Source organism: Pinus tabuliformis, chromosome 8 (assembly GCF_031772625.1).
Source record: "Pinus tabuliformis cultivar Carrire ecotype Pingquan chromosome 8, CPIR1, whole genome shotgun sequence".
NCBI classification, from domain to species: Eukaryota; Viridiplantae; Streptophyta; class Pinopsida; order Pinales; family Pinaceae; genus Pinus; species Pinus tabuliformis.
This window is the reverse complement of record NC_142294.1, coordinates 703201037-703273125: the sequence shown is the minus strand read 5'-3', so window position 1 is coordinate 703273125 and position 72089 is coordinate 703201037. Positions and strand designations below refer to the sequence as shown.

General features: G+C 37.3%; 1 pseudogene; it reads right to left on the bottom strand.

Annotated features, from left to right (window-relative positions):
* Positions 1 to 23368: 23368 nt before the first annotated feature.
* Positions 23369 to 38598, bottom strand: LOC149237558 (NAC domain-containing protein 72-like; annotated as a pseudogene).
* Between the last annotated feature and the right edge of the window lie 33491 nt (positions 38599 to 72089).

The following is a 72089-nucleotide window of genomic DNA, read 5'->3' as shown; positions in this document are numbered from 1 at the left end:
ATGAGATACTCCAAAATTGATCGATTTCGTAGCTGTTGAGTTCTTGTTTCTGTGATTACTTCAAGTTCCAATATTATTTTTCCTTCCTCGTTAAGTTTTGGAAATATTGTTTGAACTGGGATCTTGTCACCTGTAACCTTCTTTAAGCATGAAACATGGAAAACTGGGTGCACTCCGGACGCTGCAGGAAGCTCTAATTTGTATGCCATAGTACCAATATTTTGCAACACCTTGTATGGACCATAATAATTTGGTAATAATTTATTATCCTTATTAGCTTACTTGAGGGACATTTGTTTATATGGTTGTAGCCGTAGAAATACCTAGTCACCTACATCAAAACATCTTTCGTTGTGATGTTGATCTGTCTGTTGTTTCATTCTATTCTACGCCAAAGTGAGGTTATCCTTTAAGAGGTGGAGAACTTGTTTTTGATGTTTGATGTGATCTTCCACTGCTTGAACCTTAGAATTTTTTCTTAAATATGATGTGATGGATGGTGGATGATATCCATAAAGTGCCATAAATGGGGTCATTTTTACTGCAGCATGGAAGGAAGTGTTATACCACCATTCAGTGAGAGGCAACCATTTGACCTATTGTGTCTGTTTATAATATACAAAGCAATGAATATATCCTTCCAAACATTTGTTTACTATCTCAGTTTTCCCATCATATTGAGGATGATAAGATGAGCTATGAGCTAACTTATTACCAAGACAAGAAAATAATTTTGTCCAAAAATTTCCAGTGAAAATGGGATCTCTGTTGCTTACAATAATCTTTGGGTTTCCATGTAGCTTTTGAATTGTTTCCATAAATGCAGTAGAAATTGTATTGGCTTTAAATGGATGAGATAATGCACCAACGTGTACATACTTGGTAAGTCTGTCAACTACCACCATGATGGCACTCTTTCCTTCAGACTTGGGTAAGCATATGATAAAATCCATTGAAACCTCCTCCCAACGTTGGCTTGGAATGGATAAAGGATGTAATAGATCTAGGGTCTTAATTGTTTCAACTTTATTTTTATAGAAAACCAAACATTCTATCACAAACTTTTGAATATCAAATTTAAGGCCATCCCAAAAAAATTCCTTCTTAACCCTGTGGTAAGTTTTTAAAAATCCTGAGTGCCCTCCTAAGGGAGAGGTGTGAGATTCCATAATAATATTTTGTTTGACTTGGGAATTCTTGCATAGGTATAAATGATCTTTGTACCATAACGAATCATTTTTCCAACTAAATGTATCAGATGTACTGGGATCTTGTTGTAACTTTTGAATGAGTTCCCACACTTCTTCGCCATTCTTCCATGCATCCCTTGTTTTGTTTATCCAATCTGGTTGGATAATAGAAATGGCACAAAGCAATGCTTCCACATCCTCATCCTTTCTTGAGAGTGCATATACCACAACATTTTCCTTCCCTTTTTTGTAGATGATTTCAAAGTCATAACCCAACATCTTTGTGACCCATTTTGTTGCTCTTATGAAGATAAACTTTGTCGTAAAAAGCATTTAAGACTATCATGATCTAATTTTACCTTGAAGTGTCTTCCCATTAGGTAGGGTCATCATTTCTTAAGTGCATGTAGTATTTCCAACATTTCCTTCTCATAAATAGCTTTGTGTAAATACTTTCCTTTGATTGGATGACTTTCAAAAGCAATGGGTCTTTCTTCTTGCATTAAAACAACACCAATTTCATTTCTTGAGGCATCACATTCCACAATAAAGGTTTTTGTGAAGTCTGGCGTAGCTAAGACTGGTGCTTGGAAAATTTCCTCTTTAAGATGTTTAAAGGCCTTCGTTGCTTCTGGAGTCCATGAAAATTCATCTTTGTTCAATAATGTTGTTAGAGGTGTTGCTATTCTCCCATAATTCTTAACAAACTTGCGATAATACATTGTCAACTCGAGAAATCCTCGTAGATGCTTTATGGATGTGGGATTTTCCATTCCTTAATGGATTTAATTTTTCTAAGGTCTACCTTAACACCTTCATGAGATGCAATATGACCCAGAAATTCCACCTCTTTTACTCCAAAGAAACGTTTGGAGCTTTTTGCATATAATTGTTTCTCCTCCAATAATTTGAGCACCCACTCCACATGTTGAACATGATCCTTCCAATACTTTTTGTAGATTAGTATATCATCAAAAAATACTAACACAAAATTTCTAAGGAAGGGTTTGAAAATGGAATTCATCAAACCTTGAAATGTAGAAGGTGAATTGGTAAGGCTAAAAGGTATGACAAAAAATACATAATGATCCTCATGAGTTCTAAATGTTGTTTTCAGTATTTATTCTGATTTGATGATATCCTGAATGAAGATCCAACTTGGTGAAGTAAATTGATCCATCCAATTCATCCAATAATTCATCAATGACGGGAATATGAAATTTATCTTTAATAGTGAGCTTGTTGAGCTCCCTATAATCCGGACACATGTGCCATGATCCATCCTTCTTATGCACCAATACTACTGGAGCAGAGAAAGAACTTTGACTAGGTTGAATTATACCAACCTCTAGCATTTCTGACCATGCATTCAATTTCAGTCTTTTGGGCATAGGGATATCTGTAAGGCCTGATGTTTGGAGGAACACTTCCTAGAATCAAATGAATAGCATGATCATGATCATGAATAGGTGGGAGACCTTTGGGAGTCTCAAATACCTTGGAATGATTGTCCAAGACTTTTTGGAGATCTAGAGAAATAGATGATTTCTATGTGGGAACCTCTAGTGAACATAATTGTGAAATTATGCCTCGTTGTTATTTCTTTAGAATCTTTGTCATTCTGTTAGGGTTGATTATCTTTCCCGGTTTCCCTGCCATACCCCTTAATTCAACTTCCTTTCCTTCCAAAAAAAAATCATGAAAATTTCTTGAAAATTAAAAGCTATCATACCCAAAGATTGTAGCCATTAGACTCCTAGTACAACATCAGCACCACCCATTGGAATGGAAAGAATTGGGCTATTCAATACATATTCTCCCATGAATAGCTTGATATTATGGCACTTTCTAGAGCAATTTATGGCTCCTCCACTTGCAACCATCACTTGACACTTTGGTGTTGGATATAGGAAGCAATTCAATTCCTTGGCTATCTTACAATGAATAAAATTATGGGTACTTCCTGAATCAATCAATACTATTACCTTTTCCTTCTTGAAATATCCTTCTATCTTGATAGTTTGAGGAGTGGTAATTCCAGCCAACGCATTACAAGATATGGTCGGATTCATTTCTTCTTTCACTAGGGTTTGTTCCTGGTGTATATCCTCTTATTTTGACGTTTCTTATTCTTTTTCTTCCTCCTCTTCACAATCTATGTAAAATAATTTCTTCTCAGTGTGCTTATGACCTTTAGTGTATTTGCTATCACAACTGTGACAAAGCCCTTTTTCTCTTTTTTCTTCCAATTGTTGTGGTGTCAACCTTGTAGGTTGGGGAAGGCTAGGGGAAAAACACTTCCATATTTATAGTTGTGAGTGGTAGGCTTCCTTGTTGCCATAATTTTGCTTTCCATTATTCTTCCCAACATGAATGCCTTCTCCAGTGAATCAAGTTCCCAAAGGTGAACCTCACGTTGGATGTTATCATTTAAAGTCCCTATGAAAACATCAATCCTATGCTCCTCTAGAATATCTTTTACGCTTATATTCAATTTTTGGAAGTCCTCAATGTGCTCCATCATTGAACCCTTTTGTTTGAGATTTATCAATTGGCTAAAAAAGGTGTTGCTTTTTATATCCTCATAATGTGCTATCATTTCTTCTGTAAAAATTGCCCAAGTGATAATTTTTTAATGAGAGAAAAGCCATCGATACCATACAAACTGATTTGGTTCCAAATATAAAGTTGCAATGCGTACCTTTTGTGTGTTTTGCACATTATGGAGATCGAAATATTGCTCCATCTGTAGTATCCATGTTACGGGATCCTTGCCATCAAACTTCCTCATATCGATCTTTGGAACATGGTGGGTCTTCAATCCATCATTAGATTCTATGAAATCATGGTTAACATTTCTTTTGTTCTCATTATGAGTTTCCTCTACTACGTTTTCACCATTAGGAAACATTTCTTGTAGCAACTTTGCCAACCCTCCTTTCAAACCTTCCATGCATTTCTTCAAATATTCACTGTTTACTTTTAGACCACCCATCTTAGCTTCCACACCATCCATCTTAGCTTCCACGTCTTTATTTAAACCATCCATCTTAGCTTTTGTTACTTTTTGTGAGAGTGAATTTTGTTGCACTTGGTCTTGTAATTTTGATATATCATGTTGCATTTCTTCCTCTTCTTCATGAGTCATGCTAGAGCTTTCAGGTTGCTTACTAGGTGTTTCCATTTTCTTTCTTTGGGGCATCAATTAATGATAATTATGCTTCACTATGCCCTTTGAATTCCTTCAAATTAATTTTTCAAACCAAACTTATGCAAAATTAAAAAAAATTAAAAAAACAACTACACACATTTTTTCACTTTGTAGGAGCTTAATATTGAATTTGTTGTATCTCTGTAATTGCGGATCTCCAAGGTATGAAATTTTGTCTTGCGGTAACCCTATGAGTCATGTTTCCATCCCCACAAGTATTATCAATATTGGATTGTCCAAGGAAGAGTTATATCAAATCCTCCCACAATGACCTGATTATAGACTTGTTCAGTAGAGTGAACTTGTACAAAGTGCCATGTGTCATTGTTTCAACCTTAGGTCCTGAAACCAATACACAGAAAACTATAAGCCGTCCTCTTTTTGTAACTTATTACAAAATTTCAATCTGATGCTCAAAGAGAAATTTATGATGATTTTCCCCAGGTCACCTGTTTGAGATATAATTCAAGAGCCTGCAAAAACCCTAACTTCCTTGGATCATGTCTCTGAAAATATAGCTATAAAAGATCTTTTATTCGTACTCGAGGTTTATCAATATTTCGGCCCAAATGGGTTTTAATTTTAGCTTTTGAAACGTCATAGAAAAAAATTTATAGCGAAAATGCCACGATGACCTGTTTGAAGAAGCGAAACCCTAGAATCCAAAGCCTCTGATACCAATTGTTATGCAACCAACGCACAAAATAGAAGAAAAGATAGATGAACGACTTCGAAATCAACCTCTTCAAGGGGGAAACTTCCTTTGAATTACACAAATTAACAATTCTTGGATGATACAAATGACAAAACCTCCTTTCTATATGTAGGAGTCTAACGGGTCACAATATAATCAAAGTCAACATAACAATAACAATATAAGGGCACAACAATAACAATAGTGGGCTTCTATGGGGCACAATAATAACAATATGGGGACAATAGGGGCACAACAATCACAATAAGGGCTACAATGACAATAGTAATGAGGGAATCAATAGTATTATAGGGACCTAACACTAACAGTGGCTAATTCAAAAATTAGATGGTAGACTTTCAACTTAGTCACATAGATGGTTACCTTTGGGTGGTCAGTTGACCCATACATAGTCAATATTACAGGGCATAACTATATATTGGATGCACCTTTTCCTTCTCCCCAAGAAATTTATAAATCACATTAACTTTATTATTGCATATTTCTTATGGTTTTGTGCTCGTGGCCAAGATAGGATACACCTTGTTTGGTTGGAGGCCCTCACCGGGAGTAAGGATGAAGGGGATTGTGGGTTAAAACATCTAGATCATTTTAGATGGGAGATTAATATCAAAAGTTTTTTGAAGGCTATTTTTTGTCCTAGTCTATGGAAGAAGACCATTTCTAAAAAATATTCGAAAGAATAAACAATATGGGTGTGGATTCATAATGGCACCCCCACTTTGAAAAATGGTTCCTATATTTGGAATGGCTTCATGAAAATTAAACATTGGCTCCTTAGCAATCTTTGTTGGGATATCATTTTGAGTTCAAAGGTGGAGGTGGGCTTAGACCCATTAGTGGTTTTGCTGGCACTCATATAATACCCAGGGAGATCATTCACCATATCCCTGAGTTGGGGATATATAAACTTAATCAGTTGTGCTATCATGATGATTCATTAGGTCTATAATATCAAATTTGGATTAGATATGAGGCTTTGGGTTTTTTTGCTCTGATGACGAAGATTTGGGACGTTATATCAAAAATCTATATGAAGCAGGAATCATCTTCAGTGATAAGGCTGATACTCTTATTTGGAATGGTAGATCCTCTCAACATATATCGGTCAAAGAAATATACTCCCACATCTTTCCTTCTTTTAATCTGTCTTATGGATCAGAGTGGTATTGAATTATTTGGAGTTGGCACATGCCCCTCAATTTGAAATGTTTTAGTTTGATGGTAGGTCAAAACAAAATCCTCTCTTGGGAAAACTTCACTAGATGGGGTTGTCATGGCCCGGGCAGGTGTTATATATTTCTACAAGAAAATCAAGACCATATCCATTTATTCTTCAAATTCCTGGGGTTGCCACTATATGGACATAGGTTTTATAGTATATAAAGCTTGCTACTAGCTGGTCATATTCCTCTATAAATGACTGCATCATGGATTTGTTTCAAAATTTAGCATTCAAAAAACCCTTCCCTTATTTATTTTCTGGGGTATCTGGTGTGGCAGGAACAAACTTCTATCTAAAGACACCCCATTCTCCATTGGCAGGACTTGCAATAAAATCATTGCTTTCTTCTTGGAATATCAATGGCAACCTTGTAGTGGGAAAAGCAGAAATTTGATGCCTATTAACTGCTAGGAAAAATCCCCTGTCATTTTTTTCGATGGGGCTTCTTAGAATTTAGTTTGTGGATGCATCACTTTTTTAGTTCTAGATTTTGGATTATATTATGTTTTCAATTGGTATGGTGGTCCTGGGACAAAATCTAAAGCGGAGGTAATGGCTTTATGGGGCCTTCTCTATTGTGCACTCTGGTTATCACTCAAATCCCTATTTGCCTTCGGAGATTAGGGCAGGGTCAAAGCAATTAAATGATCTCTCTTTCACCCATACTCGCATCATTAGATCTCCATGGCAAACAGATTGTCATAGAGAGGTGTATATATGCAAACAGGTTGGATTCACTTCCAAGTTTATAGGAATGGTTATCTCGTTGATGATGGGACCATCCCCTCTCTTGATTAAGTTATTTGTAGGTTTCAATTGTTTTTTCCACATGGGCATTGCAGGATTTATTTATTTTGTTTCCTGAACTATATGGGCTTGTCTCAAGCAATGACGAGACAAGATTTGCTTTTGAGTATTAACTAGTTTTATAACAGTTTTAAATTTTTGTATGTTATGATATAGCTAAAGTTTTTGTTTAATTTAATCTTGGTAATTCTAGAATTGTTACGACATCTACCTTCTAGATATTCATCTATAGGATTTTTTTTGTCTTTGAGATATTGTACTTTATGTGAGCATACAACACAAACCAATATACATCTATGATCTTTGGTACACGTAAATTGGTTTAATTAATATATATATATATATATATATATATATATTCTTTCTCAAAATTATTCAAAAAAAATTCTAAAACATATACATACATATAATTTAACTTCGATTTTAAATAAAAATAACATATCTAAATTACAAATATAATTTAATTTTTCATCAAATAATATTTAAATTTAATAATTTTTAATAAAATAATTATTTAATTTATTTAAATTATAATTAAATTATTTTTCAATCTAATTTATTTTATTAATAACTAAGTTGCTACACATATAAACAATACTATGCTCTTATTTTAATTATATTTTAATTATTTTTCAATCTATTCTTTTATTCGCAACTAAATTGCTACTAATACAAACGGTATTATGCATTGTATATTTGGAGAATGCTTTAACAAAGGAACAATCTAAAACTGATTTTTTACCTTTAAAAATGCACTATTAAGTTCAATTGCCAAGACATGGTATGCAAATGTATATAGATGGCCACTTACTATTGTTGTTATGGCCATGACAAGGTAATTTTCAATGGAAAATAGACCCATACATAATCAATCTCTCTTTGTGAGTGAATTTACATGTTCAGTAAATTTCCCTTAAATTATCTTATTAGACCTTATTATGCCAGGAATATAATGATTGCCTCGTGATCAAAATAAGTTCATTCCTAATTAACAAATTTGACCATTAGTAAATATTTGGGCCTTTTTTAAAATGGTTCATTCGCATAAAACTTTGATATTGTTATCCAGAATTTTTAATGTTCGGCATCAAGTCAATATTAATCATGTCATTATAGGCTTTAAGAAAATGTTTAATGTTCGTCATCAAGTCAATATTAATTTGTCATTATAGGCTTTATGAAAATGTTGCGGGGAGTTTTCATCAAGGTAAAATGAAATTTGTAATAAGATGATAAACATGTAAAAGTATTTAAATATTAATGTATTAATGAAATAGATTATATAAAAATGGTTTAATGAATTTGTTAAATTTGAATTTTATATGTATTATTAAAACAAATATTAGTAAACTATTGTAATATAGAGTATTTGTGGTGAGATAGGTGGGAAATATAGAGTATTTGTGATGAGATAGGTGGGATGAGGGAGTTTTCATCGAGGTAGAATGAAATTTTTAATATGATGATACACATGTAAAAGTATTTAAATATTAACGTATTAATGAAATAGATTATATGAAAATGGTTTAATAGATTTGTTAAATATAAAATTTATATGTATTATTAAAATAAATATTAGTAAACTATTGTAATATAGAGTATTTGTGCTGAGATAGGTGGTGTCACGCCCTTACATCTGCGGTGATCTTCCAACCACTTGTAGCCAGGCGCGGCACCACCGAACGCTTTCTTTTTAACAATACTAACGTTTATGGGCTACGCCTATTCCAACATAAACTTACTTAACTTGTGTTCTTATAACCAAATAAAATGTTATCCTTTATACTTCAACAAAGAACATTCTCATTCATTAACCATGAACAATAAACCGAGAACAATACACAAGTATAAAGGGAGGGGAAACTCCCGAACAGTCTGCCCAACAATAATATTATGTCAAGAATATCAGATTTTACAACAAGTGTGTCTTGGCTGAACCAAGTCTCACACTTAACCAATTTTTACAAAGATAGGCCACCTGCCTTTTACAATAGTCTTGTGCACCTCTTGCACAAACAATGGTGCTCACCCGAGCCACCTAAAATCTCTGCCAAGTCCTACACCAAAACCTGTACCTTAAAATCCACTCGGGCACACCTTGCCCTATCTTCGATTCACCCAAGGCTAAACTCACAATCAAGCCTTCATACCTTAACCTGCAAACTACTTCCTCCACACACCTAGGTTAGACTATGCATGAGGTATGCGTAACTACCTCTAAACCTGTGCAAGTGTTTACCCCTTAAGCGTATGAAAGAGATGAGTGAAGATTGCTTGGTGTAAATGGCCTCCTCACGTGCCATATATATACACATGCCATCACGTTACATAACCATGGGCCGGCATGTTTAAATAACATTATGAAGCCCACGTCATATCTTTTATGTTTATTTATTATATAACCCTTCGTATTACATAGTTTTAATCTTTTATGTATGTGCTCCAGTATATGTATGTACTCCATTATACGTATGTGCTCCATTATACGTTATATGTATGTGCTCCATTATATGTATGTTTTATTATTCCACGCCTCCATATTACATATAATATGTGCGTCCACATAATACTTAGTCGTATTATGATTTTACATTATTGTCGCATTGTGTCGTTTATCGTCGCATATGACTCCACGGTATCGTCGCAACTAACTCGCAGAAACGTCGCACCGTCGTGTGCACTCACCCGCCATGCGCCCGTGCCCGCCCATGTGCCCGTGCACGATCGCCCTCCGTCGCCCTGCTACACGAAGGCCTTACATTCTCCTCCACCTGAAATCGTTGTCGTCCTCGACAACATATCATCTCGGTAGCTCTCCACCAAGATCATCATCATTCAGGATGTCGACCTTTCTACACAAGGCAAACATCCTTGCAACTTATGTAGAGACTCTTTCTCCACTATGTCTCGGCCTAGTGACCACTGCCACCAAGCTCACCATCCATAATCCATGCTCATGTCCATGGAACTCCACCCATCTCATCTGCAACATGCCATCACCTATCATGCCTGCTCCATATGCTTGAGGACTCACTGCCATGAGCAGCTAGCAATGAGCCCATCTTCTTACTCATCTAAGAAGATGTAGAGGGAGTAGAGCCTGAGGGCTCTTCCTCACTAATCAACTCGATCCATCTATCAGGATCCTCAACCTCCATCCTTTGTAGATAAGCAACCCGGTCTTCCTTCTGGACATCCGGCTTCACATATATCTCATCATCATCATCACCTTCCACCAGCTCTAGCCTTCTTGTTAAGTCCAAGATGCTATCTGAAAGTGTCTTGATGACCACTGACTGCTCCGCAAGCTTTGCCTCAACAGTGGACAACCGCTTGTTCACTTTTTCCTTGTCCTCCATTTTCATTGCTCCTACTTTACAATCAGGTCTTGTTGCACCAATGGTAGGCACACTAATGGGCACATCTTCTCTTCCATCATAAATGTAGAGCTTCTTCAAATGTGGTACAATCATAGCATCAAATTGTTTCATAAATTCCACCCCCAATACAACTTCATAGCCATCAATCCGTGCTATAGTGAAGTCCACCTTCCCGGTCCATTGACCAAGTGTAGTATCCACCTTCTCGGCTACACCAAGAATGTCCATCGGAGGAGAATTTATTGTCTTCATTTGTGCCCTTGCTGGTACAAACTTTAGTCCAATCCTCCTTGCAGTATCCTCGCTCATGAAGTTGTGGGAGGCTCCACTATCCACCATAGTGATCACATTAGTATCCCCAACCTTCATTCGAACATACTCTAACTTGTTTCTTTCTGGGTCTCTCTTAGAGACTACTTCTGTAGTAGCAGAAGCACCAAGTATCTGCATCATTCCTACAGAAGCATCATTACTCTCATCATTAGACTGTGCAACCACAGCCACCTTTGGTTTAGAGGGACAATTCTTCACCATGTGTGGTCCTGCACATATCCAACACTTCAAAGGCTTCTTTGTCTTCGAACCATCATCTGCTTTCGAAGCACCATCATCCTTCTTCTCTTTCGGCTTTTCAGACTTCTTCTTTTTGTCATCAGAAGTCTCATCAAGGTGATCCACCAACCTATCAACCGCAGCAAAAGCTTCTTCAAGTGTTCTAATCTTTTGTCTTCTCACCTCATTGCGTGCCCAAGGTTTCAATCCCATAATGAAGTTGAACATCTTGTCTTTTTCTGCCATGTCATGAAGTTCCAAAGCTGCACTTGAATACTCTTGCTGGTATTCTTGTAGGCTTCCGGTTTGCTTTATGTACTTGAGTTTGGTCCTTGCTTCCCATGTGTCATCCTGAGGACTGAAGTGGGTCTGCAAAGCCTTCTTCAAGTCTTTCCACGAAGTGATGTCATCAGCACTACCATTGGCAATTTGGTCCACCCTCCTTCACCACCACATCTTAGCATCCTTTGTTAAGAACTGAGTAGCTACCTTGACTTGTGTCTCACCATCAATCAGGTTCAACCGCTCCAAGTACTGCTCCACTTCCCATAAGAAGTTGCCAAGAATTGCTGCCTTCCTTGTTCCATCATAAGATTCTGGTTCCTTGACCTTCATATGAAGCATTCCTCCAAATGAATAATGCCCCATGTCCCTCTTCACAATTGTAAGCTCATTCTTTGTATCTTCAAGAGTCTTCTTCAAGTTCTCAATTTCTGCACGACTTTCTGCAAGATCTTGATCCCTTGATTCCTCGACTTCTCTGACCCTTTGTTCAAGTTGGGCACACCTATATTCATTGTACTCATTTTGTGTCTTGAGCTCATCATTCCGCATTCGGATTTCATCGAGTTTCTCTTCAAAATAAATCTCTATACTCTCTATCTTTTCCAACATCTTTTCCATGAACCCAATAGTAGTATCGCCATGATTAGACCCGGCCTGAGACCCAGCTGCCATTTCGTCCAGCTTCTTCTTCCTTTGCAATCTAGTCTCGACCATTCAACAACTCCACCGAGTACGAGCAACCTTTGCTCTGATACCAACTGTCACGCCCCTACACCTGCGGTGATCTTCCAACCGCTTGTAGCGAGGTGCGGCACCACCGAACGCTTTCTTTTTAACAATACTAACGTTTATGGGCTATGCCTATTCCAACATAAACTTACTTAACTTGTGTTCTTATAACCACATAAAATGTTATCCTTTATACTTCAACAAAGAACAATTTCATTCATTAACCATGAACAATAAACCGAGAACAATACACAAGTATAAAGGGAGGGGCAACTCCCGAACAGTCTGCCCAACAATAATATTATGTCAAGAATATCATATTTTACAACAAGTGTGTCTTGGCGGAACCAAGTCTCACACTTAACCAATTTTTACAAAGATAGGCCACCTGCCTTTTACAACAGTCTTGTGCACCTCTTGCACAAAGAATGGTGCTCACCCGAGCCACCTAAAATCTCTGCCAAGTCCTACACCAAAACCCGTACCTTAGAATACACTCGAGCACACCTTGCCCTATCTTCGATTCACCTAAGGCTAAACTCACAATCAAGCCTTCATACCTTAACCTACAAACTACTTCCTCCACGCACCTAGGTTAGACTACGCATGAGGTGTGCGTATCTACCTCTAAACCTGCGCAAGTGTTTACCCCTTAAGCGTATGAAAGAGATGAGCGAAGATTGCTTGGTGTAAATGGCCTCCTCACGTGCCATATATTTACACATGACATCACGTTACATAACCATGGGCCGACATGTTTAAATAACATTATGAAGCCCACGTCATATCTTTTATGTTTAATTATTATATAACCCTTCGTACTACATAGTTTTAATCTTTTATGTATGTGCTCCATTATATGTATGTGCTCCATTATACGTTATATGTATGTGCTCCATTATATGTATGTTTTATTATTCCACGTCTCCATATTACATATAATATGTGCGTCCACATAATACTTAGTCGTATTATGATTTTACATTATTGTCGCATTGTGTCGTTTATCGTCGCATATGACTCCACGGTATCGTCGAAACTAACTCGCAGAAACGTCGCACCGTCGTGTGCACTCACCCGCCGTGCGCCCGTGCCCGCCCGTGCACGATCACCCACCGTCGCCCTGCTACACGAAGGCCTTACAGGTGGGATTAGGGAGTTTTCATCGAAGTAGAATGAAATTTTTAATATGATGATAAACATGTAAAAGTATTTAAATATTAACGTATTAATGAAATAGATTATATGAAAATGGTTTAATGGATTTGTTAAATATGAATTTTATATGTATTATTAAAATAAATATTAGTAAACTATTGTAATATAGAGTATTTGTGGTGAGATAGGTGGGATGGGGAGTTTTCATCCAGGTAGAATGAAATTTTTAATATGATGATAAACATGTAAAAGTATTTAAATATTAACGTATTAATGAAATAGATTATATGAAAATGGTTTAGTGGATTTGTTAAATATGAATTTTATATGTATTATTAAAATAAATATTAGTAAACTATTGTCATATAGAGTATTTGTGGTGAGATAGGTGGGATGGGGGAGTTTTCATCGAGGTAGAATGAATTTTTTAATATGATGATAAACATGTAAAAGTATTTAAATATTAACGTATTAATGAAATAGATTATATGAAAATGGTTTAATGGATTTTTTAAATACGAATTTTATATGTATTATTAAAATAAATATTAGTAAACTATTGTAATATAGAGTATTTGTGGTGAGATAGGTGGGATGGTGCATGGCTATCATGTTACTAAGTATATATGATTTAGGATATGGCCATGTACCCTCCTCAAGGCCATTATCTAGCCTTAATGTCCTCTGCATGTGATTTAATGAGGTGATTATGAGAGTTCATATCAGAGTGAGCACACGCTTAATTACAATGATTAATGGGAGATTTGTCTTGGTTATTATGCGAAGATATGGAATTTGGAAGCCACCTAGAGTCCATTTCTGACTTTCCTTTCCATGTATAATTTTCATCACAAGTAAGGATTGATATTCATTCCACAAAATGGATAGTTTTGGCACGAGGGAGAAATAATTTTTGGGTACTAGGCTTTGCAAGGTGGCACATTATCAATGTTCATGGGCTCACATTTTTTCATTCATCTAGCTTTTCCAGAAGTAATTACCTCATTTCCTCCTTAATCTTCAACCTCCTATGCTGTTTCCTTTACCTTTGGTTATCGTTCCTTATTTTCCCTCCAAAATTTTGGTGAATTTATTTTCATTTTGCATGGTTTCCTTTTTGTAGTGGTACCTAGACTTGCATCTGTCTTAATCAAGCTCATCTAGGTAGTTTCCCTATTTGGGATTTTCTCCTTTGTTGGTTGTTTTCCTTTGCTAAATCATTCTAGTCCCTTCTCTCATTCTACCTTCTACCCAATCACTTCTTACTATGATGCTACATGGTTGATTTCTCCCTTCTCTCCCTCTTCTTGGGTGGCTCTATTCTTCTGGACAATTTGAATTATCTCCAACATCAACTTTCAATGCAACACTAATGAGCCAGAAGTCAAAGGGGGGCTACTTATTTTAGGGAACACGGGGGCTTGTGAGCCTGAAAACGAGGTAAAAGTTATACAAGTCGATATTGGACCAATATTCCACAAGAAATACATGATGAAATCATCCAAGTGGAACGTGGCATAGCTGGAGAAAGAGAATGTTTAACTCACTCTGAAGTGTTGGGGAAATTTTCTAAATGGGTACCCAATACTAGGTACACCAAAGGTCGTTATACCCAATACATGTATATAGTCGACATTTATTGACACTTAAAGCTTTTGCTAGGCCCTGTCTTGCTAGATCAAAATTAAGTCAGGGAAGACATCCTCCTTATGATCGACAAGCTACAAGTACCCATGAGGAACCTGGATCAATGTCTGACTATATTAAAACTCATCTATACCTTCCTCTCTAGGTAACAATAAAGAATCAATAGCAGTGGATGCTTTGAACTCCTCCAAATATAAATGACAAATCATAATTATTTTGGTTTTTTAGATTATATTAAATTAAATCACTTAATCTTACAACACGATTTTCATGTTTTTTTAAATAAACCTTAAAAAAATCATTTAAATAAAATTACTACTAATCTACAACAAAGAAAAACAAAAGATATTATTATATTTCTTTAAAAATATATTGATAGTTAACTAAAAACTAAAACAATTAATAACAAATTTATTTTACTTTTAAATAAAAAAATATTTTTAAAAAAATGATACCTCACCCCATAACAAATAGTAATAAACCAACTTAAATATAAAGTATAATATATGCACCAATATCATCTAATGAAAAATTAATAAATTAAATATAATACATGCAACAATCTCATCCAACGATTATTATGAAAAGTTAAAAAAATTATTTAAACAAAATGTCGCCCTTATATCTCTATCAAAAGCTAAAAGGTTAAGATTTAATTTACAAAACAAATGTCAATTATTATGAAGAAAAAATAAATTGGATTTGTTTGGTGCGTAGGTAAAGTTTAATATTCTTCTTAAAAGTGTAAAATTTTGCAGTTCGTATAGGTGTCATATAATGCATGCGATAGAATACATTTTTTTAATAATTTTTATGAGCTATGAAATTGTAGATTTAAGTTTGTTAGAATGGATAGGAAAAAGAGTGAGTATGGTTAGGGTTTTTGCTCGTAGGGATCATTTTGTTTTTGTGGTTGAGTTTTAGCTAGTCCTTGTTGTACATAGTGGTTTGGTTTTGGTCCAGGTGTCAAGTGCTTTCGCTGAGTGAATTGATTGGATCGTGTTTGCTTAAAAGTGATGTTAGATAACATATGACTATTGCCATGTTGTGAAATGGCTTGCACAGTTGTCATCACTATAGGAAGGGAGGAGGGATCTCTTTAGGTTACAACGGTGTGGAGGTCGAATCCCTCCCTAGTAGCTCCTAATCTAAACTTGACTAGAATTAAAATAGGTTTATCTTTATTGTATGTTGCATAATCATCATTTTATGTCATGGTTCTAGTTGATCGCATGGTTATTCAGCGTGGGTTTCGCCCATATGTGGAGCCCATAGCTAAGAGGGACGAGGGAATTACAAAGCTTCCAAACCCATGGAGATCATATCTCTTTTCCTCCATCATTTTGATCGAGGAAAGGGGTGCATGATTTTCATGGGACTTAATCCCATGGCATCTAACTCTTTTTTTCATACAAAACTTGCAAATCTGGAAGCTCGACAATCTGTACAGCGTGATTTGGGTTTAGATCAGCCACAACAAGATCTGGAGATGAGACAGAATTCAAAGATCTCAGATATGACAGATATAATGATGAGACAACAAAAGAAGGACAAATTCTATATATTCATAAAAAACCTAAATGGAAATTCCTCAGTTTTTAGGTTTCGGGGAAGGGATCTCATGGAAAATTTGAAGCATAACATCCAGATCCTTATGGGTATACCTTTAACACTTCAAGTTCTCGTATATGAAGGCAAGGTATTACAAGATCAACACCAGTTGGAAGATTATGGAGTGGGTCAGGACTCAACAATTTTTCTAAGTTTGAGAATGAGGGGAGAGGGTCTTATGCCCACAAAAACACTAATGCAAATCCCATAAATACTTATATGGACCCACTTCATTCAAAGATGCGCTTAAAGGGAAGAATGTTGCTCCAACCGAACAACCTCCTTTTTTGCCAAGTCCTTACATAGTGGAGCAAATGGACAGGATACCAGTGATGGAGTTTATATCCCCAAATTTGAAAATTGAAATTGCAGATCTTCAAAACACGACATTAATATGTCGATTTAATGGTTTCTGGCTGAAACCAGAAGACTTATTTGCTTGGGTGCACTCTTCTTAGACAAAGAAGTGTGATATCTATTTATGCTCAAAATGTTTTTTCATAATACATTTTGAGACAACAAGAAAGGGACAAATCTCTCAATGAAGGTCTATGGTTCTAGGGTAGAGTCAGGCTCTTTGTAACCCCATGGTTTCCAAGCTTTGATGTAACAAATATGGTCGTAACAACGATGCCAATATGGGTAAGGTTACCAAACCTTCCCCTTCCCTATTGGCACCTTTTGGTATTGGAGGCCATTGGAAATATCCTTGGTAAGTTCAAAACAACAGACTTAGATAGAACATCAAAGGGCATCTTTACTTTTGCCAGGATATGTGTTGAGATGGACCTCAACAAGGGTCTCCCAGATCATCTTCTATTAAAACATGAAAATTTTGAGTGGACACAAGTTCTTGATTATGAGAACATGACTTTCAGATGTCGATATTGTTTCCAAACATGGGCACCTGCATAATACTTGCCCTCAAGCAAAAAAGGCACCAAAAAAGAAAAAGTAGCAAGGCCCAAAGCAGAGGGGATGGCAGTTTCCAAATAATACAGAAGAGGAAGATGAAGAGCTAGAGGAAGATAATCATAACCTAGAAGAACAAACTCAAGCTAATGGAGGTGAAGAGAACAACAATGGACCAAGAGAAGACATCCAAAGGGGGGCGGTTTCAAAGGAGATCATTGTCTCTAAGAAGCAGAAAGAGGAAGAGCACATAGGAAAAGATTTAGGGGGGACAAAGCGAACACATGTATCTGAAAGTTTGGATTCAGACAAAGAAGTTCCTCCACAAGTGGAAGAAAATCAGATGGCAATAGTTACATCCACTTCCAATCAAGAAGTAAATTGGAGAAAGGTGGAAAGAAAAAAGGAAAAAAGGGGAAAATAAATAATTCTTATCATACTTAACCTCGGAAATTATATTTTCTATTCTCTTTTTTACTGTGTTTTTATCTTTATAATAATGCATCAACTGAAACACTGATATTGATTGAATGCCTTTGGGCATCTGCAGAATGTAACTTTGTCCTTATTTTTTCAAATTGAATGAAGTTACGATTTTTTTTAACATATAATAAAATTTTAAAAAAAATGAATAAAAATATAATAATGATCATTATGATGATTAAAGTCTTATAAAACTAATAGAATCTATCACACATCTACCATCTACCCAATTATGATGGAAAATTAAAAAATTAATTATAATACATGCAACAATATCATCCTACAATTATTATGAAAAGTTAAAAAAATTATTTAAACAAAATGTCAACCCTATATCATTTCAAAAGCTAAAAAATTAAGATTTAATTTAGAAAAGAAATGTCAATTATTACGAAAAAGGTAAAGATCCAGTTTTAACATTAATTGATGAGATCAATTATTATACCTGTCGTATGGTATAACGTATTTAGTTTTGACTTTGACTAAGTATTAGTTTGTCTTTAACCAAATATTTATGACGCATTCAGTTTTGCTTTTGACTAAGTATTAGTTTGTCTTTGACCAAATATTTATGACGCTTATGCATAGTTTAACATTAGGAATTCATTTTTTGTTATTTTTTATTATTATTTAAATTTATTTATTTGTAAGGTGATTGGTTGAGGTCTTATTATGGGATGTTTAATAACTTCCATTTCTATTAATTACTAATTTTTTGTTTTTAATTTAATTTTATTATTATTTAACTTTTTTTTATTTTTTTCTATTATTTATATTTTCATGAATTATAATTATTTCACAATATTTTCAATTTAAAATGATTTATTGTTATATTAAAAACATATTTTAACATATATATATATATATATATAACACATTGATATATGTATGTTAATATAAACAATATTAGTTAATCACATTTCGTAATTTTTGGTAATCATATTCAACAATACAATATTTTATTAGTTGTTTTATTTTTGTAATGAAATCTTCAATCTTTGTTATTTTTTGTTTAATTAAACTATATTTAAGCTAAGTGTTAAGTACTATCTACTATGTATCTCTTGTTAATTATTATTTTCAAAATGTTAAATTTTAATAAATTTGTTAAAAGTATTTAATTTTAAAAAATAAATAATTTAAATATAAAAATTATCATAATTTTTTATTTGGAAAAGTGATGTTTTACTTCAGACAATATATATGTTTTTTATAAAATTAGTACTTAATTAGATTAATGGAAAGGTGTATTCATATTTATGTGTTTTTATTTAAATATTATGTTAATATGTGTTTTTAATTAAATATTATGTTAATTTGTCATTTATATATATATTAAGGTGTATAGTTTTGTTTTTCGTGTGTGTGTATATATATATATATATACAGCTTAAGTGGGCCTAATGGTTTAGAGCATGTGTTTCTTCCTAAGAGGTCACAGGTTCAAAACCAGAGGGGGGTAGAGTATGTATGCCTTCGTAGACTTAAGTAGTCAAATCGTTGCGTGGAGGTGGGTCCCTTGTCCCACAAACAAGGGGGTCTCATACACCAATTTGGTGTCTGGCTTGGCTGTGACCTTAAAAATGGATGCGCGAAGGTGGGTCCCTTGTCCCACAAACAAGGGGGTCTCATACACCAATTTGGTGTCTGGCTTGACTGTGACCTTAAAAATGGATATTATTATTATTATTATTATATATAAAATAATTGGCGAGGAGGTGGGTCCCTTGTCCCACAAACAAGGGGGTCTCATACATCAATTTGGTGTCTGGCTTGGCTGTGACCTTAAAAATGGATATTATTATTATTATTATTATATAAAAGAATTGGTAATTAGGTCGGGTTTCTGCTTGCATAACATAGAACATAGGCTTAATTCTGACCAGTATCACTATACATTTAGGTGAATCATGCACGCCCTAATATATAGTCCACAAAACGAAATAAAGAGATTTAACCTCAAACCATATACTTTAAAAATATTTCATATCACCACGATGCTAATCAAACTATTCCTAAATGCTAAATATATAATTATTATTATTATTTTTAAAACATTTTCACTCTTTTTAAAATTTAATTTTAATACTTTTTATATAAAATTTAAAGTACCTAATCACTAGAGTTAGCTTATTAAATTAAAATTAAAGACCCTAAAAATGGATATTATTATTATTATTATATATATAAAAGAATTGGTAATTAGGATTAATTATGACCAATATCACTCTACATTTAGATGAATCATGCACACCCAATGTATAGTCCACAAAACAAAATAAAGAGATTTAACCTCAAACCATATACTTTAAAAATATTTCATATCACCACGATCACTAATCAAACTACTCCTAAATGCTAAATATATAATTATTATTATTTTAAAACATTTTCACTCCTTTTAAAATTTAATTTTAATACTTTTTATATAAAATTTAAAGTACCTAATCACTAGAGTTAGCTTATTAAATTAAAATTAAAATTTACAATTTGACATTTAAATATAAATATGATTTATTTTCATTAAATTTTTAAAGTACCTAATCACTAGAGTTAGCTTATTAAATTAAAATTAAAATTTATAAATATGATTTATTTTCATTAAATTTTCATTTTGATTTATTTATTTGTTCAATATATTGAATATATATTTTTTATTATATAATTTTTTTCATTTTGATTCATTTATTTGTTCAATATAATTATATGTTTTTTTTTATTATATGATTGTTTTAAAATGGTCGGAGACAAAACTTCTTTTTTCATTATATGATTGTTTTAAAATGGTCGGAGACAAAGCTTTGTAGTTTAATTTATGACAAAGTTTTATAGTTAAAATTTTCATAAATTAAAATTAATTATGACTTTCTAAAAAATTTCTATTATATTTAAATAAAAATTTCTATTAAAAATATTAAAATTAAATTTATATTATTTTTAAATTTATTATTATAAATATATAATAATAATTTAATTATTAATATTATATTTATTTTTCAAATCATTATTTTTATATATAATAATTTTTCTAAATCCATTTTATTCCTTTATTAAAATTCAAAAATATTCATATTCGTACGGATGAAACTTGAATATTTCCATAAAATTTTAAACCTTAAAAAATTCAAATCTTTATAACAGTTAATCAATTTAAAATTAAGACAAATATTAATCAATATTTTAAAATTTTAAAATTAAAATAAATATTAATCAATATTTTAAAATTTAAATAAAATATAATTAAAAGTGAATAAATAAATATAACATTTAACAATTTAAAATTAAATCAATATTTTAAAATTAAAATAAAATATAATTTAAAGTGAATAAATGATGATGATGATGATGGTTAACGTCCACTGAGACCAAACTTTGGTCTATCGGACCTCAAGTATATATAAATAGTAAGTTTTATGAAATATAAAATTGTAAAAGAAGGTACATTGGTTTAAATTGAGGTCTATCATTAAGGAAACTAGGTCTTCCATTGAGTAAAAAAAAATGTATATTATTAACAACATTATGTTTATTAGAAGGAAATTTGTTTATAGGAGAATGTCTTATTACTATCTAGTTATGACTTGTTATTAACTGAAACATAGGAAATGGAAAAAAGAAACTATGCACAAGCTTACGTATCATGGGTAGGAGGATTTTCCTCTTAGATTTTTTGGGTGGACTCTTCCCTAGGCTTTGTATGTTGTTGTTGGCCAATTGAGGGTGAATCCTTCGTGATCACCATGGGGTCTACAAAGGTTCCCCTCGAGCATTGGGAGCCCTTTGCCTCCCCATTTTTATTTTCCTTTTCATTAGCGTGAATCACTAAGATATCAATGTCGAACACTCCTTGTAGATCACCTTAAACTTCCCTTCAAAAATGTGAATTGTGTGATGGATGTCCTCAAGCTACAGTCTAGGTGACTCTAGCGCCTGGGTAACGAACAACTTAGTCATCCTGCTAGCCACCTCATCCACAATTTGTTCTTAGGTTATACCATGTTTCTTTACTCTTAAACCACCATCTCCACTTCCTCATTGCTTTCTTGGTTGTTTCAAAACATGCCTTATAACATCCTTCCCACAACTATCATCACTTCTTCAACCTTCATTAATTTTCTTACTCCTACAACTGCCTCTTGTGGCTAAGAGCTAGTTGCAGTGGATTGTTTCCTTCTTCCTCCACCTCAATCGCCCTTTAGTTTCATTGTATCTCTTCTCCCTCAAATCCCTAGTTGCCACTAGTGCCCAATCAACCCTCTTTCCTAAAGGCTTGTAACAAGAACATAACTTAAGACTAAACATAGGATGGTCATGATCACCATCACTTAAGTAGGTTGAATTGGGTGGCTAGCCCCATGAATCCAAACCCCAATGTTTCTAATTGAAAATTCCTCCACATCAACTTTACCATCAAATCATTGTAGGTTGTGGTTTCCACCACCTCACTCCATCATTTTACCTTCCATTATTCCCATATCATCCTATCTATAGATAAAAATGTGAGGGTCGAAGGATCTTAAGCCAAATTGTTCTAAATTGTTATCCATGCCTAAGCTACGTAAAGACTTGTACCCTTGCCACATATAGTTGTAATTATTTTCGATTGAGGTAATCAATACTGAGGAATTGTGCATTGTCTTTCCCATTTCTTGCCATAACTCCCCCGTCACACCACTTGAGGTCACCCTCCTACATACTCTCCAAGGCTTCACAATTGTCCCATACCCCATACGTGTGGTGGCTCGAGCCTGACTCCTCATGTTAACAAAGAGACATCTCATCTCTAAAGAAAAATGAAAATAAATATCTACTAATATTTTGAAAATTAAATAAAATATAGCTTAAAATAAACAAATAAAGAATAAAAAAATTTACTAACTATAAATATTTAAATTATATTCGCTTACAATAATATGAGTATATTAAATTTTCGAATTTATATTACTAAAAGTAAAATTAATAATTATAAATAAACTAGCAATTGCCCCTAAAGGTGCAAAGGTACTCCAAAGGAATAGCAGATGTGGAACTTGATTATTTTGAAAAATTAAATCACTAAACATAAAAACTCTTATTTCTAATAAAATAAATATTATATGAAGATCAAGATCAATCTTCATCCAAGGACAACGACTCATTCCCCAGGTCACACAATGGGTTCTCCTGCAAGATTCCACTAGTCTCGTTGACACTACTTCAGGAATGAGGCTAATATTCACAAGAAAAGCACAAAAATTGTTGGGTTAGGAAGAGAAACCTTCTACTTCAATGATTGATTACTTGTTGATAGAAATTTGTTGTTGCAACATTTGGTTATACAAAGAGTAAGACAATTGATAGTAAAATAAGTAGGTAAATAACTAAATAGCGAACAAGCAAGGAACTTGATACATCATATTTGAATTCACTTCCAACCATATTTAGGCTACTAATGTGATAGCCTTGTATATCATAGATATTGACCTAGAGAACGAAATATGACTCAAGTGGTGAAATTAGATCATTCAACTCCAAAAAGTCTCCACCTAAATAAGTTGGAGAAAATAATGCCTCGAAATTTGATTGCTTATTAATGTCTGCTCCATCCATATAATCAACCCTGTGAACATTCCTTTTTGTATGTAATTTCTGATCAGCTGAACTTTGTTCGTGTGTATCATTTCTGATCAAAATGTTTACTTCATTAGCAAGAGTGTTGACGCCCTTCACTTCAGCAAAAGGATCATTAATTAAATCAGACCATTCATCAGCCCCAACTGGAATTTGCAGTGAATCAGAAGCAGTATGTTCATTATCTGGCTCATTAAGACATTCCAGCAAGAACTTGGAAAGATGATATTCATCCCAGGGAATGGTGTTTTCCTCTGAAGTGGAAGTAAGGGGCTTTAGCGGTGAATATGTCTCTTCTACCTCACCCTCCCTTGAAGATGGGAGTATAACATCATCATATTGTTTGTTTTCTGTCATAAATGCAGACTGATTATCTGTTGATCTTGAATCTTCTCTTGAAAGTAAACCTCCAAGTTGTTCCCAAGTTTTTGCACCAAAGCCACCTTTTAGGAATACTCGACAGAGAACCAAATGATCCATTTCCAACAAAGAAGACTCCCTAGCCTCATCATCAACAAGCATGTACTCATGCATGACCCAGCTAGTACGCTTTGCACGAGGTGTGAAAATTTGGATGCCCAGATTCCTACTACAGCAACTAATTACGTTTCTCGTATTTTTTAATTATTGAACCACATTATTTATTGTTTCCTACAGTAAACACTGAAATGAATACACTGCAACCTTCACCATTTAAATAAAATACGGAAACAAGAAACTGAACAAGAAAGAAATACACAACACATTTACACAGTTATTTTTGGACAAATGTCCCTGAAAAAACGCAATGCGGGAAAACTAGTGTAGTAGTTCTGAGGGTTTTATTATTATGCAGTAGTAATTTGTGAATACAATCTTTGGATGCCTTCCTGAAAATCTAGTTACAAAGAATATCACTAACAGAGAGATAAGTGAGGTTACCTCACACTATCACTGGAAATCCTAGTTGATCCAGCCACTGAATGAACTGTTATTCGCTGCCTCTGCACAGTCACTGCGTCAACCCAGCGTCACACCCTCTAGGGACAGCGTCACCCCTTCAGCTGATCAATTTTCTACCCAGGAATTTCTATGTTCACTTCTTGGTCTCACACCCCGGCTTCTGCAATCGATTCCTTTAGAAAAATTTTGGACTCCCTCTTGGCTTGTGCGCTGCCTATGTGTGGCTCTACATCAGCCTCTCTAGCTCTGGGTAGCCTTTGTTGGATCTCTCTCTCTCTTCCCTGTTGATTATTCTCCAACTGGGAAATATTTCCCTTCGGATACTATCCCTACCCCTCACTGCAAAAGATCACTATCGAAAATCTCTCTGGTAGCTACTCTGCTTCAGAAAATCAAACTTCTTATCTCCCCTTTGTGTGTTCTCCAAGTGCCCCTCAAGCCTATTCTTATATCTTTTTGTTGTACAACCGACGATCGAGATTAACTTCTAATCAATGGCTTAGATCATTTTGGCTTGATCCTCGTCTTCTTCTAGAAGTTACACCCACATTTTAGATTAATACCCATTAATTATTTTAATTTCCTAAGTTTAGACTTAGGGTCCCATTAAAAAAAATTAATTATTTTAATAAAACTGTCTCTGTGTGGAATTTCCCAAAACGGTTTCTGGGTATTGGAGAATGCATATGTTTAAGCCTCCCTACAAATTTTGAGACTTAGAGCACATCTTATTGTACCAGAAATCAACACTCTCTCTTAACGAGGAAAGTGCTCTAGCAATGCACCCTACTAAAGCATCACTCTGTTCTATAACATTTTCTTTTGCGCTCCTGATGTCTAACATCCTATCCACCAACTATTGCACAAATGTTGCATTTGTACTATTTCTGACCCTGCCACTATCAACACTGAATTTGTACTGTAACTCCCTCTCAATTTTGCATATGTGTTGTTGTTGGCACTTCCATTGCCAATATTGCATCTGCATTGCAACCTTCAACAATTCGTGTTGCTACTACATCAACAACGGAAAAGAATCCCAAATTACTGAACTGGTGTTTAGTATGATGCATCTCGTTGCTGGCGTTCTGACTCCTGTTAGTCTTCATGTTGACCCTTTGAAGCCTTTGCGCTATTGCTGACTCTGCTCTGTGCCATCTGCATTGCTTCCAACTCTAGCTTTGTGTTGCTCAATCTCTGGCACTCCTAGCCACTACAACTATCACTCCGGCACTCCTCTGCACCAACTGACACTGGTCCATCCTGCTACTTCTATTCTGGGCTCCCATAGCAAGGAATTGATCTAATAGGTGGGCTCCTTAAGGATCCTGCCCATCTGTAGTAATTTCAAACAACAACTCTAAATCACCCCACCTCCCTCTTGGAGATGCCTGGGTTGTCATGGCGAACTCCTCCTCCTCGATCCTCATAGTTGCAACCTTCGGATCATGCTTCTCATCTTTGTCCTTCTTCCTGGGAGGACATTGTGTTTCGTAGTGACCTAATTCACCACACCTGAAGCATTTGGTCTTCGAAACATCTTTCTTCTTCTTTCATTGCTCCTGATGTCCCTTGGATGCCATGGCTACATTGTCTTCCTCCTCCTTGGGCTTCGACCCACTGTTTCTTCTTCCGTCAAGTTTACACTTGACCAAGTATCTCCTCATCTCCTCTTTCTTAAGAGCTACCCACATTGCGTCCCAGTTTGGAAAAGTCACTCTATCCAGGATGCTTTGGATAAAGACTTGCCACTCCTCATATACTAAATTTAGGGCCAGTCTTACCATCTCAAAACCTTGAGGTGTTGACCCCACAGCTTCCAGCTGATCTCAAGTCTCCTGAAGCTTAGTGAGGAATGGATCAATACACTCCCCCTTCTGCATCTACAAAGATCTCATCTTTTGCTCTAAGTACATCTTATGTTGCTCAGAAGATCCTTGATACAACGTCGACAATTCATCCCAGATCTCTTTGGCAGTGTCTCTGCCAGCAATGTGACAAACTATATGATCCTTTACTCTGTCGAGGATCATTCTCTTTGTCTTTGCCATTTCTCCCTTGTAATTCTTGAGCAGATTTGGATCTGTGGACTCAGCTACCACGCTGTCGACATAGACCTTGAGAAAATTCTCATCCAAAAGGCATGACATCCTTGCCTTCCAGATCACATAGTTAGATGCCCCATCCATCCTATCCTGATCTCTGAGTCCACTGGCTTCCATCTCTTCCAATCGAAATGTCGAATGACCTCCTCTCTCTAGTGGCTTCTCAGCAAATAAGAATTTGAATTCCCTAGCTAGGAATTCTCTGAGGAAGAAATTCCCTCAAGTGTCTCTCTTCTTCCTTCTGACGTCTTTCTGCCGAGCAACTGCTTGCAGAAAACTGTGTCACGCCAGAAACCCCTCTTCACTGAAGATTTTTCTGCGTTTCTCCCTTCGCCACTGACAAATCTCAATATGGAAATCCTACCTCTCTATCGACTCACTCAAAGAGAGATTTACCACGAAAAATATAGCCCTCCTGGCCTAAACTATGCAATCCCTCTAGGGATTCGAATTTTTGCTTCTGCAGGAATTTCAAACTCCCTTTCTCCCTTGGCGCTGGTCTCTTCTGACACTTCTCTCTTATTTCACATGCAGCTTTGATACCATGTGAAAATTTGGATGCCCAAATTCCTACTGTAGCAACTGATTATGTTTCTCCTATTTGTTAATTATTGAACCAAATTATTTATTGTTTTCTACAATAAGCACTTAAATGAATACATTGTAGCCTTCGCCATTCAAATAAAATATGGAAATAAAAAATTTGAACAAGAAATAAATACACAACACATATACACTGTTATTTTTGGACAAATGTCCCCGAAAAAACCCAATGCGGGAAAACTGGTGCAACAGTTTTGAGGGTTTTATCATTATGCAGTAGTAATTTCTGAATACAATGTCTCGATGCATTCCTTGCAATCCAGTTATAGAGAATATCATTGACATAGAGATAAGTGAGGTTACCTCAGACTATCACTGGAAATACTGGCTGATCTAGCTTCTGAATGAACTACCCCTAGCTACCTCTACGTAGTCACTGCGTCAGCCCAGCATCACACCCTCTAGGGACAGCGTCACCCCTTCAACTAATTGATTTGCTGCCCAGGAATTTCGATTTGCAGCTACCGATCTCACACCCCGGCTTCTGGCTTCTGCAGATGATTCCTTCAGCAAATTTTCGGATTCCCTCTTGGCTTTTGCGCTGCCTCTATGTCACCCTATGTGGATATGTGTCAGCCTCTCTGGCTCTGTGAATCCTCTGCTGGATCTCTCTCTCTCTCTCTTCTCTGCTGAGTATTCTCCAACTGGGAAATATTTCCCTTCAGATACTATCCCTGCCCCTAACTGCAAAAGATCACTATCGAAAATCTCTCCGGCAGCTGTTCTGATTCAGAAAATCAAACTTATGATCTCCCCTTTGTGTGTTCTTCAAGTGCCCATCAAGCCTCTTCTTATATATTTCTATTGGACAACCAATGACCCAAATTAACTTCTAATCAATCGCTTAGAACATTTTGGCTTGATCCTCATCTTGTTCTAGAAGTTACACCCACAGTTTAGATTAATACCCATTAATTATTTTAATTTCCTAAGTTTAGACTTATAGTCCCATTAAAAATAATTAATTATTTTAATAAAACTGTCTCCGGGTGTAATTTCCCAAAACAGTTTATGGGTATTGGAGAATGCATGTGTCTAATCCTCCCTACAAATTTTGATACTTAGTGCACATCTGATGCTACCAGAAATCAACACGAGGTGAGTGCCCTCTGTGGAATACCAAAGTCCTCTTCATCCCAACAATCACCCCTCTTGACATAACTGGGCATTCTTTACCAGTGGTTTTCCAGTACCCACCTTCAGTAGCCTAGTTCTTTCGTGATCCATTATGGTATTTCTTCCTATCCCCCTCCATAAAGAAAACTCATTGTCAATCCCTGCCCTAGAAGCATTCCCTTGTTGCTAAGTCGGATGGCTCGTACTTGTAGAGATCAATATCTGTAATTTCATTCAAGTAAACGGTTTTTGAGTTTGACTTTTACTTCCATTTCGAGTTAGAAACTTCCTTCTAAGATAATTGCAGATGAACTCTTTGTCCATTGGATGAAATCGAAAGCCTGAAAGTAAGCAGTTCAAGTCACTCATGAATGTCCAGACTTGTGATATGTTGTGAACTGAATGCAGAGTTGTGCTTCTTGAAGGGTCAAGGATTTTTAGTTCATGTTCAACCCCACAGCTTTCCTTGTTGTTTCCTCCTTTCACAAAATGACTTCAAAGTCAAATAAAAATACCCGAAAATGTCTCTACATATTCACCATGCCTACCAAAGGATCGAAACAAAACATAATTGCACTCAGTGAATGCTTTTCCACGTGGTCAAAAATTATTGGATGGAGAAGGACGAAACTCTTGTTATTGGTTGAATTTGCCTAGCTAAATCCATCATAGGAACACCTTCAGTAGTACTATAATTATAAATAAATTAAAATTATTATCATTATAATGTAAAAAACAAACAAACAAATTTCACATTAATACAATAAAAATATCATAATAATTTCAATTTAAAACTATTCATAACACATAGCACCAATGATCAACGTATTTAGCCATGTACAAAGAATATAAAAAACCACGGGTTTTGTTTATCATCTAACTCAAGGTAAAATAATAATAATTATTAAATAATCAAATACAATGAAGATTGATCAGTGTAAATAAGACTATGTGTGGGCTATTCATTTTTATTTTATTAATAAGATTAAGGTTAAGTTTTTTTAAATGTTATATGGGTGCTAGGTAGGTCATTCATTTTTATTTTATCATAAAATTAGGGTTAATTTTTTTTAAATGTTATATGGGTGGTAGCTGTGGGAGGGATTATTCGTCACCTGGATGAAAAGATAAATCAACCTTATCTTGGATGTTTGGGAAAATATCAAATAATTAGGTTAAATCCTATGCTCTTTGCTAGGGATTGACACTAGCAATTGAGCAAGGAATTCAATGTTTGACAATCTTGAGGGATTCTCAAATAGCCTTATAAAATTTCAGAAAAGATTTGTTGGATTTTCAAATAGTCTTATAAAATTTAAGAAAAGCTTTGCTTCCAAAAAATATATACCTGAAAGACATAATAAAAAAATGTAAAAAAACTTCTATAAAAAATAGAAAATTATGAAATCTACATCCTTAAGTAGCACAATCATCTAGCAAGCTTGTTCTAAAATAAAGGAGTTTGGTTTCCTATAGGAGTATTAAGGGGGAAACCCTTTGAGAAACTATGTACAATCCCATGAAAACAAAAAATAATTTAAAGGAGATTCTCCCCAAGTAAGAGAGGGCCAAACGGAAAGTTGCAACATCTCTCCCATGCACCCATGCATGTATTCCCCCTCTTGAAAAACTTGGTTTCCATTCTAATTTCTCTAAAAAATCACTCCAGCACGTAATGGATATGATAAATCAAGTTGGCACGGTGAGGAGGTACAACCCCATGAAGTTATGTTGACCCTTAAGCACGATTAAGGAAACCATGATGGAATTTGATAGGGTGCTCGCTATAGGAGGGAATGCTCAATACCGCTCCACAGTAGCAGAGTTCGTATGGAGGAAGTGAAAAAATCATTCTAAGATATGACCTTTCAGTGGAAGATGCCCTCAAGATCATTAAAGTGATGAGATAGATTCCCATTCGGGTGTGATTTGTTTGGCCTATGCTCTAGTCGCTACGAGAGATTTCTTTGTTTGGGAAAAAAGCATATCATTTTGCAAATTTTACAATTAGTTTATGAGTCTCCTTGCATGTTAATCCCAATTTGTTTTGTCTAAATTGTAGTAGTGATGAGCACTTAGTATTTAGAGGAAGTCAAGGTGTAAATAATTGCCACCAATGGTGCCCTATGTTTAGTCATTTGGTGGACAGGGACAGTTGTTTCTAGTCTTGATTGGTAGCCCAGTTGATTGAAGCCCCTCTAGCAAAGTCATTGGTCCCCTGTCATGAGGTGCGGGTTCAATTATGCTTGGGTCCATTAAGGTTAGGTCCCAACAATTGGGTTGACTTGGCGTGAGGCTCTTTTAGGTGGGCCTTCCTACGGGTGTTGAAAGGAAAAAAAAAAAATTCTTAGAATACTTCTTAAGGAAAGAAAATATACCCTTTGAATCTGATGGTCCCGAGATCCTTCAAATTGCTAGGAGGATGTTTCTTAGAGGTCAACAACGCCCCTTTGGATAACTTTCATCTACATAGTATTATCTCTAGCATGGTGTGGTTTCAATGGTAATTCATGTCTCCTCTTTTTGTATTTGGAAGCCTTATGATTCTTTCTGCTTCTGTAGAGAGACAAATTTACACAGGATTTAAATCTTGGCCCCCAATGGCTAATTCAAAAGACACAACAAATAAAATTCTCTGAGAAAGAGTAAATCAACTTCAAGAGGAAATTTACTCTCTGGAAATGAATCACAACAAATGTGTCTCAAGCATAATGACAATAATGGATATCTTATTAGAACAAAGATGCATCATTTGGAGAAATGAGGACAAGTTGGTCTTATTTCATCAACAAGTAGAAAATATCTAGTTCCAAGTGCATAGAGGTCCATATCAACTAGCTCATTCTATAATAGATCAACCAACAATTGCTCAACAAGTTCCAAATTCGACTGCCATAGAATCATCTCACTAGGAAGCAGTCTAGGAACAAGATAGCCCTTATTTCTATAATTCATGAATGTATCTCTATAAAAGTTGTTTAATTCTACAATTTTTTTTGGTGTATATTATTTATAGTCATAGTCAAATATCTAGGAAAAAACTTGCAAATTTTGGGGATAAGGGTCCTTAAATAAATCATGGTCTCAAAAACACTATCTTGCTGAAATACAAAAAAAAAATCGGACTCTTCTCATGTAACAAATGTACTTCTTATGCATATTTGAATTAATAGAAATGATATTCTTGTTCTTATTAAAAAAATATATTTAAATGTTGTTGTTGTTGTTGTTGTTGTTGTTTTTTTTTTTTTACTTTACTTTTAAAGATGTATCCTTTATGGTAGGCAGGAAGGGGGGGAGGTTCTCTATAACCCATATGGGAAAATTGAACAAGGTAATTATTGGGATTGGGCATATAACCAACAATCAGGATGAGATGCATAGCTTACTGCAGGGATTGTTCCTATCCAAGGCTATGAAAGTTTTTGATATTGTTGTTCTGGGGGATTCACTAATTGTCAGGCCAGGAGTAACTCAACAAATAACTTGCATTTTCATTAAGATAGGATATGACTATATACAAGGAGAGGGAGACTATTGGGTTTCATCTCCCAATGTCTCTTCATCTTCCAACTTCTCTTATTTTTCTATTTACAATATTTACATAGGACTCTAAGCATAATTATGAATCTTTCATATGTTTCCTTTCCAAGCGCTTTGGTGAAGATGTCTGCAATCTTCTCATTTGTGGAACAATGTCGTAGGTGGATTGTTTTGGCCTCAACATGATGTTGAATCAAATGGTATTTCGTATTGATATGCTTCGTTCTATCATGGAATTTTGGGTTCTTGACCAACTTTATTGCAGAAGTGTTGTCAATTAAAAAAGGAGTTGAATGCACTTGTTTCTCCTTCAAATCTTCTAGAATTTTCCTGAGCCACACAATTTCCTTTGTCTCTTCAGTTGTTGCCACATATTTCGCCTCAGTTTTGGATCTGCTAGAACTGATTGTTTATGTGATCTATAGGAGACAGCTCCTAGTCCAAGACTCATAACATAACCTAAATTAGATACCTCGTTTTCTTTATCACCATCAAAATCTAAATCAGCGTATCCAATCAAGTTGAATCATCCACCTATGTATACTTGAGTCCAAAGTCTTGAGTTCCCTTCAAGTACTTTAGAACTCTTTTTGCAGCAAACCAATGTCCCTCACAAGGATTTTGGATAAACCTAGAGAGGATTCCAATAGCAAATGAAATGTTTGGTCTGCTAGTAGTCAGGTAGATTAGAATTCCTACAAGCTTTCTATACTTCATTGCATCCTCAAATTGTTTTCCTTCAGTGGATGTGAGATTTAAGTTCTATTTCATTGGAGTAGTCAAAGGATTTCACTCAGCCATGCCAAAACTATTCAACATATCTCCAATGTACTTCTTTTGAGAGAGGAATATAAACTTTGGATGTTGGGTTACTTCAATACCAAGCTAGTAGTGAACATAGCCCAAATATGTCATTTCGAAACCTTTCCTCAATTCCTTATTTATGGATGCAATGTATTTTTCATTGTTCCCTATCATCAAAAGATAATCTACATACACCATAAGATATACAATTGTTTTGCCAACTTTCTTGACAAACAAATTTGCATCATCAAGATCATAATGTTTGAAATTAAGTTTTAGAAGATGCTCAATTAACTTCTCGTACCAGGCTTGTGATTCTTGCATGAGGCCATAAAAGGATTTTACAAGCTTGCATACGTTATGTGCATGTCCCTTCACAACAAATCCTTCTAGTTGGGACATAAAACCGTTCTCTTTCATATATCCATTCAAGAAAGCAGTTTTTACATACATTTGATGGACTTTCCAATCATTCTGAGCTACCAAGGCAAAGAGTGTGTGGATGGTAGCCCATTTTGTTGTGGGGGAAAAAGTCTCCTCTTAATCTACCCCTTCCTTCTATGCAAAATATTTTTCCACAAACCTGACTTTGTGCTTGTCAAGTTAGCCATTTGCTTTATACTTGTTCTTGAAGACCCTCTTGCAACCTGTTGGTTTGGTTCCCAATGGAGGATCAACCAGCTTCTAGGTGTCATTCTTTATCAAAGCATCATATTTTTTTAGCATCACTTCTTTCCATTCATCATTAGAAGCAACTTCTTTGAAGGAAGTTGGTTTGAAATATGTTGACAAATTCAATTCACAATCATAAGAAACATCCATATCAACCGGTGAATCAAGATTTTCTACATCGCCTCCATTTTGTCTTTTTGAGCTTCTTGTTCCTATCTTTCCAACCTCATCAGGATGAACACTTTCAAGTGTCTTTGTCAACCATTTTGGAGGACTTTTCTAAGATGGCCCAGGTTATTCAGTGGACTGAGTTGGGGCTGAATCAAGATTTAGTCTCTCAATTCTTTTAATCACATCACTAAAAGTGTCATCATTGTCAGGAGCTTCATGCAGGGGAGAGAGTGCTTCAAAAGAATATTGTTTGTTGTGCTCTAGAATGAGTTCAAATTTTCAATGTGCGCTAGAATGAGAATCATGAAAATATTGCTTGTTGTTATTTCCTAAGATACAAGCATAACATTGCTTAAGTTTCCTAGGAATTTAGGCAAACCAGTAAGACCATTTTTCTTCAACAAAGGGAGGTTTTCATAGTTCAAGTGTCCAAATCTAGCATCCCATAAAAGACTTTATGGAAATGTACGTTCATCATTTTGAGACTTGTATGAACATTTTTTTGCATGAGTAGAGGTTCCTTGTAGCTTCATAAGTCTTACTTCTTCTATCCCGGTCATGACAAATGAGTGGTCCGATGCTTTTATGACCTCAACTTTTCCCTCAAATATATGAATGGAGTGCCCTTGTTGGTAGATGTGGACCAAGGAAAGCAAGTTTCTCCTCAACTCCAGGAGGTATAAAAAATCATGTATAAGAAAGTCTAGAAGCCCAGGAAATTTGAGCCTAATGGTGCCAAGCCCTGATGGCTTGAGTTTTGACTTGTCTGCAAAATATACTGCTCCATCAACATTATCAGTGAATTCTTCAAAGAAATCTCTTCTGAAAGTCATGTGGAAAGTTTCTCATGAATCAAGCAACCAAGCATCTTTCCATGAATCAAGTGAAACATTGAATAAGTCTTCAGTTACTCCAATGTTGCAATGTCCCACAACACAATCAGTGGATATAGGTGCTTTACCTTTCCCTTTGTTAGGTATTTTACCTTTTCCTTCATCTCTTTCCTGCTCGATTTTGTCCCAAGGAAACTTACATGTGGAAGCATCATGTCCATATCTATTACATCGTATGTAATGAAGATTAGACCTTTCTCTTTGGAAATGTTTGCCCCCCTTGCCTCTAAAATTATTTCTTCCTCTTCGGCCACCTCTTCCTCTAGAAGCATCTTGTGCGTGATTCTTCTCTTTTTGTGCAAGGCACACAACTTATTTAGTAGATTGAGGAGTTGTATTCTTCCCAAAATCCTTCTCTCTCTCAGCAAACTTCTTCTCAAGGGAGTCAAAGGTAATCTCCTTAAGTTTTCCACTTGTTTGCAATGACTCAAGATAATGTGAATAGGTGGGATATAGTTCCCTAACATACACTATGAGAGGAATATCTATTTCAACACCATGGAATTTTATGTCATGCATAATGGATCTTACTTCTGATGCTAAGGAAAGAGGGTAATCATTTTTATATTCAAGATTAAACAACTTAATCATCAATTGAACAAATTCAAGTTCAGAGTGTGAGTCGTATAGTTCCTTCGACTTCAGTAAGGCTTCAAAGGCACATTTGAAAATGGTTAAATATGATGACTCGCCTCTTTATTTATAGATGTTGCAATCAAGGCATAGGCCTTGTTGTTCTTGTTTTCCAAAATGGCAAGCTCCTTGTCTAAAGTGGGTTTTTCAGGTGCATTGTCTCCTTCTCCTTCACAAACCCCTTTCCACAACTCATTAAAAATTAAGGTGTGTTTTATCTTCTAGGACCACTCATGATAGTTCTCTTTTCCATAAATAACTACACCCACAATGGATATGAATGAATGCATAATACAGTATAATATAACCTCAAAATTACAGTGGTTGAAACAAAAAATTAATATATTTATAATAAAATTAAATGGCTATATCTTCAAAATTTTATTAATATACCTCCATAATTTATATGACATACCAACCATTCATGCTTTCGACTTTATATATATATATATATATATATATATATATATATATATATATATAGATATATATTTCCTCAAATATAACAAACTATTTTTAAAAAACTCATATATAATATACCATGACCTCCTTTTAAAAAACTCATATATAATATACCACACCCACCTTTTGAAAAAAACTCATATATAATATACCACGAACATCTTTTTAAAAAACTCATATATGATATGGCAGAACATTTTCAACATGCCAAATAGAATGTCTTATGGTGTATTATATATCAAGGCCTTTTAAAAGAACCAACACGCATAGCACATAAAGGCAAGTGATATTCATCGCATGGTCTTCGGGAAACAACATACCTTAACCATTCTAAGCATTCAATTTTGGCACTTGGAATTTTACACTTCGAATGCACAGTTCAGGCCATGGCCTTCCATTGTGGTCTTCCAACAAATACAACGAACAATCATCGACCATGAGACAACGAATAGATCATTTCTACATTATCGTAGTGACCTAATTCACCGCACCTGAAGCATTTGGTCTTCAAAACATCTTTCTTCTTCTTTCATTGCTCCTGATGTCCCTTGGATGCGAGGGCTACATTGTCTTCCTCCTCCTTGGGCTTCGACCCTCTGTTTCTTCTTCCGTAAAGTTTACACTTGACCAAGTATCTCCTCATCTCCTCTTGCTTAAGAGCTACCCACATTTCGTCCCAGTTTGGCAAAGTCGCTCTATCCAGGATGCTTTGGACAAAGACTTGCCACTACTCATATACTAAATTTAGGGCTAGTCTTACCATCTCGAAACCTTGAGGTGTTGACCCCATATCTTTCAACTCATCTCGGGTCTCTTGAAGCTTAGTGAGGAATGTATCAATACGCTCCCCCTTCTGCATCTACAAAGATCTCATCTTCTGCTTTAAGCACATCTTACGTTGCTCAGAAGATCCTTGATACAACGTCGACAATTCATCCCAGATCTCCTTGGCAGTGTCTCTGCCAGCAATGTGACAGACTATATGATCCTTTACTCTGTCAAGGATCATTCTCTTTGTCTTCGCCATTTCTCCCTTGTACTTCTTGAGCGGATTTAGATCTGTGGACTCAGCTACCACGCTACCAACGTAGACTTTGAGAAAATGCTCACCCAAAAGGCATGACATCCTTGCCTTCCAGATCACATAGTTAGATGCCCCATCCATCCTATCCTGACCTATGAGTCCACTGGCTGCCATCTCTTCCAATTGAAATGTTGAATGACCTCCTCTCTCTGGTTGCTTCTCATCAAATAAGAATTTGAATTCCCTAGCTAGGAATTCTCTGAGGAAGAAATTACCTCAAGTGTCTCTCTTCTTCCTTCTAACATCTTTCTGCCCAGCAACTGCTTGTAGAAAACTACGTCAAAAACCCCTCTTCGCTGAAGTTTTTTCTATGTTTCTCCCTTTGCCACTGACAAATCTCGATCTGGAAATCCTACCTCTTTGTCGACTCACTCAAAGAGAGATTTACCACAGAAAATCTAGCCCTCTTGGCCTAAACTATGCAACCCCTCTAGGGATTCGAATTTTTGCTTCTGTGGGAATTTTTAACTCCCTTTCTCCCTTAGCACTGGTTTCTTGTGACACTTCTCTCTTATTTCACCCGTAGCTCTAATACCATGTGAAAATTTGGATGCCCAAATTCCTACTGTAGCAACTGATTATGTTTCTCTTATTTTTTAATTACTGAACCAAATTATTTATTATTTTCTACAATAAGCACTAAAATGAATACATTGTAGCCTTCACCATTTAAATAAAATACGGAAATAATAAATTGAACAAGAAATAAATACACAACACATCTACATTGTTATTTTTGGACAAATGTCCCCGAAAAAACCCAATGCGGGAAAACTGGTGCAACAATTTTGAGGGCTTTATTATCATGCAGTAGTAATTTCTGAATACAATATCTGGATGCATTCCCTGCAATCCAGTTATAGAGAATATCATTGAAATAGAGATAAGTGAGGCTACCTCAGACTATCACTGGAAACACTGGTTGATCTAGCCACTGAATGAACTGCCCTTAGCTGCCTCTGCGTAGTCACTTTGTCAGCCCAGCATCACACCCTCTAGGGACAGTGTCACTCCTTCAACTGATTGATTTGTAGCTACCAATCTCACACCCCGGCTTCTAGCTTCTGGAATCGATTCCTTCAGCAAATTTTTGGATTCCCTCTTGGTTTCTACGCTACCTCTGTGTCGCCTTTTGTGGCTATGTGTCAGCCTCTCTGGCTCTGTGCAACCTTTACTGGATCTCTCTCTCTCTCTTCTCTACTGAGTATTCTCTGATTGGGAAATATTTCCCTTCGGATACTATCCTTGCCCCTAACTGCAAAAGATCACTATCGAAAATCTCTCCGACAGCTACTCTACTTCAGAAAATCAAACTTATGATCTCCCCTTTGTGTGTTCTTCAAGTGCCCCTCAAGCCTCTTCTTATATATTTCTATTGGATAACCAATGACCCAGATTAACTTCTAATCAATGGCTTATATCATTTTGGCTTGATCCTCGTCTTGTTCTAGAAGTTACACCCACAGTTTAGATTAATACCCATTAATTAATTTAATTTCCTAAGTTAGACTTAGGGTCCCATTAAAAATTATTAATTATTTTAATAAAACTGTCTCCGGGTGTAGTTCCCCAGAACGATTTATGGGTATTGGATAATGCATGTGTCTAATCCTCCCTACAAATTTTGATACTTAGAGCATATCTGATGCTACCAGAAATCAACACGAGGTGAGTGCCCTCTGTGGAATACCAAAGTCTTCTTCATCCCAACAATCACCCCTCTCGACATAACCAGGCGTTCTTTACCAGTGGTTTTCCAGTACCCACCTTCTGTAGCCTAGTTCTTATGTGATCCATTATGCTATTTCTTCCTATTCCCCTCCATAAAGAAAACCCACTGTCAATCCCCGCCCTAGAAGCATTCCCTTGTCGCTAAGTCGGATGGCTCGTAGTTGTAGAGATCAATATCTGTAATTTCATCCAAGTAAACAGTTTATGACTTTGACTTTGACTTCCATTTCGAGTTAGAAACTTCCTTCTAAGATAATTGCAGACGAACTCTTTGTCCGTTGGATGAAATCGAAAGCCTGAAAGTAAGCAGTTCAAGTCACCCATGAATGTCCAAACTTGTGATATGTTGTGAACTGAATGCAAAGTTGCGCTTCTTAAAGGGTCAAGGGTTTTTAGTTCATGTTCAACCTCGCCGCTTTCCTTGTTTTTGCCTACTTTCACAAAATGACTGCAAAGTCAAATAAAAATACACGGAAACGTCGTTACATATTCACCGTGCCTACCAAAGGATCGAAACAAAACATAATTGTGCTCAATGAATGCTTTTCCACGTGGTCAAAAATTGTTGGACGGAGGAGGACGAAACCTTTGTTATTGGTTGAATCTGCCTAGCCAAATCCATCATAGGAACACCTTCAGTAGTATTATAATTATAAATAAATTAAAATTATTATCATTATAATGTAAAAAACAAATAAACAAATTGCACATTAATACAATAAAAATATCATGATAATTTCAATTATTGAAACTATTAGTAATACATAGCACCAATGATCAACGTATTTAGCCATGTACAAAGAATATAAAAAACCACGGGTATTGTTTATCATCCAATTCAAGGTAAAATAATAATAATAATTAAGTTACACACAAGATAATCAAATACAATGAAGATTGATCAGTGTAAATAAGACTATGTGTGGGTCATTCGTTTTTATTTTATTAATAAGATTAAGGTTAAGTTTTTTTAAATGTTATATGGGTGGTAGGTAGGTCATTCATTTTTATTTTATTGTTAAAATTAGGGTTATTTTTTTTTAAATGTTATATGGGTGGTAGGTGTGGGAGGGGTTATTCTTCACCTGGATGAAAAGATAAATCAACCTTACCTTGGATGTTTGGGAAAAGATCAAATAATTAGGTTAAAGCCTATGCTCTTTACTAGGGATTGACACTATCAATTGAGCAAGGAATTCAATGTTTGACAATCTTGGGGGATTCTCAAATAGCCTTATAAAATTTAAGAAAAGGTTTGTTGGATTTTCAAGTAATCTTATAAAATTTAAGAAAAGCTTTGCTTCCAAAAAATATATACCTGAAAGACACAATAAAAAAATGTAAAAAAAATTCTATAAAAAAATAGAAAATTATGAAATCTACATCCTCAAGTAGCACAATCATCTAGAAGCTTGTTGTAAAATAAAGGATTTGGGTTTCCTATAGGAGGATTAAGGGGGAAACTCTTTGTGAAACTATGTACAATCCCATGAAAACAAAAAATAATTTAAAGGAGATTCTCCCCAAGTAAGAGAGGGCCAAACAACAATTTGCAACCTCTCTCCCATGCACCCATGCATGTATTCCCCCTCTTGAAAAACTTGGTTCCCATTCTAATATCTCTAAGAATTCACTCCAGCACGTAATGGATATGATGAATCAAGTTGGCATGGTGAGGAGGTACAACCCCATGACGCTATGTTGACCCTTAAGCACAATTAAGTAAACCATGATGGAATTTGATAAGGTGCTCGCTATAGGAGGGCATGCTCAATACCGCTCCACAGTAGCAGAATTTGTATGGAGGAAGTGAAAAAATCATTCTAAGACATGCCCTGTCAGTGGAAGATGCCCTCAAGATCATTAAAGTGATGAGATAGATTCCTATTCGAGTGTGATTTGTTTGGCCTATGCTCTAGTCACTACAATAGATTTCTTGGTTTGGGAAAAAAGCATATCATTTTGCAAATTTTACAATTAGTTTATGAGTCTCCTTGCATGGTAATGCCAATTTATTTTGTCCAAATTGTAGTAGTGATGAGAATTTAGTATTTAGAGGAAGTCAAGGTGTAAATAATTGCCACCAGTGGTGCCCTATGTTTAGTCATTTGGTGGACAGGGACAACTGTTTCTAGTCCTGATTGGTAGTCCAGTTGATTGAATCCCCTCCAGCAAAGTCATTGGTCCTCTATCATGAGGTGCAGGTTCAATTATCCTTGGGTCCATTAGGGTCAGTTCCCAACAGTTGGGTTGACTAGGCATGAGGCTCTTTTAGGTGGGCCTTCCTACGGGTGTTGAAAGGAAAAAAAAAAAGTTCTTAGAATACTTCTTAAGGAAATAAAATATACCCTTTGAATCTAATGGGCCTGAGATCCTTCAAATTGTTAGGAAGATGTTTCTTAGAGGTCAATGACGCCCCTTTGGATAACTTTCATCTACATAGTATTATCTCTAGCATGGCGTGGTTTCAATGGTAATTCATGTCTCCTCTTTTTGTATTTGGAAGCCTTATGATTCTTCCTGCTTCTGTAGAGAGACAAATTTACACGGGATTTAAATCTTGGCCCCCAATGACTAATTCAAAAGACACAACAAATAATTCAGCTGAGTCTATCATCATTCATAGGGTTTTCATTATCATGTCAGTGTCTAATGAGTCATTTTACATCTTGTTCATGCTTCAGTTGCACCTAGGCAAGGTCATTTCCCTCTCCTAGGGTTTTGAAGGCAATTTCTCTTGGGCGGTCAAATCATTGGCAAAACTTGTATCCTGATGTTCATACACCTTCCCCTATCCTTAAAGTACCTTATCAAATGCTTCCCATCACTGAGATCCCCAAAATCCTCATTTTTGCACAAACCCTAGTTTCTAGCTACAACCTGGCAATTTTCTAGGTTTGGCCTATGTTTTGCCCTTTTGGACCCCTTCCCCTCGCTCAATCTCTGAGATTCCACTTTCCCCTACTTCCTAACATCCCTCCACACTCCCAAAAATTTCCCCAAGAATTTAGAAGCCCCCTATCCCCTTCATTTCGCTCCATTTCGACAAAATTCCTTGTTTCACACATCGGGGCAAGTTTCACTCAAATTATGTTTCAGAGCAATAAAAGATTAATTTTGAAAAACTGAGAGAGGTTTTTGTCCACAACATGCCAAAGAAGAAAAACCTCCTTCACTTTTTTCTCAGGTGTCATGGTCTTAGAGAAATGTCAAAATTACAATCGCTGGATCCAAGGAGGTTGGCCAAGGCACAAAAAAGGAGAAAGAGGTCCGATCCCCTCCATATCTTGGCCGAGGCTTCACTGAAGGACCAAGGCACTAAATAGCCCAGCCACAGCACAAATCCCAAGAAATTTTGAAAATTTTGGGTCAATTTGATTTTTCAGGCAATTTACAGGTTTTTGTCCATTAACGGGTCTCACCCCCCGCGCGACCCTTCATCCCGGCAACTCCATTTTGCAAAAACTCAGCATTTCCAGATTTTTCATGAGAAGTTACATATGCTCATCAATGGACTTGATATTTTATGAAGTTTTGGGCCTCCAGAAAGTCAAAAAACAAGCAAAAAATGACTTTCTGCCACATTTTTGAGACACAGAAAGCAGTCTTGGGAGATTGTAATTTTGGAGGGGAAAATGACCACCAAATTCAGAAATTCCAGTTGGGTTGGAAAGTAGACTCACAGAACTTTCCAACAAGCCTACATTTGATCAATGTGGCCACCTGAAAGTGCCCCAAATATGGCTCCAAAGGGGCGCAACCCGTCAGGCAGGGGCGCGCGACCCGTCAGGCAGTTTTTTCAAAAATGCACTGTACAACTCAGAAAATGCAGATTTGATTCAGTTTGACTTTTTGGGGTGAATTATGATTCTATTTGATGTAATTATTGTACTTTTTAGACACTTTTACTCTTATGTAACATTTCTAGAAGATTCATTCATGAAAAGGGTAAATATTAAATGAATGAATTGGTTTCCTAGCTTATAGAGGCAAGTTGTTTTGACTGCCTAGTTTGTAGTGCTTAGTTTAGAAGTGGTTGAAACAACTCCTAGGATAGTGAGCTCGACCCATGGAGGCAGGGAAAGAGGTTAGATCATCTATATTATGTACTTTCTTTCTCATTTTCATGGTTGGACTCTTGAGGGAGAAGCTATCATTGTATTATTCACTGTATCTCTGCAATGTTTGGCTAAGGAAGACCAGGGTTTTGCAGTCCTCTTTGGGATTCTTGTGGACTCATGTGTTGATGGTGTGTTTCTCAATGTACTTGTAAGCTTGTTATGTGACTCATTTACTTTCTTTTATTTCTGCACATTAAACAAATGAAGTGTTAAAGTAAGAATTCATGCTTGCCATGCTCTGCTTTTAAGTTTGTTTAATTTCAATGTTTTCTACTATCTAAAGAGAATTCAAAGTTATTGTTTGCTCTCTTTAGCTCCTCAACTTTCATTCCTGACCATCCACCTCAGATCAAAGGCATCAATACTATCTCCTACCTCGCCCCAAAGAACCCCCTACAGAAACTGTGTCCAATCCCCGCACCCAAAATTGCCCTCTCCTCAATTTGCCACCAAAAACCTAAAAAACCCCAAATCAAACTCTTTGATCAGTTTACTAGCCTAATATCAGTGTTACCTTATTGGTCATCTCATCTATTGAAAATTTTACTGAGATAGACCGGAGAGAGCCTTCTCCTGCCCCGTAGGGCTAGCTACGAGGCTAAATGGTTTGATGTTGCCTTGAGGTTTACCTTTCTCAGCCTGAGGTGAAATTTCAAGCGCTAACATACTGGTGACCATACTGGGGAGAACAAATTGTTTGTTGATTGATGTGTTTGTTTCATAAGTCTTAGACGGAGCCTGAAGTTATGCCAGGTAGCCTTCGAAACGCTTTTGCTTTGCATTAGCGGAAGTAGATAAACGCTGCTTCAGTCAATCTCCGTGAGCTTGTGAATACAGCACTTCATTTGCATTTCACCCCAGTACATGTATCAAGTTCAGATCTGATTGTTGATAGTGGACAACGATCAGACACTGACAAGGCTGAAATCATTCATTGGCGACTCCTTCACTGAAAACTCCAGAGATCAATGCTTCATGGTGACTTCATTGTAGAGAGATCAGTAGCTTTGAGCTTTTCAAGATGGATCGGATTGCAAGAAGATACGCTCCCCTGAGTCGAGATCACATCCCCGGTTTTCCAAATAAAATTCCGAAGGTAGATTGGTCAAGGAATTTGCCCACATTTAATGATGATGGTAAGAAGGATGCTGCTCTTCATCTAGTTAGATTTCATATGCATATTCGCAAGTTGAAGGTGGATTTTCCTGAAGATTGCTTGATGAAGATATTCTTGGCCACTCTGGAAGGTGCAGCTCAATCCTGGTATGAAAATTTGCCGCAGGCTTGTATTTACTGTTTAAATGATTTTCATGCTATGTTCATTGAACGATATAAGGACTCTTATCCATCATTAAATTTAGTTCAAGACTGTTGCAATCATGCTTATAGTTTTATTGAAAGCCTTGAGAAATATTATGAAGATGATAATTTTATGGATGTTGAGATCATGGAGGCTCTGTATGAGAATCCATTTCAGCAGCACACAAAAATCTTAGAGGATATTTGTCAAGATCAGCAGGCTGAAGATTTCCATATGGTTGAAAATGAGGAAAGAGCAAATGTTGTTTCAGATCTGTCCATAGAAGAAGACAACATGCAGGTAACGCAGGAAAGTAATGTTCCAATCTCGGAAAGTGATGATGATAAATCAGATCAGGAGATAAATTGTGATGAGGCAAAACATGTTGTTTCGGATCTCATAAAAGAGAGTTGTATAGTCGCGGCTGCCTCAAATGAAGAAAATGAAGTAGCATACCTAAATGCTCTCATCTCACCAGCACTAGATCTTCATGAGGAGGTAGTCCATTGCCTCTGTGAAAAACAAGACAAGATCTTCGTTCAAGTAAGTGAAAAGGTTTCTCTGGATGAATCTATGATAGTTGATAGAAATGTTAGTGTTGGGTTTCACGAAACATCTGAAATTTCTTTTCTCATGATTGATGAATGTAATGAGAATCTGGATATCATATCATATGAGGATAACCTACCATATATTCAAACTACAAAAGATCAGACCATTCATGATTCCATTTCAGATTCTTCCTCATATGTCTCATGTTTTGAAATGTTATTTCAAGAGGGGATCTGCTCACCTACTTGTTCAGAATTTTTTGAAGCCCATGAGCATAATTTTACCAAAGCACATGATGAAGGCAGATCAGAATTTGAAACAAAAGACACCTTGTTCTTTGAGCAGGAGGTGGCAGTGGCAAAACTTCATGTTTTTCAAGATCCAATGGCAGCCCTGTTGCAGTCAACAATGAAGGTGATTATTGCAGTATTCGGTGATGAAGGAGAATATGGTCGACTATATTTTTGGATGCCCAGTTACCAGTATTCATTGTTGACCAGAAGATCTGATAAGGAGAATCAATCAAGAAGGCATCTGCTTGATTGGTTACATTGGTATTATGATATAGTTTGATGTATATTGTCTTGTAAGAAACACAGGTGGTTGTCATCATGATTTCAAATCTTGATGGACTGCTGCCCTTCAAAAAGCTTTGTAAGTTCTTGTTTTAGTTAAGTCAGTCATGAGTCATTTGCGTTTGGTCTGTTGAGTGAGTTTTTCAAGCTATTTCAGTTTGCCATCGAGTCAGTTTGAGTCAAGTTCCAGTTAAGTTTCAGTCAGCTTTCAGTCAAGTTTTCATTCAATAAATGTGTCAAAGGTGGAAATAATGACTCCATCGCCCAATGGTTGAAAGCACTGGTCTGCTCTCCCAGAGGTCTGAGGTTCTTGGCACCTCCAAGGAGCTACCATCCCCATTGGAGCCAATGTTAGTGTCAGTCTTTCCAGCCTTCCTCCAGTGATCAAATATGCTCTTACAAAGTGGTCTCAGAGTTTCCAAGTCAAATTTTGTCATTTCAAAGAGTTTTCAAGCAAAATTTGGTCACTAGGCATTAGGTCTAGGGTTTGCTCTCACTCTTTTCAAAGTTGCCCAAATGCCAATCCATGTCACCATTCAGCTGATTCTATCATCATTCATAGGGTTTTCATTATCATGTCAGTGTCTAATGAGTCATTTTACATCTTGTTCATGCTTCAGTTGCACCTAGGCAAGGTCATTTCCCTCTCCTAGGGTTTTGAAGGCAATTTCTCTTGGGCGGTCAAATCATTGGCAAAACTTGTATCCTGATGTTCATACACCTTCCCCTATCCTTAAAGTACCTTATCAAATGCTTCCCATCACTGAGATCCCCAAAATCCTCATTTTTGCACAAACCCTAGTTTTTAGCTACAACCTGGCAATTTTCTAGGTTTGGCCTGTGTTTTGCCCTTTTGGACCCCTTCCCCTCGCTCAATCTCTGAGATTCCACTTTCCCCTACTTCCTAACATCCCTCCCCACTCCCAAAAATTTCCCCAAGAATTTAGAAGCCCCCTATCCCCTTCATTTCGCTCCATTTCGACAAAATTCCTTGTTTCACACATCGGGGCAAGTTTCACTCAAATGATGTTTCAGAGCAATCAAAGATGAATTTTGCAAAACTGAGAGAGGTTTTTGTCCACAACATGCGAAAGAAGAAAAACCTCCTTCACTTTTTTCACAGGTGTCATGGTTTTAGAGAAATGTCAAAATTACAATCGTCGGATCCAAGGAGGTTGGCCAAGGCACAAAAAAGGAGAAAGAGGCCCGATCCCCTCCATATCTTGGCCGAGGCTTCACTGAAGGACCAAGGCACTAAATATCCCAGCCACAGCACAAATCCCAAGAAATTTTGAAAATTTTGGGTCAATTTTGATTTTTCAGGCAATTTACAGGTTTTTGTCCATTAACAGGTCTCACCCCCCGCGCGACCCTTCATCCCGGCAACTCCATTTTGCAAAAACTCAGCATTTCTAGATTTTTCATGAGAAGTTACATATGCTCATCAATGGACTTGAGATTTTATGAAGTTTTGGGCCTCCAGAAAGTCAAAAAACAAGCAAAAAATGACTTTCTGCCACATTTTTGAGACACAGAAAGCAGTCTTGGGAGATTGCAATTTTGGAGGGGCAAATGACCACCAAATTCAGAAATCCCAGTTGGGTTGGAAATTAGACTCACAGACCTTTCCAAAAAGCCTACTTTTTCTCAATTTGGCCACCTGAAAGTGCCCCAAAGATGGATCCAAAGGCGTGCGACCCGTCAGGCAGGGGCGCGCGACCCGTCAGGCAATTTTTCCAAAAATGCACTGTACAGCTCAGAAAACGCAGATTTGACTCAGTTTGACTTTTTGGGGTGAATTATGATTCTCTTTGATTTAATTATTGTACTTTTTAGACACTTTTACTCTTATGTAACATTTCTATAAGATTCATTCATGAAAAGGGTAAACATTAAATGAATGAATTGGTTTCCTAGCTTATAGAGGCAAGTTGTTTTGACTGCCTAGTTTGTAGTGCTTAGTTTAGAAGTGGTTGAAACAGCTCCTAGGATAGTGAGCTCGACCCATGGAGGCAGGGAAAGAGGTTAGATCATCTATATTATGTACTTTCTTGCTCATTTTCATGGTTGGACTCTTGAGGGAGAAGCTATCATTGTATTATTCATTGTATCTCTGCAATTTTTGGCTAAGGAAGACCAGGGTTTTGCAGTCCTCTTTGGGATTCTTGTGGACTCATGTGTTGATGGTGTGTTTCTCAATGTACTTGTAAGCTTGTTATGTGACTCATTTCCTTTCTTTTATTTCTGCACATTAAACAAATGAAGTGTTAAAGTAAGAATTCATGCCTGCCATGCTCTGCTTTTAAGTTTGTTTAATTTCAATGTTTTCTACTGTCTAAAGAGAATTCAAAGTTATTGTTTGCTCTCTTTAGCTCCTCACCTTTCATTCCTAACCATCCACCTCAGATCAAAGGCATCAATACTGTCTCCTACCTCGCCCCAAAGAACCCCCTGCAGAAACTGTGTCCAATCCCCGCACCCAAAATTGCCCTCTCCTCAATTTGCCACCAAAAACCCAAAAAACCCCAAATCAAACTCTTTGATCAGTTTACTAGCCTAATATCAGTGTTACCTTATTGGTCATCTCATCTATTGAAAATTTTACCGAGATAGACCGAAGAGAGCCTTCTCCTGCCCCGTAGGGCTAGCTACGAGGCTACATGGTTTGATGTTGCCTTGAGGTTTACCTTTCTCAGCCTGAGGTGAAATTTCAAGCGCTAACAGGCATGAGGAGAGGTTCCTTGCAGCTTCATAAGTCTTTCTTCTTCTATCCCAATCATGACAAATGAGTGATCCGATGCTTTTATGACCTCAATTTTTCCATCAAATATATGAATGGAGTGCCCTTGTTGGTAGATGTGGACCAAGGAAAGCAAGTTTCTCCTCAACTCCAGGAGGTATAAAACATCATGTAGAAGAAAGTCTAGAAGACCAGGAAATTTGAGCCTGATGGTGCCAAGCCCTGATGGCTTGAGTTTTGACTTGTCTGCAAAATATACTGCTCCATCAACATTATCAGTGAATTCTTCAAAGAAATATCTTCTGAAAGTCATGTGGAAAGTTTCTCCTGAATCAAGCAACCAAGCATCTTTCCATGAAGCAAGTGAATCATTGAATAAGTCTTCAGTTACTCCAATGTTGCAATGTGCCACAACATAATGAGCAGATTCAGGTGCTTTACCTTTCCCTTTGTCAGGTGTTTTACCTTTTCCTTCATTTCTTTCCTGCTCGATTTTGTCCCAAGGAAACTTACATGTGGAAGCATCATGTCCATATCTATTACATCGTATATAATGAATATTAAACCTTTCTCCTTGGAAATGTTTGCCCCCCTTGCCTCTAAAATTATTCCTTCCTCTTCGGCCACCTCGTCCTCTAGAAGCATCTTGTGCATGATTCTTCTCTTTTTGTGCAAGGCACACAACTTATTTAGTAGAGTGAGGAGTTGTCTTCTTCCCAAAATCCTTCTCTCTCAGCAAAATTCTTCTCAAGGGAGTCAAAGGTAATCTCCTTAAGTTTGCCACTTGCTTGCAATGACTCAAGATAATGTGAATAGGTGGGATATAGTTCCCTGACATACACTATGAGAGGAATATCTATTTCAACACCAGGGAATTTTATGTCATGCATAATGGATCTTACTTCTGATGCTAAGGCAAGAGAGTTATCATTTTTATATTCAAGATTAAACAACTTAATCATCAATTGAACAAATTCAAGTTCAGAGTGTGAGTCGTATAATTCCTTCGACTTCATTAAGGCTTCAAAGGCACATTTGAAAATGGTTAAATATGATGACTCGCCTCTTTATTTATAGATGTTGCAATCAAGGCATAGACCTTGTTGTTCTTGTTTTCCAAAATGGCAAGCTCCTTATATTAAGTGGGGTTTTCAGGTGCATTGTCTCCTTCTCCTTCACAAACCCCTTTCCACAACTCATTAAAAATTAAGGTGTGTTTTATCTTCTAGGACCACTCATGATAGTTCTCTTTTCCATAAAGAACTACACCCACAATGGATATGAGTAAATGCAAAATACAGTGTAATATAACCTCAAAATTACAGTGATTGAAACAAAAAAATTAATATATTTATAATAAAATTAAGTGGCTATATCTTCAAAATTTTATTAATATACCTCCATAATTTATATGACATACCAACCATTCATGCTTTCGGCTATATATATATATATATATTCTCAAATATAACAAACTATTTTTTTTTTTTTAACAACTAGGACAATCGGTAACTGGTGAGAGTTATCCTGAGCAGGCCCAGGATCAAATCCAACTGGCTGCCACTATAAACCTAGGCTAGGTGCAACAACCTGCAAGCCACACATAGCAATTAACTTATGCCTCAACAAGAGCCGAGACGTCCACTTTGGGGTCGCCTACTCTTCTAGCCAAGACACGACAGGCCATATACTCAACGAGATTTGAACCTCCGTCTCATGGGTTTCACCCAGCGAAACTTACCGTTAAACCCCATATCACTGTATATAACAAACTATTTTTGAAAGACTCATATATAATATACCACGACCTCCTTTTAAAAAACTCATATATAATATACCACACCCACCTTTTGAAAAAAAAACTCATATATAATATACCACGAACACCTTTTTTAAAAACTCATATGTGATATGGCATAACATTTTCAACATGCCAAATAGAATGTCTTATGGTGTATTATATATCAAGGCCTTTTAAAAGAACCAACACGCATAGCACATAAAGGCAAGTGATATTCATTGCACGGTCTTCAAGAAACAACCTACCTTAACCATTCTGAGCATTCAATTTTGGCACTCGGAATTTTACACTTCGGATGCACAGTTCAGGCCATGGCCTTCCATAGTGGTCTTCCAACAAATACAACGAACAATCATCGACCATGAGACAACGAACAGATCATCCACGCTCACTGTACCATTGCTCAGCCTTTTCAGCACCATGCATACACAGTCAAACGCACCACCGCACTAGCAGATATCTCAATGCAGGATTCCACAATGCATCACGCACTAGCAAAGGATTCTCACCACCGTTGATTCACAACCAGAACAGACTTGAATATACATACCACGACTTCCACATACGGCGCAACACCATTCATGACATTCAACGGTTCAACACGGTCTCAGCATTCACAAATAATCTCAACGCATGAGAGGAGTGAACTAACGCATACCAAAGTCAATAAACAAGCCTGAAATTAACGCCCATCTCAAACGCATAGGGATAAAGGACAAAAATGACATAGGCACAGTATAGTAGAGAATAATGGCAGTAGATAGGAGTTATAGGGTAGGAAATGCTAAAAATGGGGTTCACTCTGATATCATGGAAATCTAGGAGTAATTCCATGAAAAACGTGTTGTTTTTGCATTAAGATAGAACATGACTCTATATAAGGAGAGGGAGACTATTGGGTTTCATCTCTCAATGTCTCTTTGTCTTCCAACTTCTCTTATTTTTCTATTTACATACGATTCCTAATCCCAAGCCTAGGTGTGCAACACTAATAATCATCTAGTATATTAAAAAAAAAACCTACACTAGGGACCCACATCTGAATCTCCTGCTCATATCAAGATTGCTAGAGGACTTCTCTAAAAAAAATATATCATGTTATGTGAAACAAGAACAAGGACGTCGATCTTCATGCCAACAAGGTATGCTTTCTCAAATTTGGATAAATGGAAATCAATGGTGTTCAGGGGTGGATGACTGCCTTGACATCCCCCATCCCCTCCTTTTTATTTCCTCATCACATTATTATCATCTTGTTCATGGATTTATTTCATAAGACCTTGCACCATGCAATGTTAGTTCACATTGGGAATAACCTAATCTATCGTGGATATGATAGGCTTGTTGTCATGGAAACTCTCGTCATTCAGTCACATGCTAGTATGTCCTCCCTGCATGCACATAGTATTACAAGAGGGCGGAGGCCTGATCTCAAGTCCTGTCCTCCTCCTCTGTTGGTTATTACTTACAGAATCATGGTGTTTATGCTCATATGTGTTTCCATTAAAACTGATGTGTTTGAGCAGCTCATGCTAGGGTATAATTCAATGGATTACCAATGCTATAGAGCTCAAGGCCCACCCCATCATGATCTCCCTTCGATCCACGTTAGTTGGTGATTTTAGGTTCAGGTAAGCCCCTATCATTGCCCTCTAAAGCATTCTTTGGAATTATCTCTGTGTATTTCATGGTTGCACTGATACTATGCTCAACAAATTTGGGTGTTAGCACTGCTTTGTTGGCCTGGGCTGTTTGATTGCCCCCTTCATCATTCCTTATATTGGGATGCTTCCCACTAATGAATCTTGGTCTATGCTTGGGAGGGCCTTTGGCCAAATCCACCTGGCTGATCTCTCTTCTGTAAATTTCCTTGCCCCATCGTTAACATCATTTTTCTGTGGACTTGAAGGGACCACTATGTTTCCTAAAAAATCACTCTATGTTTTGTCTCATTGAATCTCCCCCCCTCTACTTGAAGTGGGCACTCCTAAGTGGGCGATATTGGCTCAACCTACCCTGGAATTGCTTGCCCTTTTTGTGTTATCTCATTGTGTGCCATTTTCCATTGCTAATTAACGCTCTATGGGACCTCTAGTGTACCAAAATACTCTCTTCGTCCACTCTCTACTAGCTCGAAATGAACTCCAACAACCACAAAGCCTTTGCTTGTACTCGGCCCCATTGTCACAGTAGCAGTCATATTCAAGAATATCTACAACATGACATTCTCGATACCAACATGGGACTCCAGGACCTATGGAAAACTATTACTCAATTGTTGGAGGATTTTCAGGATTTAAAGAGCAAATTGGCTTGCCAAGTTGACGAGTCGGACGCTCTTTGTCAACATATTGAAGGCATGTAGGATCAACTCGCACTAAAAAACTATCAGACCTCTTAACCTAGCATTAATAGAAGATATTGTAGAAGCCCCCTTCCTAACCTTAATCGGGCTCTAAATGAGGACACTCAACCTGTCGTTTAATGGTTTCTCAATGTAAATTTTGCCTTTTGTTTGGATGCTTCTACAAGATGTACACTTGTTGTCCTACTTTCATTTTTGTCTTCTTCAATAGTTTTGTTTATCTAACTATTCTCCCCTCCCTAGAGAATAAGTCTACGGAAGCATACATCTAACTTACTTCCAAGGTATTTGCCACAACCAAGCACAGATTTTTAATATAATTTTTTCATTTCTATGAGAAAAAAAGAAAAAAGAAAAAAAAGAAAGATATATCCTTTAATTTTTATAATTATATGTATAAATTCATTGTTAATAATTATATGTATAAATTCATTGTTAATAAATTGATATTTTAATTATGAATTTCAAATATAATTATTTACAAAACAATATTTACATAGTATATAATTATAAAATTATTATATATAATTACATATAATAAAATCTATAAAAATAGCTTTATAATTATATTTAATTTTTTTTAAGTTTAAATGTGAGTGCAAAGTTCTATTTTTAAATCCTGGTCATATATATATATATATATATATATATGACTCAATGTGAAATCTCTCATTTTGGATTTATGACAAAAAGGATGGAACACATCATAATAAAAAAATGTCATTTTCCAGATATATATATAGTAAGGATGGAAATTTATCTTAAAGTTTTCTACTTTGGTAAATTTCATTAGTCCATAATATGCAATCTATAAAATATTTGGAGATGTTTTTGTAAAAATATTCAAATTTATAGTAATTTTATATAATTTCTATATATTTTTTTGGCCATTTTTGTAATAAAATAATTTCATACTGTAAAATTTAGATGAAGTATTTTTTAAAAAATAATAATAATAATAGAATTGGCTAAATTTTTAATTTTATATATATATATATATATATATATATAAAATTAGCCATCTCTCAATATAAGACTTTAAAATTTATATACACCGGTGTAAAATCTCACCATTTGGATTTATAATAAAAAAATAATTGGAACAACGGTCATTTTCAAGAATGCCACTAATTAAGTTCTTTGGAAAGAATATTAGTTACATATGATGAGTTTCAAAAAAACGTGAACGAAATGTTTACAAAGGGTTGGAATGGAAAATTGGTCTCTAAAAGATAAGAAAATACGCATGACAATAATTCTGGTCATCCACTCATGGGGTACTTATTAATACTACGCTCCTACCAATGTCAATTTTTAGCAAATGAGGACAGTATTTTGAGTGGGTATTAAATTTAGAAACTCATATTATTGATATCAATGTGTTAGGTTAGTGTTTTATCATTATTTAAAGGTTAATATTGTTTATGTTAATCTTTAAGTTGACATTTAAAGTGAAGAAATATTATTAAATTTTTATTTTTTAGTTGATGTTTAAAGTAAAAAAATATTATTAATTTTATTTTTTATAAAATCAAGATATAGTAATATCTTTTTTAAATTTAGTAATATACCATATATTTATATAAATTTATATTTATAAATATAAAATACAAAATTTAATAGTGTAAGTTTTAATAATTGGTAATATGGTTGCATCGTAATATATATATATATATATATAAATGATGCAAATATTTTGTTTGACCTGTACAAGATTATAATTAAAAAGTCTTGTTTTATAATTAAGTAGTATAATTATATTTTCATATTTTTTTTAAATAAAAAATTTAAAATGAGATGGGTATTTTTGAGATTTTGATTTTTTTATTTAGAGGAAAAAAAGACTGTTATGTATCATGTAAATAGAAACTAGTATATTTATAAAAATTAAAAATTAAAAAATTAAAATATACAAGCGAAAGGGAATGTCCATCACATTCTAGTCAAATTGTCTCAAAATAACTAAGTTCCCCTACTGCCCAAAACAAAAACATTATATCAAATCAAATTACCAAAATAGTCTTGTCTAAATTCATCATTATAAGACTAAAGACTTAACCTATGGGAGCAGAATTGAGCCCTCTTCCTTAATTATATTATCCTCCAAGTACCTGAAATTCATAACTCCAATAACATCATTTAGAACTTCTTTTGATAGCTTATTTGCAACCATGTTTGATTCCCGAAAGATGTGTTGGAAAGATATAATTTGAAAGGACAACTTAAGTGATCTAATACAGTCCATCCAACAACAAAGGTTTGGAGGAGCGAAATTTGAGTGCCCCAAAACACCATCTATGAGAGACTTAGAATCTCCATATATATGTATACAATCCAGAGACCTCTTCTTAGTGAACCAGAGCTCCCCATAGGGCCAATATCTCCACTCTTGTATTTGTACCGCTCCCATTGTGTCAAGTTAATTTGTAGTGTGTTATGTTGCAAATCCTAAGCCATGCCCCACAGCCACAAGAACCTCCCTATGTAGCTCCATCAAAATAGCCTGTAGGATACTGGATATTCAGAGGAATAAAATGATAGTGTAAATCTTTGATGACCAGAGTGTTGTCCACCTGAGTGTCCATCCATGTCCCAATGTTGTAGCATATTTTGTGTACATTTATGGGAATACCTTCAAATGTGCAGAAGTTCCTTGTGTGCTAGATCTCCCAGAATAAAAACAAAGGGATAGACTTATGTTGCCCCCCCCTCGTGATCCACCAATAAAGGCATAGTTCTAGCGAGTGAAATTGTCTAAAAGGAATATGGAGAAACTGGAGGACTTGTTACCATACCTGAATAGTTGTCAAGCACTCTAAGAAAATATGTAGACTTGTTTCAATTGGCCCTCGGCATAGAGGGAACCATCCAGGACCATAAAATCCCCTCTTGTAGAGGCTTTCCCAGGTCAATATTTTATTGTCCCAGACCAGCCAATTGAAGAGTATAATATTTAGGGGAACTCTCCACTTCCAAAGTTTTAGAAACCATCATGGATTACTTAAAGTAAAATTTGAGCACATAATGTACCTGTATATTTCTGCAACCACCATTGCACCTCTATGAAGATTACCGCCACATGTGAGAAATTCCCCCTCTTGGTTCTGCAAATACCCACCTGTTTGAGATCCTGGACAAAGTTATTCCAAATAGTTACTCCTTGCCCTACCAAGCCAAATTTTGATGCTTCTTTCCAAACTGGATATTGTTTGCACCAATGTCGAATGACCTATTCTAAGAAAATATATACCCTGGTGTGTAGGTTGTAAATAGTATCCTTCGGGGTGAGGTTGTATTGACTCCCAATACCTGATCAATCTTGATTAAACGGTGATTGCCATTGCCAAAAGACCATCTGAACCTTTGTAAAAACTAACGTTTTAGCTTGTGAAAACTCAACCAAATGTATGATCTAGTTTTAATGCCTATGTTTCCATCTCTGAACCAATCTGAGACACTTTTCCTTTTCAGGTACTTCTCCATTATAGTATCCCTCAATATACCATCTCCAAATAGAGCCCTCCATAGATATTTAATCAACAGAACCCATCCAAAGACTCTCGTATCCAAGATGCCCCATCTTCCAAATTATTTCGGGAGAGTGATCTTTTCCCATTTGATCAAATGATATTTTTGTGCCTCTTCAGTGCTCGACCATAAGAAACGAGAGAGGATACTGTGTATTCTGGAATAATTGACGAGGGAAGTGTAAAAATATGTGCCCAATATACTAAAATTTGTTGTAGAATTGTCTGTATGAGGGTAAATATCCCTCCTAATGTAAGCCATTTGTGAGTCCAATCGTGTATTTTGCTATGAAATTTGTCCAAAATTCAATTCCAGTATGTTGGCCTATAATTATTTGGCTTTAGTCTAAAGCTAAGGTAAGTGAAACCCTCACACAAAGGTTTGGAACTAACACCAAAGATACCAACAATGAAATCTATCACCTCCTTATCTCTGTTTGAAAACATAAGCAACAACTTTCTCCCATTAATCACCAGCCTAGAAGCCTCCCCATATCACATGAAAATATAATGTAGTACTATCCATTGAGATCTGGAGATCATCCCGAAGGTAATAATATTGTCGACAAAAAACAAATGTGATATGTTGACCCTGTTAGCCAATTTGAGACCACAAAAATAGTTAAGGCCTTTGTCGTGTTAATTTTTAGACTTAGTTCATCCATGACTAGGATTAACAGTGAGGGTGAAAGTGAAAAACCCTGTCTCAATTCCCTTCCCGCTTGAAAAAAAATGATGGATATCCATTAATCAATATAGAAAACCACACCGATGAGACACATGCCATTATCCATTCCACAGTGTGCACGACAAGACCAATTTTAGTTAAGATAAGGCGCAAGAAAGACCAGCGTACACAATCGTATGTCTTCCGTAAATCCACCTTCATAACCACTACTTCCAGATTTTTAATGTGAATGGAATGAATACATTCCTGAGTCGTGGCAACAACATCATGTATCAAGCGGTTATGCAGGAAGCCAAAATGCTCCCGGGAGATGAAGTCCGAGAGGGTTTTCTTAATGTGCTCTACAATAACCTCTGAGATTAGTTTGTCAGTAATATTACAAGGCAAAATTCGTCTGAAATCCAAGAAGGAGGAAGTGACCTTTCTTTGGAATAAGTTCTTAGAAGGTGGATTTTATGGCCCCCTAAACATATCAGGTAGTGCTAGATTCTTAAACCATATCCAAGAGTTCCTGTGCCATCAAATAAAAAAAATGTAAGAAAAAATCCACTTTCCAGCCATCTGGGACTGGACATTTATCCTTTGTGAATGACGTTAAGACCAACTTTACTTCCTCTAGTGTAACCAGGTGAAAATAGCCTCAATATATTCCTCATTAAACATGGTAGGATAGTTTTCCATCCCCCAAATTTGGTCCACGATGTTAACTCCAATGTGAGCATTGTAGAAATCCTCATAGAAAGAGATTGCCTCTTCTCTGAATCTCAGTAGTCGAATATACGTTCTCCCTTTTTTTCCTTTAATGTGCCAGATTGCATTGATGTTTTTCCTATGATTCGCAAAATGGTGGAAGAAACGAGTTTTTTTGTCACCTTCATGAAGTCATAGTGCTCGGCTCCTGAGATTCCATATCGCTTCTTGGATCACTAGGATGCACCTCTTTCTGACCTCGAGTTCCTTTAAACGATATAATAAAGAGTGTTATGGGGACTCATGTTCCATAGTCATGCCAAGTCTAGCAATCTCATTGACTATCTTCTTCTGTTCCAATAAAAGGAGATGTTTCTTTTTACACTCCCAAGTCCTAACCCTACTCTTTAGAGTACTAAGCTTCTATGAGATTATATGCATGGTTGATACCCCCATCTCTACCCCCACCATACACCATGTGGAATTGAACAAGTTATTAAAATATTCATCCTCCAGCCACACTCTATTGAATTTGAAAGGAATACCCTTATGCACATTCTCCTTCCGCCATTGTAGCACAATTGAAAGGTGATTGGAGATGAAAGTCATATCAACCTAGGATCTCATATTTCCCAGAATCTCTACTAGATTCTCATGCACCAAAAAATGGTCCAACCTCTTCCCAATATGTTCCTCTCCTACCCTGCCATTATTCCATGTGGGAGAAAGAGGGAAAGAACATATATCCACCAAATGGTTATCTTCAAATAGGGCTTAAATTCAATTTTCCAAAGGGTCCCTTCTACATATAACCCCCAGCATTCCTCCATGGTCAAAGTGGTATTGAAATCCCCTGTAATAATAAGAGATCCAATCTTCAATATATCACAAGCCTCCAAACGATTCCAGAAAGTAGTCCTCTCCTTACAAGGAGAAAATAGGTTAAGAATATGGACTCCGCTAGAAACCCCTCAAAAGTAACTCGACAGGAGGATGCTTACAAAAAATGTATGTGCTATTACTTTAGCTCACTTGGGGCCCCATAGAGCCACTACACCACCCGAAATCCCACAAGAGTTCATAGCCACCATATGCCAATCCAGGAAGATAGTCCAGAAATATTCAAAAACCTTAAAAAAATCCTCCATATTTTCTTGTAAAAGGATAATGAAAGGCCAAATAGACAGGAAAATATGTCAGAGGGATAATTTCTTGGTGGAATTCCCTAGGCCACGCAAGTTAAGAGGTAGGCGGTTCATCAGGGATCCCCAGTCACAAGCACATCTGATCTAAGGGTGTGGGAGTCAAAAGTCAAGATGATGGGGACACCTCTTAACTCTGAAGAACCGTGAAAATTCGGAGTCTTGGTCGACACTCTACCTCTAAAATGTCTGCTCCCCCTCCCTGTTGGGCAGCGGATCCCCTGCGTAACGGTTTTGGGGCTTAAAGCCCACAATTTTGGGTATTGGTATTGTAAAAGCTCCGCGAAGTGTGCAGAGCGTGAATTGTAATGGGTCAAGTCTAAGGGTAGTCCGCCCTAAAATATTGTAAATTAATCTAGAATGTGTTGGCCTACCCATGGTCCGCGAACCATGGGAATGTATAAATAAGAGCGAGGCTCTAAGTGTAAAAGGTAGCTTTTTGTGATGTTAAGAAGTAATATGGTTTTCTGAATGCGGTATTAGATCTGAGTTGTAAGTTCGAGTTTTGGGTTGTAGTAGGAAATAGAGGCTCTGTAGCTGTGTGTGCAAGGCAGGAAGTTGATTGAAACTAGAAAAAGGCATTAATAAAAATAAGTTAATTTTCGAATATTGCGTATCCATTCTATATTCTGGTTTATGCATCTGTTACGGTTTATGATTGTGCACATGTCTGTTATGTTAAATGGTAACTGAAAGTGTTGTGCCTTCTTATGTTAATTCAAGATCTGTAATAATATTAAGCACAGAAAAGGTAAATTTCATTCACGCTCGTCTTCCAAGCCGCGTGAAGGTAGTTACTCTGAACAGACGGTTGCGCGGAAGTAGCGCATCGCGTAGGATCGGTTCGCGAACTTTCCAGACCTCATCAAGACATCCCTAGGGTGCGGAAACCTGGTTCCAACACCCTCCCATACTACCTGGTGAGACCTCAGTCTGCGCTCTGTGGACTATTGTTGAAAGGGCCAGTAGTTTTAGGATTTGTTTGGCTAAAACATTTCTGAACCTGGGTTAGGCCCCAATAATCCAAAAAATGGTTCCATTGCCGGGACCGGGATCTGCCTAAGGGATGTCTAATGTCAGAACACTAGAACCCTATGAAGAAAGAAATTGAAGATTGGTTGGATCAAAAGCTTCACGAGTTCGTAATACAGGAAAACAAAACCCCGTAGATATCCAAGAAGAGGTGGTTGGATCGCTTCATATATACGGAAATCCACGAGATCTTCTTCACAACCTTCTCTTCAGAACTGTATGATTGGATCGTGAGGCTAGCAGATAGCCAGGGAAGGTCCAAGATCGATCAACCGATAGTGTGGACTCCAGAGTTGGTGCACAGGCTAGAGGCATCTGAAGATAAGATCGCACGGGCCGTAGACCATTGGCTGGACTAGATAATAGGAGGGTTTATCACTGAATTTGTGATAGACATGACTGTCAGCTACAGCGAAGTAGAAAGACGTTTTCTCAAGGGACCGCGAGGTAAGTACATCAAATATTTGAATAACTGGATTAAGATGTTGTTATGTGTAAAACGGGTGATGCGAATACATTAATGACTGGAACGACGCGAAGCAGAAAGGTCTACAAAGGGATTAAAGGGTTAGGAAATATTCCTTTAATTTCACCTCCACGAGCAAGCGAGGAAGAGCGCGTTTGGGTTTCTTCGAGGAGTGCGGTCAGTTTGATAAGGCAGCGCATTCCGCAGTTATCATCCCTGCTAATGCCACCACTCCCGTCACCTTCTTCACCTCCATCTTCACCCACACTGCCTCCACCAAACTAGCAGTTTAGCATGGCAAGTGCAATCAAGTTGCCTGTATTCAGAGGAGTAGGGAACGAAGATCCAGATCAATTTTGGTTCGTAGTAAGAGTAGTGTGGGAAGCACACGGGGTTATGAATGATAACATTAAGAAGGCCACATTGGTAAGTGCGCTGCAGGATCGCGCACTGACATGGTATATCAAGCACTCGAATGATCACCTGAATGCTGGAATATCAGAAATCTAGAATGCATTGAACAAAGAATTTAGCCGGCCGAAATCGAAGACGCAGTTGATCATCGAATTCAAGGAGATCGTGATGCTTCCAGGTGAAACCCCTTGGGATCTGGATCAGAGGCTGAAAAGTACAATCCATGAGGCTAATATGACACTAACAGATGCGCAGCATTGCGCGTGGTTTGTGGCATCTTTGACACCACACCTGAGGATGACACTGTCACAACAGAAGCTCTCAACCCAGGCAGAAGCCTTGGAAATGGCGATGAGGTTGCATGAAACACCGATACAGGATCTGGGGTTGGGAGTCCAACAAATCCATGCACAGCTACAAAACCTATGCTTGGAGATGCAAAGTTTGAAGCAGGATAGGGCGCCCTGGCCAGAGATGCGCAAAGAAGTGTTGTGTATAAAATGTAAAGGCCAAGGCCACGATAAGGATCACTGTCTAGTCTTCGCGAACTATTTGGCAAGAGGGGGAATGATGTCGTTGAGACCAGAGGCATAAGAAGGGCCGAGTGCAATGCCCACACTCTGGTGTGCAATTTGTCAGGTGACAGGGAAGCACGCGATGGAAAACTGTCACCTATTGCAGAGGTATACCTAGACTCCACAGCAGCTGTATTGTAATTTTTTTAGATCAGTGGGCCACGATGAGTGGACTTGTCGAAGCTATGAGCTAATGATGGATAAGACCTTAGCTTATCGAATGCAGATAGAAATGCGAGGCTTCGATCTAGTTGCAGCAATAGCGTGGGCTGGATTTCAAGGGCGAGGTCAAGGACGAGGAGGAAAGGGGCCGTGGATAGTTGATCTGTTACAATTGCGGAGGGCCCGGGCACTATGCTCGTGATTGTACCAACCCAATGAGAATATCTTCCCCGTACCGTGAGCAGTTTGATCATGAAATGGTAGATTGACAAATGCGCGAAAAAGGGGTGCTACAGCGTACTCCGACACAAAATATCCAAATGATGAGGTTCGAACCACGCGAAGAAGACCCCAACATGAACATGATGCTCAGAAGTGGCGTGACCACAGGGGAAGATAAGGGGAAGCAGCTTGAAGAAGATAACTGGGTATGCAAGGCTCCTACAAAGGAACCTGAGTTTGACTTGGAACGCGCCAAGGAAACATTTATGGAAGCTAAGAAGAGCTTCACGGAGGCCTCTACTTCAGGTAGTAAGGATCACCCAGAGACAAGACTGGATCCTTCTATGCTAACTACCTTTTTAGATACATGCATGAAGCTGCTACTTGACAATAAGGCAGTCAAAGGACTACAAGAGCTGATCGCTAGGTGCGTAGGGTCACGGGAACCACGCGTAGTTCGAAAAATGGGGAAGCATGCTTTACGCACCGGAAGGGAAATGCGGTTGACAACGCAAATTGGCAAATATGAGATGGATCAGGTAATCCTAGACCTAGGTTCAGACGCGAACGTGTTACCAAAGCAGACTTGGGAACGCATAGGCAGGGCCATGTTACAATGGTCTCTTATTCAATTACGGATGGCAAACCAACAAAAGATCTTGCCCATGGGGAGATTGCAAGGGGTAACAGTGGATATCGAAGGTGCGAGCACGTAGATGGACTTCGAGGTAATAGAGATTATAGATGACAGTAATCCTTACCCCGGGTTGCTAGGAATAGACTGGGCCATATATATGAATGGATTCATCAACCCAAAAAAGCAGAAGATGATATTCGAGAAAAAGTCCCTACGCATAGTAGTTCTGCGAGATCCAGCTGAAGGAGAGTGCTACACTGAACCCGTGCGCGACGATGGAGGCAATGAGGAGCTGGATTGTATCTACAAGACAACCGCGCAAAACTAGGATTGGCTAAATCCGACTGCAAATCGAAGGGTCTCATGGAAGCACGCAGAGTCGTGCCCTTCAGATTCAGACGAAGAAGATGAACGCTAGCACAATCGGTTGAGTGAAGTGACGATGCTAAATTGTAATATAATGACCAAATCACTGCATTGTGTAACCGCCTAGGCTCGAGATCTACCAACATATGATAGATTCGCAGCGGTGGATGAATTCTTGAACAAGTTTGAGAGTGTAGTACTAGAGCACTAGAGGTTTGATGCATTAAAGTGGGTGTTGCGCGCGACACCTGTGCATTGGTGGGAACACATGAAGGAAAATTTGCAAACTAACACGGCTGCAGAAGGATGATGCAGCTAAGGTTTGGGAAGCCGGAACTATGAATAACCAAGAAATACAATGGATGCAATGACCTGCGCACGCACCTCACAAAATGGACCAAAACCTATGGAGAAGAACCCCAGCCTGAATGGGTACACTTATTTTATCATACCCTGGATGTCATCCTAAGAAACTGGTATACTGAGGCAGAACTCCGACATGGTACGGGCGAATGGGATATCTTGGGCGAGGGATTTTTGTTAACATTCTCATATGACGACCTATGGGCGGATACTCTTGACAATGCACTACAAGCTATAAAAGCCGCCATTTTCAAATACCACAGGAACCACGAGAAATAGGTCAACTAGTATGGTCACCTCAGTTAAGCCATGCCCTAGAATGTTACAACATGCAAGTGGAGGATGATGATGATAACCCCTGAAATATTAATATTCTAGAAACAGAAGGGAGTCACGAAGTTCAAGGACCGTCAATCGAGGACCCCGACATCACTATGCCACTGAAAACGAAACAGGTAAACATTGGTACAGATGTAGAGCCAAAGTACTCAATGCTTGGGGACTATTGGGATGATGCCACGGTGGATAAGGTCATAGAGTTACTTCATGAATATCAAGACTTATTCCCGACCAAAATCACGGAGTTAAAAGGGATCCTTGGTGACCTAAGTATGATGAAGATAACTCTGAAATCGGATGCGAAGCCAATTAAGCAACGCCCTTACTGTTTGAATCCAAAGTATAAGGAAAAGGTCCACGAAGAATTGGAAAAAATGCTTGCAGCAGGAATTATTGAACCAGTGGAAGAGTCCGACTGGGTGAGTCCTATGATAGTGCAGGAGAAAAAACAGAAGGGCGAAATTCGAATCTGCGTGGACCTCAGAAAGCTAAATTATGTCTGCGTTCACGATGCATTCACGACACCATTTACAGATGAAGTCTTGGAGAATGTTGGCGGACAGGAAGCTTACTCATTCATGGATGGGTTCTCAGGGTACCATCAGATCAAGATCGTGTCGGAAGATAGGAGCAAGACAACCTTTGCGACCGAATGGGGTTGTTTTCAGTACACTGTTATGCCCTTTGGGTTGAAGAACATGCCAGCGATATTTTCATGCGTAGTGGTGGCCACGTTCAAGGAATTCATCCACAAGTTTTTGGAGGTTTATTTTGATGATTGGACTATATTTGAGCTAGTCAAGAAACATATAGTGAGCTTCCGGTTGATGTTGGATACTTGCCGACGATACCAGATTGCACTGAATCTTAAGAAGTGCACCTTCCTCGTCCCCTTTGGAAATTTGCTTGGCCATGTGGTCTACGGACAAGGCCTGATAAAGGACCCTGTGAAGATTGTTGTCATACTCAATCTGCAAGTGCCGCGAAGTGTCAAACAACTCCACACCACGTTGGGGCACACTGGCTACTATTGAAAGTTTATTAAGGGCTATGCACAAATCATGGCACCAATGGAATAGTTGTTGAAAAAGGATGCTACATATTTTTGGAATGATGATTGTAAGAAAAGTTTTGAGATTCTCAAGGAAAATATGGCATCCGTTCCCATTTTGGTCTTCCCAAAATGGGACATTGAATTTCATGTACATGTTGATGCGTCATGTATCGCGCTAGGCGCTGTAATCACGCAAGAAGGAGTGGAAGGCATTGATCACCCGATCGCGTTCTCGAGTCGACGATTTTCCAAACCCGAAAACAACTACTCTACTACTGAGCGCGAGGGATTGGCGATGGTATACGCGCTCTAGAAATACCACCACTATCTACGAAATGGGCACTTCAAGATGTATACCAACAATTCCGCATTGAAATACCTGGTGAACAAGCCTGTGTTGGGGAGGCGCATTTGTATATGGTTGTTATTGTTTCAAGAATATGATTTCGAGGTCATCATAAAGCCGAGATGCCTAAACACATGCCCAGATCACCTATCATGAATTGAGAACGGTGAGGAGCCAACAAATTTGGAGGAAGGACTACTTGATGCACAACTCTATGCAGTGCACATCGCGAATGACCACTTCGAGGATATAATCCACTTCTTAACCACAGGGACCGTGCTGCAGGGATATTTAGTTCAGCAGAAGAAAGAATTGGTGGTACGCATGGCATATTTTTCTATTATCGCGGGGCACCTCTACAAAATGGGAAACGATGAAATATTACAAAGATATGTACCTGAATTTGAACGAGGACAGATCCTCGCAGAAGCACATGGGGGGGCTGCAGGAGGACATTATGCGGGATGGGCGACAACACAGAATATTCTTCGCGTTGGACTATGGTGGCCAACCCTACATCAAGACTCGAAAGCATACTGTCAGGCCTGTGACGTATGCCAACAGACTGGGAAACCATCGCAAAGGGATGAGATGCCACTCAATCCACAGATGACGCTGCAGCCATTCGAAAAATGGGCGATAGACTTTGTGGGGCCTATCACACCTCAAGGGAAGACGAGTGCACACTACATCATCGCAGTGACAAAGTATTTGACTTGATGGGCAGAAGCACAGCTAGTTAAGGACTACACGACCGCTACATCTGCGATATCTTTATTCGACAACGTCTTGACATAGTTTGGATGCCCAAAATTTTTAATGAGCGACCGCGAACACACTTCCAAAATGAAACTATCAGCGCACTCACTGAGGAATTCCGAGTGTATCCTCAGCGAAGCATGCCATACCATCCGCAAGCGAACGAGACCGTAGAAGCATTCAACAAGATTTTGGAGACTGCGTTGACCAAAGTATGTAACGTGCAACGAACCGATTAGGATTTGTGCATACCTACTGTGCTATGGGCATACAGAACCACATGCAAGAAATTGATAAGGCGGACACCATTCAGGTTAGTCTACGGCACAGAAGTTGTCATGCCAATGGAATACATTGTACCCAGTTTGCAGATAGCAGTGATGACCGGCATGGCAAACTACGAAGCCTTGGAAGAGAGGCTCGCGCAATTGGAAGAACTTGAGGAAGAATGGTTTCTGGCGGGATTCCATCAGCAGGTACAAAAACAGCGCGAGAAAGCTTGGCACGATCGCCATATCAAGTTGTGCACGTTCAAAGTAAACGATTTAGTATTGTTGTATGACAACAAGTTTGAGAAATTCCCTGGAAAACTCTGAATGCATTGGTTGGGACCATATGTAGTCAAAGAGGTCACAGATGGTGCGGTCTAGCTTGGCAAGCTTAATGGAGAACCCTTCCCAGGAAGAGTAAATGGCAGTCACCTAAAGCTCTACACGAGTGGGTCGGCTGTCTGACTAACCGACCAAAGTATAGTCTCAGTTCTCCAAGCAGTTGAAAGAAGCCAAGGGACTATAAACAAGTCTGCAGGAAAGCTGCACAGAAACAGGGTTCTGCATAGGGTGGGTTTATCGCAAGAATTGTGGTCACGCATAAGAGGTTTCGTTGCTGCACAAACAGTTGGGAAAGTGACCGTTGAGGTCACTGTTCATGACAAGATGGTCAATTTGAGACAATGAGGAGCGGATGATGGGCATTTAAGGCACAGAGTCAGAACTGGATTTGAAATGATCTCTCACAAGTATCGCATTAATGAGCCAGAAAAGGAGGGAACGGTCAAATTTGAATACCAACCGGCCTATAAATCACAACTGGCCATCCACCGAACAAACCACGACACATCAAGACTTAAGTTCTTACGTTATCCGATAGATATGGGCCCATCCAACTTCGATGCATTGAGAATAAGCCCAGTGGTTGCAACATTGCCAAAAGAGACGTAGGACCTTCAGGACAACGTAATGCAAATAGTCGAGACCGTCGTGCCGATCCCAATGCCAGTTGTGGGAGATGTACCACAAATTCCCAGATAGATAGCAGGACCGGTCCGGATGTCGCCGCGAAACCTGTGGTCTGGTAAGCGATCTATGAAAGATAAGGGCGAGATGGTGAATCTTAGGATAAAAGATAGAATTTCGTTGAAAAGTGTGCCCCTGGGTCACATGCCCACGACAAAACTTGAAGATTGGGACCTCATGGATAGCAACATCTCTCTTGCAAAAATGAAACACAAGCTTCAGTAGACATTGAGTATATTGGACCAAAGATCGCAAGCTTGTTGCTCTTGCACAAAGAGTTCACGGCTTTGGCATCTTAGCTAGAGCTAAAATCCTATGAGGAGCTGCTTTGTGTTAACCAAGCAGAGCAGAATGAGCATCATCAGTTACGTGAATTAGTAGGGGCAATGGAGCAGGAGCTTGAAGAAGTGTTGCAGGAGGCAAGGATGGAGCAACAAAGTGTAGTGCATCACTCACAGGGATGGTGGACCGCGAAGCCTTGGCAGCGTGCCTCGCCACACCGACGAGTGACTTGGGATGAGTCACGATGATTTTGTTGGGGGCCTGTTGGGTAGCGAAGCCCCCCCGTAATGGTTTTGGGGCTTAAAGCCCACAATTTTGGGTATTGGTATTGTAAAAGCTCCGCGAAGTGCACAGAGCATGAATTGTAATGGGTCAAGTCTAAGGGTAGTCTGCCCTAAAATATTGTAAATTAATCTAGAATGTGTCAGCCTACCCATGGTCCATGGACCATGGGAATGTATAAATAAGAGCAAGGCTCTAAGTGTAAAAGGTAGCTTTTTGTGATGTTAAGAACTAATATGGTTTTCTGAATGCGGTATTAGATCTGAGTTGTAAGTTCGAATTTTGGGTTGTAGTAGGAAATAGAGGCTCCGCAACTGTGTACGCGGAGGCCTAGTAGAGTCTGCAACTGTGTGCGCGGACTCCTGCAACTATGTGCGCAAGGCAGGAAGTGGATTGTAACTGGAAAAAGGCATTAATAAAGATAAGTTAGTTTTGGAATATTGCGTATCTGTTCTATATTTTGGTTTATTCATCTGTTACGTTTTATGTTTGCGCACATGTTTGTTATTTTAAATGGTAACTGAAAGTATTGTGCCTTCTTACGTTAATTCAAGATCTATAATAATATTAAGCATAGAAAAGGTAAATTGCATTCGCGCTCATCTTCCAAGCTGCACAAATGTAGTTACTCTGAACAGATAGCTGCGTGGAAGTAGCGCAGTGTGTAGGATTGGTTCATGAACTTTCTAGACCTCATCAAGACATCCCTAGGGTGCGGAAACTTGGTTCTACCACCCTCCCATACTACCTCGGGTGAGACCTCAATCTGCACTCTGTGGACTATTGCAGAAAGGGCCGGTAGTTTCGGGATTTGTTTGGCTAAAACATTTCTAAACCTGGGTCAGGCCCCAATAATCCAACACTCATCCTATTTATAACAGTGATATTTATAGCAAAATCAAGGTTAATGACCAAAGGGAATGATCATCCCTTACCTTTTTGAATGAATAGAGAAGACAGGTCCATAATGAGATTTAACATCAAAAAATCAAGGTTGCTACCAACTGAATTGTGGGGAGAGGAATCTCAGAGTGGGACAATAAAGTATGGAGGGGAAGAAATATGAATCAGCAAGAGAGTGGACCTGCTTGGAGGGGGCTCTCATCTAGGTGGCTCTTGTGGCAGGATATCAGGATGACAATGGGCATGAAGGAGGTCCATATGTCTTGCAAAGGTCCAAGGGCACTCAAAAGAGGAAGGCAGAGTAGTCAAAAGAGGAGGACCATAACTCTCGGCTAGACTAGTCTATGGTAAACACCCCCCCCCCCCCCCCCCCCCCCCAAATTCTCAAAACATTGACCCACCATCAACATTTTCTCAAACGAAAAGGTTGGAGAGGAGTGGGGAGATGTCGAAAATGAGGAAGGTGAAAATTAATTATGCAAAGGGGTATCATCAGCAATAAGAGTAGTACCTTTACCAGATTTGTCCTTCCAATTCTCAAAAATCTCCCGACCATGTCATCCACTCCCACCCTGACGTTTAAAGTCTCCAGAGAAAACCCTGCTCCTCTGAGGGAATCAGTCCATAAGGTGTCCCATATAATGAAAGAAGAGGCACCTAAAAGGAATACCCTAGCAATCCAAGCATTTTTTTAGTTGGATCAGTCCTTAAGGCAAATCAATGTGTTCATGGAGACCACCTGAAAAACTAATCTCAACCAAGATCCATGCCACTCTCTTGTCCCTAGCACCCAGAAAACCAGGGTCCATGTAGATGAAACAACCAATTGAGTTACCAATCTCCATCAATGCTCGATGATTCCAAAATTCGAGCGGCAACCCAGGGAGTTTTACCTAAACCATATTATTCCTCGGAATATCTATGAGAGGGTTAAAACTGACATAACACCTGTTAAGATAGAGGAAGTTGCATCCTTGCGCCCAAGGGGACCGTAGGATACATTCAGAATCATACTGATGTAAAAAATGAAAACTGTGCCAGGAGGTCATCAACCTGTTGACCTTTGGAGAATACCCCAAGATATGTTCCCACCTAAATTTAACCCAGTCCTACATATTGTGCTCAGGAAAGTCTGTGAAAGCCCAGCGCTTGACTAAAGCCCTTTTCTAAAGGTTATTAACACGATCCTAAATAACATCATGGCCAAAACTCAAAATTTTGGTGTCTAAGGATGACTTGATTACCGTACCTTGATCCTTTCTTACACTAGTACAAATGGGGCCAAAATTTGACAGTTATTAGTTGGATATGTGACTTATTGGCGTCGTTTATCCAAGACATTGGTGTTTATCAAATATTCATTGGAATTATGTCAAATACTCGATAGTTTAGTCATTGTTGTATATGTGATGGTACAGATGTTGACTATTCGACACATAAAAAGGCCAAAATGATCATTAAAAATATGACGTTTATAATTTGATTTTGCGATGCTACAAATTGTCATATATCTAACTGTTATAACGTCAAATATCCAGTAGGTCACTCGCCAGTAAGCAGTCGGATATTTGACACATAGGCCATTCTATTCGACAGAACAAACCGATGTTGAGGCGTCAAGTAATCAACAACATAAGAAAATTATGTGATAAAAGTGTTGTCACTCTGACGCTTTCAAACTTATCGTGGCATGTCAGATATGTGATGGACATAAACGCATAGGTCATTTTTTCCGATGAAAAAACTGATGTTTAGGCATCTGTTAATCGATGGAATAAGTAAATTGTGTGGCAAAAGTGTTGTCACTCCGACGCTTTCAAGTCAACAGTTAAACAACATATGGGAGTTCTATCCGACGGGAGTTTTAAGGTTCTGACGCTTATGTTCGTCGATTCGGTCGTCAAGTATCCGACGAGTACTCCAACTGGCAGTTATCAAATATTCAACGACCTGCCTATGTTGTCGATTATTCGAAGATGATATGGATTACAATATATACACACACACACACACACTCACACACACACATAGACTATGAGTTTTCTCGATGGCTCCGCTCCCTTATACATTCGATTATTGCATATTATAAATTGTGAGTTTTCTTGGTGGATCTTCTCCCTTATACATTCGATTCTTGCAGCAAACCTAAGCACTTCTCAATAGTACCTCCATTAGACACTAGTTTCCTACATCATTTTAAAGGCAACAATGACATTGGTATGGTGGCATACTCGATATGTAAGTGTCTTCCAGTATAATAACTAGAATCATACATATTGTCTTCATCATAAATGGACTATATAGAGACATACATTACAAGCATTGCTAGATCACATTACAAATAAACAAGTATTGGTGATAAGCCAACATCCAAGCAAAAGCATAAGCATAATACAGGGTGGTTTCATCAAATATGTTGTTCATGTACCAAAAGTGTACTATGAAACTTTACAACCATAAATTAAATTCCATAAAATATCACATTCTTGTTACTATTTGTCCTAAAAATGTATAAAGGTTCAAGAAATGGTTGGACTTCAAATGTGGAATACCACTTGTGTGTACTAGTGTTCTCCACAGAGACTGTTAAGTCCCTATAATACTAGTGTATTCACCTTATTGTTATTTTTAGTGTGGCCCCCTATTGTTTTCGTTGTGCCCATTTATCCCCCATATTGTTATTCGTGTTCCCCATAGAAGCCCACTATTGTTATTTTTGTGCCCCTACATTATTATTATTATTTAGGTTCTGATTGTATTGTGACCCCTTAGATTCCTATATATACCAAGGAGGTATTATCATTTGAATCATCCAAGAATTTTTCATTTATGTAATTTAAATTAAGTTTCCCCATCGAAGAGGATAATTTTTAAGTTGTTGATTTATCTTTTTGTGAGCTGGTTGCATAACATTTGATATCAGAGGTTTTGGATTATAGGGTTTTGCTTATTCAAATAGGTTATCTTGGAATTTTTGCTATAATTTTTTTCTATGAAGTTTCAAAAGATGAAATTGCAAGCACGTGGAGCCGAAATATTGGTGAACCTTGTGTCTGAATTTCAAATATTGGTTCGCTATATTTTCGAAGATATGATCCATGGAAGTTAGGGTTTTTTCAAGCTCCATAATTTTATCTCAAATAGGTGACCCAGGTAAAATCGTCATAAATTTCTCGCCAAGCATCAGATTTGAATTTCATAAAATGTGGCTGAAATTAGAAGGACTGTAGTTTTTTTGGTATCATTTTCAGGGCCGAAGGTTGAAACAGGGACACTTGGAACTTCGTACAAGTTCGATCTACTGAACCAGTCTATAATCAAGTCATCGTGGGAGATTGGGCATAACTCTTTCTTAAAGAATTCAATATTGTTCTAACTTGTGGGGTTGGAAAGAAGATGCACAGGGGTAATACAGGAAGGAATTTAAGAACTTGGAGATCCAAAATTACAGAGATACAACAAGTTCAATATCGAGCTCCTAAAAAGCAAGAAAAAGGTGTGTATTTTTTTAAATTTTTCATAACTTTTGAAGTGATCCAAAGGGAATATTGAAGCATCGATATCAGTATTTGGTTCTAAAATGACCCCCAAACAAAATAATTCTACACCCATTAAGCCCTCAAAAAGCTCTACTACAACACATGAAGAGGAAGAATTGCAACATGATATATCAAAATTATGGGACCAAGTGCAACAAATTTCTATCTCACAAAGGGAAACCAAAGATGAACTAAAAGGGGACATGGAAGTTTTGAAGGATGGTTTAAAAGAAGACATGGAATATTTTAAGAATGGTTTAAAGGCAGACATGGAAGGATTGACAAAGTTGCTGCAAGAAAGGCTTCCCAATGGTGACAAGATAATCCATGAAAATCATGATGAGGACAAAAGGAATATGAATTATGATTTTAGATACTCCAATGTTGGGTTTAAGACCCACCAATTCTAAAATATCGATATGAGAAAGTTTGATTGCAAGGTCCCAATAACATGGATACTACAGATGGAGCAGTATTTTGATCTTCATGATGTGCAACACACACAAAAGGTAGGCATTGCAACTTTATATTTAGAACCTAATCAGTTTGTATGGTATCGATGGCTTTTTTCTTGTAAACCACTTATCAATTCATCAATTTTTATGGAGAAAATTATAGCACATTATGAGGATATAAAGGGAAACACCTTATTTATCCAATTGATAAATCTCAAACAAAAGGGTTCAATGGTGATGCACATCAAGGACCTCCAAAAATTTAATATCAGGGTAACTGATATTCCAAAGGAGAATATGATTGATGTCTTCATAGGGACTTGCAAGGATAACATCCAAAATTAGGTTCGCCTTTGGAAACCTTATTCATTGGAGAAGGCATTCAGGGTGGCAAGAAAAGTTGAAAGCAAAATTATGGCAACAAGAAATTTTACCACTCACAACTACAAAGATGGAAGTGTTGTTTCTCCTAGCTTTCCACAACCTACAAGGTTGACTCCACAAAAACTAGAGGAAAAAAGAGAAAAAGGGATTTGTTACAGTTGTAATAGTAGATACACTAAAGGTCATAATTGTGTTGACAAGAAATTATTCTACATATATTGTGAATAAGAGGAAGAAAAGGAACAAGAAACCTCAAAAGAGGAGGATAGAGAAAGAAGAAATGAATCCGACCATATCTTGTAATGCATTGGAAGGAATTACCACTCCTCAAACTCTCAATATAGAAGGATATATCAAGAAGAAAAAGGTAATAGTGTTG